The 69,112-nt window shown below is 55.4% G+C and overlaps 1 protein-coding gene across 1 annotated transcript; it reads left to right on the top strand.

Annotated features, from left to right (window-relative positions):
- The first annotated feature begins 22,816 nt into the window (after positions 1-22,816).
- Positions 22,817-66,675, top strand: SMAD6 (SMAD family member 6). The gene is made up of 4 exons (XM_067305596.1): positions 22,817-23,869; positions 26,771-26,827; positions 28,494-28,571; positions 65,763-66,675. Exons 1-4 carry the CDS (start codon positions 23,113-23,115, stop codon positions 66,302-66,304), a joined length of 1,434 nt encoding a protein of 477 aa, XP_067161697.1. The 5' UTR covers positions 22,817-23,112; the 3' UTR covers positions 66,305-66,675.
- The last annotated feature ends 2,437 nt before the right edge of the window (positions 66,676-69,112 follow it).

The raw sequence follows: 69,112 nt of genomic DNA, 5'->3' as shown, positions 1-69,112 counted from the left end.
GCTGCGCTGGTTGCCATACGGTGCGGCTGCCAAAAAGGAGGTAGTTCCCAGCGTTAGGCGAGTGAGTCACGTTCTTACACACTCGACAGGATTAGACATTTCGCTCCTTAATGCTTAAATGGAAGGTCGTTAAAACAACACTGCGGTTTGGGGAGGATGGCAGCTCCACCATATGCTTATTTTGGTGGCAAGCGAAAAGCTTGGTTTGAATCTAAATTGGGTCACGCCGTATCATCTCGAAACACGGAGCAGCGCTGGCTCCAGTTTGTCCCGGCGCATGTTGTTTATTATGGTAGTAAAAATGATTTTCTTCGTGAGCAGCAGAAATAACAAAGTTCTGGTTTCCTCTGGGTTTTTGCATTGTGGCTGGATTTCTGATCACAAAGAAAGTGTTGCCTCTGAATCCAGCTCTTTCTGCCAATATTTCCATCCTGCCCGTCGGTTCTTTGGCGTCCTACAGCAGCTGAGCTCCTGGTTGAGCCTTGCCCCAGCAGTGGCACTCGGAGGCTGCCGCCCCGGCCGCCCGCGTTCGCCGAGCCAGTTGCGCGTGGTGCATCGGAGCTGCCACCCCGCTGCTAAATCAGGCTGCTCCTGCCCCGAGATTTTGGAAGCCCTGTTTGGTGGCGGGGAAGGTGTGCACATGCGCGCACATGTGCACTGCAAATGACCACAGAGACTTTGGTCTTCTTGGAAGATCAGGTTAAAACATGAAAAACGCCGTATCCTGGAAAAGGCCGTGTGAAGCATCCCTGCGAGGCTGCAGAAGCAGGCGAGAAGGGCTCGGAGGAGGCTGGGGCGCCGAGGGACCCCGTGGCTGGTCGGGGCCGGGTGCGAAGCCGCTTCGGGCTGTTACATGGCACGAGGCGCATGCAGCAGTTTGAAGGAAACACCGTGGAAATTGCGTTCATAGTTAAACATACCCATAGATCTGCAAGGTGTCAGGTTGTGTCTCTGTCACAGGCGCCAGCTGCTCCTCCAGGCCGATGGAGCTATGAGCAATTCGGAAACCAAATGCCTTTTCCCCAGGGTGCCAGCGTTTCAGTGGGGTGGTGGAGTCTGAGGGATGGATGATGAAATATGTTTCCCTTTAATCTGCTGGGATTATGCATGTTTCATTGCTCCCTGGGAAGAAACTTCGACAGGATAAATGATGTTAACAGCAACTAACCTGATGGTGCTAAGCAAGTTCCTACAAATCACTCGCATGAGGCTGGTGGAAGAGACAAAGCCCGGCTTTGCAGTGGGCAGGGGGGATGCTCACGCGGTCGTTGCATGAGCCGGGCAGCTGAAATATGGGCACGACGTGTTTTGAGGACCAAAAATAAGTACAAATGGTCATGGTGAATGCACCAGCCCTGATCGTTGGGCAAACAATGATTTCGTTTAAGACTAGGGGAGAAAATAGAGGTCACCTACCACCAAGTCGTGGGGCTTCTTAGCGCGGTGGAGGGCCGGTTATTGCATCCAAATGAAGCTCTTACGCTTTCTTGTTGGTGGAGATACCGGAAGAAAACCAAGCCTGGAGGTATTTAGGGATTTTGAATGGAAGAAATCTGTGGAAAATAGAATTGTTTTCCTGTCTCCCAAGACAGTCAGTTAGGATTTGGTGTCAAGAGACGAGGAGCGAGTTCTTCGCTGAGGGTACGGGCCCCAGGTTGCACACACATAGCTGAGCTTCCAAAACCGTCTTTAGAGCCTCGAATAAGCGAGCCTTTTGTCTGAAGCATCAGGCAAAGGTTCCCCTGGCCCGGGAGCAGACGTGAGGAGAACAGGGCACGACACGGGGCCCCCGCGTTGGGGACTTCTCCTCCGGGCCGGCTGTGCCCGCTTCCGACAAGCACACGGCGGGATTGCCTCAACCGTGGGCTGCCTCCAGGCTGCTGTGTTCGGTAGCGCCTGGTGGACCTGTCCTCCGTAAACAGCTCGCAGCTTTTCTTGACCTTCTGATCCTTTCTTGACCTGACTTGGCTTTTGTCCTCCACAGATCCTGCGGCAGCGAGTCCCACAGTTCAACCAAAAGGAGCTGCCTTTTGTCCAATTCGAGTCCGCTGCCAGATAATTGCATGGAGAACCACGTTCTTGTTTGTTATGGGAAATAGCGAAAACCTCTTTCTTTTTGCTCTGTCTTCATTATTTGTGATGTTAGAGATCTCTGTTTTATCCCTCTAGAGTTGTCTCTGTTCTTTGCTAAAGAGTCCTAAGCTCGTTAGTCTCCCCTTCTGTAGAAATAATCCCCCAGTCTCTGACCACACTTGTCATCTTTAGTAGATGTTCTGGTTCTGCCATATCTCTGCAGAGAGGAAGTGTCTAGAGTTACATGAAGAGAAGGAAGGCTTGTGTCCCCAAAAGTTACCTTAGCTTTTTATTTCCCTAATTATATCATCTGCCCTAATACACCCCAGCCTGTGCCTTCTTGACCTCTCTTTCGCATTGCGCTGCCGTATCCCGAGCGCAGGATCCCACCAGGGTCTTTTTCCTGAGCAGTCGGGGTACGTTTGCAGCCGGTGCTGCGTGCTCAGCGTCGGGGGCAGCTCTTCCTGCGTCCACCACTGCACATTTGTTGGCATTAAATTTCATTATTGCTTGCTCACTTAGCCACCCCTTTTGTGTGAGGACGTGTTGACTGGGGGAGTCCGGAGGAGAGCGGTGTAGATGGTTTGGCAACCTGGTTGTGACTGTGTGTTCCTGGGACGGCCCTGCCTCTTCCCAGCAAAGCAGTTGGAAAGCTCTCTCCACGCTGCTGGCTTTGGGGGTTTCATCGCACGGGCTGTTATAAGACCATGCCCTACTGATATCAGTGGTCGTTTTGGTGTTGGGACTCGAGCCTCAATTGCTAGGAGCTTCCAAGCTCTGGAGTCGAGTAATTATATAAGGCTCTCAAATTTCTTTAAAAAAACAGAGCTGTATTTTAAGTCCTCAAGGTTGCAGAGAAAAGTTTGAAAACACTAAGCTCAAAAGCTAGGAGGCAAATCAAAAGATCACGGAATGTGTTGTTTTAAAAACTGCTGGCATTTTGGCTGAGCTCTGCTCTGGGAGGAGGGAGGAGGGCAGGTGCTGCTTCACGGCTTTGGAGTGCCTCAGCCGAACACTTGCCTTGTTCTGCTTCTCATTTCACCAAAGGTGTCTCTTAATTTTATAAGCCGTAAAAAGGAAAAGGCCCCAAACCCTCTGTTCTTGTGGCGATCCGTACCAGAAGGGCATGCGTACTTGGCGTTCGACCCTTGGTGCGTGAACCTCCGTCCCTGCGCGTGGGCGAGGTGACCGCAGGCAGCTTCGGGCAGCTCAGGTCTCGATACGGACCTGAACGCTGCTGAGATTTTCCCTCTGGTCTCACAGCTACGTGCCGTTTTTGCGTGCGTCTATTCCAGCATTGGTGCTGGATGCTGTTTTCAGCGTCTCCAGCACAATCCAGAGCAGCTCCACCGGCTGCAGCTGCAACTTGGAGCAGGATCCGACCCACTCCCTTCTTCCTTTTCCCTTTCCGTGGGAGCTCAGTCCTGTTTGTGGGTTAGATATCGTAATGTCCACTTACCTTTATACAGTCTCAGCACCAGAATCGCTTCATCTACTACCAAAGTAGCTCTCGACCTCTTCCTGCGACTCCTCGGTGTTATCTGCTGCCAGACACCCTTGGTCCTACCAGAAGTGGCTTCAGCCTTGCAGCCTGCTCCTGGCCTGGGCTCTCTCTCAGGTGTGCCCGGACCAGGATTTGAAGGTGGATGAGCAGGGCAGGGCATTTCATCCACATTGGCAGCTTGAGTTAGAGCCTGGGCTCCCAAATAACTGCCCCGTTTTCCTCTCCAGGCCTAAAGCTTATGTTCTGCAGAACCTGATGGGGTCAGGAGAGAAAACGTTGATACCAAAGGACCATCTCAGACTCCTGCCTAGACTCCTGACTTCCAGCTCCGTGCCGTAACCCCAAGGCCACCCCTTATCCCCTTGCATATGGCATTTATTTGTAGACCCAAAGAAAGCTGGTGAAAGCCAACAAACAGCATGCAGCTTCAAAAAAGCCTGTGCTGTGCATACAGCCCTCAGCTCAATCCAACGCCGGGGCCGGTGGGTGAGCCCAGGCTGAGGAATGGCTCCCGGCGCCCCCGCGGAGGCGGCCGCGTTTCGGCAGCAGAGAGGCGCTATACGTGCCCTGGGCGGCTCTCCGGCACGAAAAGGCCCCATGCAATTGTAGATTTTGCTTCCCTTCCGAGGTCAGCGTTTGGCTTGCACCGTGCAGAGCGGTGAAGTCTATTAATAGCCTGTTTCTGGAGCCTCGGCGACTCCGCGGAGGGGAGTTATTCTGCGCAAAACAAAACAGGAAAAGCCGACAATGCGCCGGTCCCCGTCCCGACGGCGGCTCCGCGCACGGCGTCGGCCCCGGCGCAGCGGAGGAGCCCGGCGGGCCGCACCGCCACCGCCGCCGGGGGTGCTTCGCGGGGGCCACCTCCGCGCGGCGAGGGGGGCGCCGGGCGGGCGTTCGGGAGCGCTGGGCGCTTCTGCGTGGCCGCCGTGAGCACCCCCGGGAGAAGCTTCGCGGGCAGCACGGCGTGGTGTTTTGACGGCACCCAAGCGCTTGCAGTGGCTAACGAAGCTCTGCGAGCTGACGAGGACGTGGAGAGGGGGAAGCAGGTTTGCTCCGAGTCGGATTTGGAGACGGTTTAAGCGCATTATAAAATTAAAGTGGGGAACTTTTCCCGTGGCAGGGAGTTCTTGCTAGAAACGTTCTTCATCGCAAAAACCCACCATCGTCCGGCTCCTTCCTCTCCCCTCCTCTGCCTAAATACCAAATATTCTCCGCAAGCCTCGTTCCACTGGGATGCTGCAGTGCTTTGAGCATTGCTGGCTTTTTTCACTGCCGTATTTCGGCATATCCCCCTTATAACAGACAGCAATGTGCCTTTCATCAGTCGTAGCTCTTTACTGAATTTTGCCTACAGAGGAAGACTAAGCTGTAAACACTGCTTGGACAGGGGCGCTGGAGACTGAGACAACTTTGGGGAATTACAGCATTGCAAAAGGGCATGAATTTTAGTGGCAGAGAAAGGTATCCGCTTCCTGACTGCTTGCAGTTCCAGCAGTTCCCGTAAAGAAATTTTAGGGCAATATTAACTCTGCGATAAAAATGGATTATTAGCAGTTCCAAAATTTCGAGGGAAAATGTTTGCTCTAGCTGTATAATAAAACAAATGGTTTGAAATTTTTCTGGGGAATGATGAGTTGAAAAAAAATACTGGTTTGGTTGACTGTGTGGTTGGAGTTGCTCTCAAAACTTCGTAGCATTTAAAAATAGAATTGTGTGTCATTTAGAAATGAAGATTATTTCAAAGCAAAGTGTCAAAATGTTTCATTTTGAAAATGCTTTGGAATCTTCTCCAGCATCCATATTACAGGGCAGTGAGCAACCTTGGGCTGGTACGTGTTTGAGACAGCTAATTTGGGATCTTTAAGTTAAACTCGCTCATCTGGGTGGAGGAGCTTATGACCCAGCACCACTGACGTCTGCGGGAGGGATATCCGGCTCCGCGCACCAGGTAGGTTGCGAGGCAAATTAACTCATTATGCCAACCTGCTCCCTTTGAACGCCACAAAACTCCTGCGTCTTAGTCATCGTTTGTACTCTTGGACACAGCTGCTTTCCCGAGCATTCACATATTTTATGAAGCTAGAAAGACTTTTAAAATGCAACAACAAAAAAAAAAGCGTGATGGTTTTAATGAGTTTGATAATAAAGGGGCAGAGGCTGAAGTGTGCGCAGTCCTCAGGTCAGACCCGCACCGAATTCTTGCTGGCCTCAGCCCAGAGGAGCGCGAAGCCCACGCTGCTCCTTCTGAATCATGCTGCGGCACTGAAAACCGGCGTTTGACCTCCTGCTTTTACTGAAGCTTCACCCATAGATGAAGTATTGGAGCATTTAGGGTCGCTCCGAGCGTGCTAGCCCAAGACTCATCTTCTTGTGCGGGACGCTGCCTCGATTTATCCCATGCAAAGGTCCAGCGTGCCCTGCTGGGATGCAGCGCAGCGCCGGGCAGCGCCGGTGGAGACGGCCTTCTTCGCAGCCCTTGGCTGTGCCCGAGGCAGCTTCGTCCTTGCTCAGTGAAAGCAAAACTGGGTAGTGGCCCGCGCGGCAGAGGTGTCACATCCACGCCGGGGAACGGGACCCGCAATGAATAGCTGACAGCAAAAGTCCCTTGCGCAGGGGCGGACAGATCATTCACAAATATTCATGGAACACAGAATGAATCTTCAGATATTTATGAAAAACAGAATCTGTGTGGCAATCCCCGCTTACGCATCGCCGGCGAAATAGGTCCCGCAGAAGAGGAAATGCAACTGCAAGCCCAGTAAGCGATTTGCCCGAGGCCTCAGCAGTAAATCAGCCTCTGAGCTCGAGTCTGCTCTTCCCACTGCTGCGTGTGGTCGCCCGGCTCCTCCGGGTCCCGCGGGACGGCTCGGGGGGGGGGGGGGGGGCCATGCCGCACGCTGCGGGGAGCGCTGCTCCGCGGGTCCGAGCCGTGCGCAGGCTGCTCTGCCTCCCCTCCCGCGAGCCGTTCGGGGCGCTTCGGGCCGGCTCGCCGTCCTGCGGCCCCTGCGTTCCGGGTGTTCCCGCGCTCCACGGGCCGCGTCCGCGGCGGTACCGCTCGCCTGGCAGGAGTCACCCTTGGGGAACGCCTCGCGGGTGTCCTTCTCCGGCAGCCGTAAAGGCAAGAAGCAGCTCCCTTAGGCTGAAGTCTGGATTTCGGAGCGCGGCTCTGCAAGGAGACGTGAGCGGTGCGGCTGCGGCGTGGGGGAACGCCGGGGCTGTGCTGCGGGCGCAGCGCTTCCCCCAAGGTTTGCCGTGCTCAGATGAGCCGGCTTGCTCTCCCCACCTGTTCCCGGCTCGGGAGCATCTTCATGGCCTTATCAACGGAAACGCACCTGAATGTAGGTCAGTAGGATGTTTTGTGTAACCACTGGAAAAAATAATCGATCGCAGGAGTTTTTGCCCTGAAAAAAGAGTTTGCAGGCTCTTTTTAATGTCGTTCTGATTTTGCCCGGTAGCTTGGTGATTTCTAAACCTTTTCGTAGCGTGGAGAGCTAGTGAATTTGCTCAGGCAGGAACGGAAGGGTCGCGCTTGGACAGCACAGGGACCTCTCGGCCGGGAGGGATTCGCCAGCGGCAGCCGAGGGGGCAGCCGGACGCGGCTCTCGTTCGTGCCGGCTCATGCCAACAGCCCAAATGTGCCTGCGAGGCCGTGCCCAAGCTGCTCCTCCTCTCTCCCGGCTGCCTCCCTCTCCAGCTAGCTAGCTGGGGTTTTCCAAGCTCTTTGCGCTTGGGAGGCTTGCCTTCCCCTCGGTGCCCCGCGCCGTTGTTGCTGCTGGCGGGCAGCTCGGCGCTGTCTCGCCGTCCGCGGCGCAGGCGGCCCCTGCCCGCGGTAGCCTCGGGGCTGCGCCGGACCAAGGCCAGTGGCTTCAAAGGCTGCAAATTGCTCTGTAATTTGAATCTTTGACAACGCATGGAAAAATCTGCAGGAGCTGGCCTGCATCGCGTCTCCAAATGGCTTCATAAATACAACACGGAGGAATCTGGGCTCTCCTGTGCGTCGGTGATGAATGTTTGCGCTCTAAGAAATGCGTTTGCCGCCTTGCTCTCCAAAGCACTTGTAATCCGCCGGGCAGCTCCGTCTTCAGCTCCCTTCCTTACCTTCAACCTCGGTCCCACGTCGCCACCGCAATCCTGGGGACGGCGCCCGCACCGGAGGGCAGGATTTAGCCCGCGTTCACCCGTTCCTGAGCCGGCGGGCTACGACGGCGCCTCCCGGGCCACCGCTATTGTTGTCGAGCCCCGATTTCCAGCCGCCCGAGACGCAGAAGCCTCATGCAGAAAGTGCAGATGCAGAAAAGCTTTATGGAATGCATTTATCTGAAAACAATAGTGTGTCTGGATGGAAAATCAGCGCTCTAACCCAATCATGTGGTTGTTATTAATGTTTTCCAAAACACCCAGAGGTACCTTATATATTAAGTATGAATGGCCTGCACTATTTTTCTTGAAGAGCAGAATACGTATCTCTGCACCTAAAACCGCTCTTTTATTTCAGCCCGGTATTGACTCCCCTGGCTGCCAGAGGAATTTCCCCTTCCCCCAGATTTGCAGTCCCGGGGTTTGATTTCAGACCCAGATGCCGAAGCAAACGTCGACGGCTGCCTTTCCGAGGTCCTTTTCCATCCCCCTCCCGAAAGGAGGAGAGCGTTACGGCCGCGCGGCCCCAGCCTCAGCCCGGGCTCTTGCGACCCTGGCCGGCTTTCTGCTATCCCTGCTGACGGCACGGGATCCTTCCCGCGGAGCCGGGCGCAGGCGGCCGGTCCCGCACGGCCCGGTGCAGGATGCGCGCGGGGACTCCGGGCGGGTTTTATGCCAAGTGTTTTAACGGGTCGGAGAAGCAAGCGGAGTGGAGACGTGCCGCAGCGGGGAACTGTTTCGGGCGGCTCCAGCAGCGAAGGCAGAGCTGGACCGTTCACTTCCGCGGCCACAGCTCGGTGGCTTTGCTGCAGCCCCGGGAACCCAAGATCCGCCGATAGCCACTGAGCGGCGATTTCCATTTCTGGTGTGAACCCGGACTTAAAATAGACGGTCTTCAGCGAGGAAGAAACTCTGTTGACAGAACACAGGGAACATTCTTGGTGTACTTTTGCAGGGGCCTATCTCTGCCTTTAATCTCCGCGCCGTTTCCTGCAGGTCTCCCGGGCACCGCTTCCCGCGCATTGTTAGTGGCGCTTTTGGAAATGACCTCAGGCGCTTTTCGGTGACTGGCGACCCGCGGTCAGAGTGACTAACCCAGCCTGTCTCCAGCCCTTGGACATGTCCCATTGACTAAATAAATGACAGGCACTGACATGCGAAGAGAAACCAAAACAGCCTAACAAGTGGGATCTTAACTCTTTGCAGCGGGGAAGTGTCTCGGCGGATGCTCGGCCCCTGGCTAAAGCGGGGCGGCGTCAGGGCAGATTTGCAGCCTAACCGGGCGTCACAGACACTCGTTTCAGCATTAAAATCTAGCGAGCAGGCGCGTGGCTAGCCGGCCTCGCGGAGCCGCTCAGGGTGCACCCGGGCTGCCTAGACAAGCACCCGTCATATTATTTTTAATTGTTTTCTAAAGCTTTTTATCTCAGCGCTTCTTTCATTAAAAGCGCAGGTGCGTGTTTGCATGCACGTTTGCTTGTCTCGGTTCAGCAGCTCCCGCGTCAGTGGTTCTGCTGGACGCTGCGAGCGAGGGGCAGTAGCGTGAGTTCGTGTCGCAGGATTGCGACCCTCTGTTGCACCCGAACCGCGGCTTTACAACGAGCCCTAGGTGGGTCCATAGGTGCCTCTGCTGCGCCTGGTCCCCCTTACCGCACGGGCAAGCCGAGGCTCCCCAAAAGCAAAGCAATCGTAAAACGGGGGGGGACGTATGTCTTTACGCCTCTTCTGAAGGCCACCAGCGCTGGGCGCGAGGAGCAAATCCCAGGCTTTAGGCCCTATTGCGTATTTTGCCCTCCTCGTTCCAGCCCCCACCCCAGCTAAGTGGGACCAGAGTTTGAGAACATGCCGCACAGTCACAGCGTGATATATCTTTAAGGGCCCTGTCTGACTGCCTTTGAAATCTAACAATAGTTTTACCAATAAGAATAGAATTAGTGTTAATAAACTACATTTGTGGATTTTTTTGGTTGGAAACATGGGAAAATATTCTCTTTAACACAATCAAACTATATTTTACATGCTGCAATTACAATAATTAATAAAGCTGCTTAGCAGTTATTAGCACTCAGTGCACTGTAAGGATGTCTGCATTAGCTAAGGGTTCATATAAATCCAGAAGAAGAAAATAATGATATGGGGAGTGGTTGCAGTGCTGTGGTCTGATGGCTTCTTGCTTTAATGTAAGTAACAAATAATTCCCTCTGGCTCTCAGCATTTGCGGATAAGGCCATAAAAAAAGAAGAAAAAAATTAAAAAAAAAAAAGGAGGAGGAAACCTCAGCTAATAAAAACGCCACCCTTGCTTTATGACTGAGCGAAACGTTTGCTGTGTGTCTAACGACGATATTAATAATAGCTCGCATCGGGACGGCTGATGCCCTGCTGCAGTCCGGCACGTTTAACGTTCGTGTCGCGAGCACGAGGACGCGGGGCCTTGCCTGTCGAACGCGCTCGTCTTCGGTGTGCAGCCCCGTGGCCGAGCCCGCGGGAGCAGCGCCCGGCGTCGGCAGCCCCGTCCTGCCGCCGAGCCAGCAAAGCTGCCGCCTGGCCCGGCTTCGGGGGTTTGGGTTTTTTTTTTTTTAAATGCAACCAAACTTGTTATCTTTCTTCCCCAATGATTCTTGTCTGTAAGTGAAGAAGAGCCTGAGAGCTAAAAGTCCCTCCCTTTATCCCGAGCTCGTTTTCGATCAGATAATACAACCAGCGATCTGCTCCGTTGCTCCATCCCGTCTCCTCATCACAAACTCCTCGGCGGTAGCCTGGGGGGCCAAGGCAAGCTCATGTCCTTTCCAGAGAAAAAGGCAATTCTGCATCCCCGCCGCGGGCGCTCGGTGTGCGTGTGCCGGCCGGCAAGGCCAACCGTTGGCGGTGCGCGGGATCGAAGCCGGGCTGGACTCCGGGAAGGGTGAGTTAGAGCCAATTTACAAGGTTAGGCCATGCCGTTGGGCATGTTCCCAGGTAATGGCCCGGAAAAGAACAGGGAATGTAAATAAATGGACAGATTTTGGCCGGGACCTGTCTGCTGGAGGTGATAGGAGCTCAGCCAGTTTGCACCCTCCGACGGCTTGGCTGCTAGAGGCTTTTGGCACCAAAACACCAGTGGAAGCGTTTGGGTTCATAAAGGCAGGCAGAAGTATGGAAAGCCCCAGTGATGACTCCAAAAGGAGCGAAGAGGCCTCCAGAGGAGCGAGCCAACCCGTCCCGCGCCATCCAGGAGGCACCAGGGCTGTGTCCCTCAAGGGGAGGCAGCTCGTGGGACCCGAGGAAAGGGGAGCAGCTGCTGCTTCCCACCATCTCCCAGCAGAAGCCGGCGGCTTCCCGGGCAGCGACGATTTCTCAGCGTCGCTGAAGGTGCTGGGGAGACCGACGCCGCGTGCGACCGCTCCGAGAAGGGTGCTCCCTCTCCGTGGCGCGTCGCGGGCCACGGGGCAGAGAGCTCCTCGGCTGCCTTCGAGCACCGTCCCCTGTCTCAGCAGGGTCTGCTGCCCGACACCTTCGGTCCTCGTGATGACCGACCTGCCTTTCCCTGCTTTGTCACTAGAGATGGACGTATTTCACTCCTTTTGTAGCCCCACACCCCACGCAGGCGTGCACCGCTTTGGGTTTTTTCTAATTACTGGACGTCGGAGAAGCAGTCGTGCTACTGCCGCGTCCAGCTGCGCAGCTCTGTGGCCTCGTGTGTATTTAAGGATGATTTGCTCTCAGTTGCACCCAGCAGAGCCACTGACTTGCGGGTCAGCGCCTCTTCTCCCTAATCCTGCTTTCCATTTTCGCGTACTTCTGCAGCAGCAAGCCCTGGAGATCCTGCCGCCAGCCAGCAGCAGGGTGACTCAAAATACAGTTTCAACAGAAAAAAAAAAAAAAAAAAAGGAAGTGTCGTTTTGGTAACGATTGCCTCTGGCTACCTTTGGTCCAGTTTCAAAGCCCAGAAGACAGGAGTCTCTTTTTCCCTAACGATTTCCGTATCCCCATTTGGAGGTTGCAAGAAATTTGGGGAAGCGCCCGAACGGTGCGTGCGGGTGCCGCAGACCCGACCCCGGAGCAGCTTTCGAAGTCAGCCTGCTTGGCTCCCGCCACGTCCGGCCTCTCCGGCCGGTGACTCAGCCGCTATTTCTATTCTCTTCCCACCTCTGCTCCTGCCTCTCTAAAGTTTTGGTCGGTGGCAGCAGCTTCTTGCTAACGTGTCTTGCGGCTGCTCCCTCCGAGTTATTATTGGAGATGGCTATGAAATAACAGTGCTGCTCTTGAAGACGCTGCTGCGCCGCTGCAGAAAATATTTACCGAAGCTGTGGTAAGCGGCAGCTCGTTGCTGGAGGGACTGGCGTCGGCTCCCAAGCGCACCAGACGCCGCTCGCTCCGGCAAAGAGCTGCTGCAGCGCAGCAAATTGCCCAGGGCGGCAGATCTCGGCAAGGGAGGAAAGCCAGCAGCCCGGGCTGTCTGTCTCTGTGTTTTCTAAGGGAGAAAAATTATCTTTTTACAAGCCTGCCCTAGTTGGCTCTGACCGGCTCTTCCCAGAAAATACCATCGTAAATAGAAGAGCAAACTATTGCATAAACGGACAGGTTGCCATTTATATCTGACCTTTCTCGGATCGGCTTTGATGTCTTCGTCAACCCCTGCTTCCTCCGCGGCCGCCGCGTTTTTAGCTCCTGCTGCTCGGGGAGCACCGCGCGCCCAGCAAGCCTCTTGCAGTACAGGGTGGCTGATTAAAATCCATTTTTGACATAGGTACATAATCCCTCTGGTTTCTGGACCCGCTCCAACTAGAATAATCCTTTTTTAATCCCGCCCCCCTAGGGAACTTCCAGGTTCGTGTTTGCAAATTGTACGGGTAAATAGGGATAGATTAAAAAAAATAATAATAAAAAATTGGGGTTTGGCATATTAGCCAGGGTGGTGGCAGATGAACGCGGTGGCCGCCTGCGGCGCGGGGCTGTTGTCCTTGCTGGTGCAGACCCTTTGCAGCTCGCAGATGACAATTCGCAAAAGCCAAGCCAAAAGCCAGTAAAGGGCAGTTCCAGACCTGGGCGTTATCTGCCTGGAAAGGACTCCAGAAAGGCAGCCCGTCTCCACAGGCTGCTGAATAAATGCTGATAAAAAGGACAAACTCCCGCGTGTTTGTTATGGGTGGTGTGTTTTTCAGATGTGTCCTCTGGTGGACGCCGGTGGTGGTAATTCCCTTCCTATTTGAACGGAGCATCTGGTTTACGCGATATTACTTGACTCCTCTGGCCAGACCAGGACAAAAAGAGTTTCACGGCTAGCCCTGCTGCTCTGTCCACAAGCGGAAAAGCAAAAAAATGAGGCCGAGGCACACGCCAGGAATTTGCGTGGGCCTGGGGATCCCTAAACTGCTCCCATGCAGGCAGCCGGCTGCACTGACAGCTTCCCCCAGGGAATCGCGGCAGAGCGGCGCAGCCCCGGAGGAAGGCGCAGGGAGGAGACAACCGTCCCTAAGCCCACCAGAAAGTCGGAACCGCCGAGCTGCGCCGGCCTCTGCGCTGGGGGAGCAGACGCCGAGCTCGTCCTCGCTGCTCCACGACGCGGCTGAGAGATGTGGGCGCAGGGAGCGCATCCGGCTCGCTCTGCAGCGGCTTGGGGTCCAGGCCCTTGGTGGCCTGGCTGACGGTGATTTCTCTTCCCCATCCACCTCCCCAGCCTGCAGCAGTGTCTCCTGCTGCGAGTCCTGGGAGCTGCTCACCGCTGCAAAGCTGCCCTATCAGTTGAAGGCTGGTCGGTCGCTGCTAGCTGATCAAGAGGTAGCGTGTCCTGCTGGACTGCGGCTCCAGAGTCAACGTCCTCATCCTCTCCACCCACATACCTCATTTTTTTAGACCGTAAGTTCAAAAGGACATTGCAAACAGCCCTCAGTGGTATCAGGAAAGACGCTAACAGGTTTGATGGCAGGTAGATCTTCCCCCAGATCAGCAGGTTCCTTCCAGAGCCCAGAGCACTAACGATGCCGGTCATCCACTCCTGTGCTGGGCTGGCACTCACTCAGGAGAGCGACGTCCTGCTGCCATCTATTGAATACGGAAAACAGAGGAAGGGCAACAAGATCCTGTCGCTCTTGAGATTTATAGGTTTGCTTTCCAACCCCAAGAAGTCCTTAGAAACCCATGTCCAGATGAGCAGTGGCCTGCGCTTCTCCGGCCTCTCCGGGAAGAAGTTACGGTCGGTATTTTCGAAGTCGCCCGCCCAGCGCTCGTTGTGCTGTTCAGCAGTTTGGGAACTTCCGCTCTTAGTCGTTCTGAGACGGACCGCGGGGTCAGCGCAGTTGCTGTTTGGTGGGCCATGAGCAATCTCCTGAGCAACCAGCAGTTCCCCTCAGTTGGCAATATGGATTCAGTACACTCAGGTATGGGAAAATGGGAAAGAAAGGAGTGGTTCGGGGCAGGGACTCCCCGGCTGGGGGTGCATACAAGTGAGCTGTGAGCTTCTTCACTGAGCCAGGCTGCGGCTCTTCCCCAGAGGTGGGAGCGGGCGGAGAACCAGGAGAGCCACCACGTCCCAGCACACTTCTCCTTAGCTGGAGAAGTTTTTCCGTTCTGGACTTTCGCATGAGCTCTGTTCCCTTATGGGCACCGACTCTGGCTGTTACCTCGGGCAAATCTCTCTTCCCGGGATGAGCAGAGGTAATTAGATCTCTGCCTCCCATGGGACTCCGTGGGAGCTGGGTACCGGCGTGCCTCTGTGGGTCCTTCCTGCTACAAGCCCTCTAGATGAATAAAAAAGGGAAGTTAATAGTAATTCACTGCCTCCCTAGAGTGTTATAAGAACAAATACAGTGAAGGTAAATTAATGGTGCTTTCACGTGATCAAGAAGAAGAGCATAAGGAGGTGGTAGCAGAGAAGTTGTAGAGGTTTTGATAGATTGGTTTGGTTAGGCAGCTGGAATTGCAATCTTGGCCAATAAATTGGAATTTACCCAATTCTGTGAATCTGCCCAGCCAGCCAGAGGATGGGCTCACTTGGGAGATAGCAGCATTCACATTCCCGGTCCTGCCTGCTATCAGGAGAGGTACTGGCTTCTGGAGGATGCATAAAAGTCATTGATACAAAAATCTGTTGAAACTCAGAAAAAGTTTGGCTTGGCTTCAGGTCATGTCAGGCAGCTTCTCCCCTTTCCCCGGTTGGTTTGTGCCTGTCCAGCTGGACCTGCCCAACGCCTAAAACTCAGAGATGTGCACATGTCCTGCAGAAGCCGGCACGGCTGAGGACCGGTGATGCTCAGGTGTCTCTTGCTGATCATCTCCCGCGTAACGTCAGTGGCAAAGGGGCGTCCTCGGCATGCTTCGTGGAGCAATCTGTCCTTTTCAGCGTGTGGAAAGCTCTGCTTTGGTGAGCTTACGCTGCATTTTATGAGGCCGGCTGCTTGCGCCTGCCCGGAGAGAAGTGGCTTCTCAGCCCGGCTGTTCAGCACCACTGGAAAAGGCAGGATAAGATCCTGCTTGTTTTTCGTGTTTCACTGTGTGTCCTATGACCGACAGAAGGGCCAAGGGCTCCCTTCAGCTTGTTCTCTCGTCGGAAGAATTTCGAATTAGCATACAGGGAACACTAGATGCGAATGGTTTTGAAGCTGTAAAAGGGGTCTGTGTTCACGGCCGTGACGTTTGCTGCTGTTCTCCCTTCTTCGCGGAGCTGGTGCAGGGGGAAGCTGTGCTCTGCAGCTCTTTCTGCTCCAGGGTCCTTTGCCCTTCCCGAAGGTGGAAGCAAAAGACTTGAGGCCGGCTGTGAAGCCATCGTCTTTGCAGTCGAGCCAGGTTCCGCCTGTGCGTAAGGTGGACCTTTGGAGAGAGTCCCCAAAAGGTATTTTTTCAGTTCACACTGCCCGGAATATATCATAGCGCAACTACATCATGAGGATGCATTTCTGGCCGTTTTGTATTGTTCGAAAGGAGAAAGTGGGTGAATATTCCTCTCCGGCTGAGTTGTGAAATGCCACCGCAAGGCAGCGGGGCTGGGAAAGCTCCTCTTGGCTGCGCTGCGGGAGCGTCGCGCTCCGAGCTGCGCGAGGGAAGGGCAAGCCAGGCCCCGAGCCGTGGTCGCAGCCCCGTGCTGTCGGCAGGCTGCAGTCGCTCTTGCTTTTCTTCTTCTGCCCGCAGATACGCGCTGAACAGCACTGAGGGTTTTCGCAACACAAAGAAATGTTCTTCCTGGTGGAAAAAAAAAAAAGAAAAAAGAGAGAGGGAGGAAAAACCAAGGAAGAGTAGGCGTAGTAAAGCAAGAGCAAGGAGGAGAGATGGGAGTACAGCCTTTGCTCAGGGGAAAGAAACCCGCCTTTCGCTGATGGGAAGCCTGGCGTTAGCTCTGGGTGAACCCAGTCTTTCTGGCCTGCAAAACTTGAGATGCTTGTGCTTTCCTTGGATTGCACCGGGACTCAACTGGGATGTCTCGAGCTTGTTGTCCTAAAAAAAATGAAAGCAAGCAATGCAGGGCATAATCCTGTACTCCCGCCACTTGCCTGGTATGTGGGCTAAATCCCTGATCTTGCTGACTGCAACCAGGGAACCGAATGTGATTTCCCATATCCTCGATGGGTGCTCTCCTCTCTGGGCTCAGACTCCTTCTGCCTGGATAACTGCTAAATTATTTACGCGGATTGGCCCGGCTCCACGCAGAGAGATTTAGGAACTGGCCCTGCAATCCCCAGCAGCGCAGGGGCTTCTCCAGGGACGCAGGGCGCAGGCTCGCGTCCCCGCTCCGAGCCAGGGACCTCGCCGGGGGCTGGCGCGTTGCAGGCGGATGCTGCGGCCCGCCGGCGAGGGCCTGGGGGGCGATAACGTCGCCCCTGCGGTTTCAGGTAGAAACCTAGAAGCTTTTCTGAACAGCACTTGGTGGAAACTGGCAGGTTGCTACGAAAAAGTTTTGATTTTGCCAAACCGGCATTTTCTGACACAAAAAAAAAAAAAAAAACCCCAAGTTGTCCGAAAGGCTCCCAAGCAGCCTGCTGGGAATGCGCTCTTTGCCATCCGTCCCCAAGGCTGGAGCGCTCCGTGTTGAAATGTTGCTGCAGCCCTGGAAACTGTGAGTCAGCTTGTCCCCACCCACCGAAGATCCTCGTGGGAAGGGCCTCGAGGAGCCGGCAAGCGGCCTTGCCATTAACCATTAGCGTTAATTTCGGGTCCGGCGAAAGGCGCTGGTGGGCTAATCCCTGCCTGATTTTGTTCTCCCCCCCCCCCCGCCCCCCCCGCCGGTCCTCGATCTCCCGTGCAATTTGGAAGCGGGTTTCGTTCCAGGCGGCCCCGGGACGTCTGCGCTCAGCGCCCCCGGTGCGGGCGGCGAGCTGGGGGGAGCCGCCGGGGGGGCCGGCAGCAGCGTCCTGCAAGAGGCCGAACCCGGGCTTTGGCTTGCATTTATTGCCGGCTGGAGAAGGCGCGGAGGGAGCAAATCCGGGGGCCGGGCTCCCTGCGCGGAGCAGCGCCAAGGCACCTTCGCGGACGCGCCGAGCAGCGGCGGCGAGGGGCAGCCGAAACTCCGGCCGCGATGGGCTTTGCCGTCGCTGCCGCCCGCCGGGGCCGGGGCCGGGGCACGCGCGGAGGTGGCGGCGGGAGAGCGGAGGATTTCAGGATCCCGAGGTCTGGGAGCCAGCGGCTGTGAAATTCCCCGTGAAGGAAAATTCCCTCGAACGTCTTTAGTCTGGATTTATCAAAATGCCTTGCTCTGATTTTCGCTTTTTCCATCTCGAAGACGGTCCAAAGTCCTATCGCAGCACGCTACCGCACGGAAGACAACATTTACAGGAATAACATGAAAAAATGTCAGTTTGAACTGGAAAATCGCAGCGCTGTCACCAGAACATGCGGAGAGGGACCTTTTTTCCCCCCCCGGTTGCGTTCAGCCTCAGCTGCCAGTAAAACCAGCCCGGTTTTACGAGGCATTTTAGCCGCGGCAGAGGCGCGCGCCCCGGCGCAGCGGTTCGCTCGGGATTTCGGCGGCCGGGGCCCCGCCGTGCCCCAGCCTCGCTGCCCCGCTGCGGCCGCCCCCAGCCTCAGCTCCCTCTGCAAGGCGCTAAAATAATCCAAGAACCGAGCTGCTTAAAAAAAATACGTATTTAAATCATAATTATTATTTGGGGTTTTTAACTTCTGCATCTTTGGCTGGAAACGTTTTAAAACACTACAGATAAAAAAGCTGGAAAATTATGAGATTATGTTTTCTTATTGAAAAACCATGGTGCAGGTCCTTGCCTGCAGGTCGGGGCCCCGGTGGTGCCTCCGACTGTGCTGGCGTGGGAACGCTCGCAGGGCCGGGCCCTCGCTCCCCGCTTCGCCCCGGCCCCGGCTGCATTTTGGCTTTGGGAACGGGTTTGCTCCGGTGCCCTTGCGGCCAGCCGCCGTCCTCCGGAGCCCGGGAGGATTTGGCTTTATATAGTACCTGGGAGATCGATGTCGGATAACGCTGGCAGGCTTTCAAAAGCTCCTCGGCAGCTCCCGTGCCAAGACTATAGACTGTGCTCAGAGCATCCTGCAGGAATGCTTGCTATTATGGCAGGCAAAAAAAAAAAGGGGGAGGAAGGCAGCGAAAGAGCACATAGCTGTTAATTACTAAAAATCCTTTAATAACCAACATTATTATAAATTATACGTGCATTATGACAAGTACAATTGAGTTCTCTGTTTTTCTTGCCCCATGTTAGAGCATGAAACAGTGTACTCTTGTTGCAAAAAAACCCGAAATGGATGGCACTCTTAGTCAAATCCGGACTTTTCTACGGCATACCTGCGCTCGCCACGATGGCGGGCCGCCGCCGGGCCGCTGAAGGCTCCCTTGTTCTCTGTGCCGTGTTGCAGGCGCCGTGCTTATATAGCGCGGGACAACAGGACTACGCTGCTTGCTGAAACTACCTATCCTTAGCCCAAATAGCGCTATGGTTAAGATTTATATATACTTAAATGTCAGTAATTGCACATCTGTGACATTAGAATTTGGATCTTATTTCCAATAAGATATCAGAAAGAAAAGCGTCAGCTGCGTTTAGGGAGGTAAATCTTTGGGTCATATTTGATAGGTCGATCAATGTGGATTTAAAACAAACGTGGGAATCTTTCAGGAGCAGCTCAGGGATGGGCAGGGATCCTGGCTGGGTCTGAGATCCAGGAAATCCTGAGTTCTGCTTCCAGATCTGAAGCTGAATCTTTTTGCAACCTTTCCATGTCATTTATCTTCTCTTTGTTCCCTAATGTGAGAAAAGGTTAATAGCATTTTCCTGCCTCAGCTGGATGTTGGCTAACTTTTGCGAATAGCTATAAAACATGATATAGGTGTAAAATGTTATTCTGCAGATTGGCGAGAGCACTGAGCTTCAGCGTGGTCATCATGTGACATCATTTCCATGCAAAGTGAGTCAGTAGCCAAATAAGATCATCTGTTTTGGTTTCTGCATAGGGTTGTAGCAGATCAGAGGAGAGGAGCGTTACGCAGGGCAGTTAATCCTCCGCCACATCGGTTAGAAAACCCGGCGAAGGTAAAGCGGTTCCGGGTGTTGGTAAGAGTACAGGCCCCGACATCCATGCACACGAGGACCCTGCGTGCACGGCGCTAGGGAGGATGCTCTGGTTTCACGGGCAGTTGCTGTGGCAGCAACATTCAATGCTGGAGTTTCCAAGCGGAAAGTAAACTCATTTTGCTGCTAATACCCGTAACTGTCCCTCTGTACACCCAGAAAACACCTCATAGGGATTTTCCCGTATTCTTTGCTCTACTTCTGTTTGTTCTTTCCACACACACTGTGCGCCTAAGGTGGAAACTACAGGATGCTGTTTGAGAAATCATGCGCTTGTAGCCTTGGATGTTAACAGCGAGCAGAAACGCAAGACAGCATTTTTTATCTTCTATCGATCGGGGAAGTTACTTGCAGGGCTCGTCCTCTTGAGCCAGCCGCGGCCGTGGTGCGGGTAGGTGCCGCGGGGGTGGGACGGTGCCAGCTCCCCTGGGGAAGCTGTGCCGTGCCTGGAGCGCGGGGGCCGGCGGGGGCGCCCGGAGCCCGAGCAGGAGCTGCCACCGACGGGCTGCAATAATACAGACCGGTCCTGACGCAGTCTTACCTAATCCTGTAACATAAAAATGAGAGGAAAACGGCAAAGCCAGGCTCATCCAGGCCATCTGCCACCAATGGAATACCTCCAAAAAAATATATTAGATAAATAAATAAAAGCAGTGGCAAACCATACCCAGCACACAAAACAGGGCTATAACAAAATCACATTTCCGAGGCCCAGGCTTGCCCCTCTCTACTTCCCAGAACAAACTGCACATTTCCTAAAAGCTACCCAAAGAAGGGCCAGGAAAAAAGGAGTTTTGCAGCCTGTCCTACCCTGTCCTGCTCAGTAAGGGCAGAAGTAATTCCAAAGACAAAGGACCTATTTATATAAAAATGTAATTACGCTGCTGCAAGCCTCTGTGACACGCACATACTGGTTTTACATTAAATCTTTTGGAATCTCTGAAATCAAAGTGAAAAATGCCACATTAAGCTTTGCCATAAAAACTGTACTAACTTAAAGTCTGTTTAAAAACATGTTCTTAGGTATATTAAGGCAGCTGTGGGTTCAAATGTGGCAAAAGGGTTTAGGGGAAATGTAGAAATAATGCATAAATGTATGGCAGGAGCTGCTGAAAAAAAGACAAGAGAAAAAAGTCATGAATATTCAGATTGTCTAAAATTTGTTGGCTGAAATATCATTTTTATTGTCTTTTTCTAGCTGGTCATCTCCGGGAAATAAATTGCAAAGATTTGATTTTTACATATTAATAAAAATTTCCAGTTGATTCTAAGGCTGATCCTCCAGACAAAGTTCTTCTCTGTTCTGTTCTGCTCTTATCGGTAGATTTCCAGTGATTTATATTAAGCACTTGAGTTTGAGAATGAACAGAGAAAGGGGAGATGAGCAGTTAAAAAAAGACAGAGAAGTGACTCAGCCAGTTACTTGCTGCACCCTAGTAAAATTTTTGGCCCAAAGTTTTGCATGTTCTGGTGTTGCACAAGAGCAACCTTGAAGAGCATCCGAGTGGCGCTGTCGGAGTTGCGCCGAGAGCATCGCTCACGTTGGCACCCGCCGAGAAACTCGACGTGTCTGTGGCAGCTTCTTCTTCAGAGCGTTTACGCGTGTTCGCTGCTAGCGCTGAAAACCTCAGGGCGGTGAGCGCTGACAACGCTGCAGCTTCACGGAGAAATCTGCTCCCTGTGGGAACTCACCAGACGGGGAAAAGATCGCCCGGGAGGCGTTGCCTGAATTGCAGCTTCGGGGTTTTAGCGAGAGCAATAGCCATTTCTTGCTTTTTTTTTTTTTTGCTTTTTTTTGTGTGGGGGGGGTGCCCTGGTAGCCCTGCAATAGAGGAAGAGAAGGTTTCGCGCACGCAGCTCCTGGCGGCAGATGCCGCTGCCGCGGGGCGGAACACCTCGGCGAGCCGCCGCGCCGGGGCCGCCCCCACGGGGCCGCCCGCGCCCCCCTCTAGCGGCCGTCGCGCCGCGGCGCCGCCGCCCGGCCGGCACCGCATCGCACCGCGCCTCCCCCCCCCCCCCCGCGGGGCCGCGGCCGGGCCCCGCCGCCCCCGGGCCGCCTGCCGCCGCCTGCCGCCGCCCGGGGCCCCGCGCCGCGCCGCGCCGTCGGGGAGCGCGCGGCGCCCGCGGAGCGTCTTTCATTCACGGACACGCCGCGGTGCGGAGGGAGGGGGCGGGGCCGCGGCGCCGGGCGGGCCAATGGGCGGCGGCGGGGCCGCGCGTCACGCGGCGCGCGGGCCAATCGGGGCTCGCCGGGCCTGAACTTTTGCCACCCGGGACAAGTTGATACATCGCGGGGGTGTGTCCGCGCCGCGGCGGCTCCAGCGGGGGAGCGGCGTTAACCCGCGCCGCGCCGCGCCCGCGCCCGCGCCCGCGCCCGCGCCCGCGCCGCCCTGACCCAGTTTCCCCCGGCGCGCGCGGGGCTCGGCGGGGCGGCGCGCAGGCGGCCGGCCGACGGCAGCGAGCGGCATCCCCGGGGGAAGCGGGGTGGGGGGGGGGGGAGGGAGGGGATGCGCCCTCCCGGGCGGGCGGAGAGGAGCCTCCAAACCCGGAGGCGTCCTGCGTGGGGGGTGGAGGTGGGGGGGGCAGCAGAAATGAGCCCCCCATCCCCCCAAAAATAAAAATAAAAATAAATAAAAATGAGCAGTGACGCCGTTCGGGGCGGGGGGGGGTGACACCGGGGAGAGGGGGCACCCCCGTTTTAACGGCCCCCCGGGGCTGGGGAAGGGGGGTGTCCCGCTGCCCCGCCGCGCGTCTTTTGGGGAAGAGGAGGGGGGGGTCCCGGCGGGGCGGGCTGGCGCGGCGGAGCGCGCCCTCGGGGGGGGGGAGGAGGAGGAGGAGGGGGGGGGGGGGCGCGTGTCCCTTTAAGAGTTCGGAAACTTGAGCCCTTGTTTGCGCAACAATCGGCGCGGCGCGGGGCCGCCAAAGTGTCTAGACTGGCACATGATGGGCGGCAGCCAATCGCGCCGCCGCGCGCCGGGGGGCCCTGCGTGCGCGCCCGAGCGACACAAAAGCCAGCGAGGGCGCGCGGGCGCCGCGAGGGAGCAGCGCGGCCACAGCAGCGCGGCGCAGCGCAGCAGCGCAGCCCCCGCCGCCGCCGATCGGATCTGTCTCTGTTGAATTAAGGATTTCCAGCAGCTCCTTCTGGGATATTTACAATTTCCATTCATGTGTTGAAACCTGCTTTTTTTTTTTCTTCTTCATTCTTCTGCTTTTTTTTTTCTTTTTTTTTTTCCTCCTCCTTAAGGGAAATAACTCCGAGCCTGGGACCCGATGCAAGTTCACTGATCCAGGCAGCGCTTGCGGATTTGGTCACCTACCTTTTATGTTTCAGTTGCAAAGGAGCCCAGCCGAGCGGGGCGTTTTGCGAGGAAGAGCCGGGGGGTTTTCGCGGGCTGGCCCGGGCTTGGGATCCCCCCCCACCCCCGCGCGCCCCCGCCGCCCCCTCCGTGTTCGTGCGCTGTTTTCCGCGTGGGTTCTCCTTCCTGCGCCCCGGCGGAGCGGCAGCGGCTGCCCCTGAGCGCCCGCGGTCGATGTAGGGCGGGGGCGCGGCGCGCCTGAGCCCCAGCGCCGCGCCGGGAGCGCCCCGCGCCGCCGCGGGTGTCGGCGCAGCCCCCGCGGCGCCGTCTATGCCCGCCGCGCGCTGCCTCGCCGCCGCCGCCTCCCTCATGTTGCAGTGCTGCCGCGGGCCGTCGGCGAGCCGCTGCGCAGGGCTTGGGCACGGCGCTGCAGGGAGCCGCCGCTTCGTGCGCTCGGGCCGCCGGGGAGCTCGCGACGGCGACGGAGCTGCCATGAAATAAAAGCGGACGGGGTTGAGCCGGCCGAAGAAGGAGGAGGCCCGCGGGAGAGAAGGCGAAAGACCCACGCCGACGTTACAGAGCTGCCCGCGTATCGTATGTTCAGGTCCAAACGCTCAGGTCTTGTGCGGCGACTTTGGAGAAGCCGTGTCATCGCGGACAGGGAAGGCGGAGATGGGAGCGCCCGGAGCAGCCACGACCGCGGAGCCCCCGGCAGCTGCTGCAAGACCCCGGAGAAAAACCCCTCGGCGGAGCTGCGCGCCGTAACGCGCAGCCTGCTGCGGGAGGCGGAGGAGCTGTGCGCCGGGGCGCCCGGCGGGCCGCGCCGCGGAGACCCCATGGCGGAGCGGCTCCGCGCCCCGCCCGACGGCGCGGGCCCCTGGTGGGCGCAGGAGAGCGACTGCCGGGCGGTGACCTGCTGCCTCTTCAAGGAGCGCGAGCCGGGCGGAGGCGCCGCCGCGCCCGACGGCGCCTCCGCCCGCGGCCCCGACGGCGGCTCCCCGGAGCGGCGCGGCCGCGAGGCGCGGTCGCGGCTGCTGCTGCTGGAGCAGGAGCTCAAGTCGGTCACCTACTCGCTGCTGAAGCGGCTCAAGGAGCGCTCGCTCGACAGCCTGCTGGAGGCGGTGGAGTCCCGCGGCGGCATGCCCAGCGGCTGCGTGCTCGTGGCCCGCACCGAGGTGCGCCTGGGGGGCCAGGCCGCGCCGCCGCACCTGCTCCTGGGCAAGCTCTTCCGCTGGCCCGACCTGCAGCACCCCGCCGAGCTCAAGCCCCTCTGCGAGTGCCAGAGCTTCGGCGTCGCCGACGGCCCCACGGTCTGCTGCAACCCCTACCACTTCAGCAGGCTCTGTGGGCCAGGTAAGGAGCGCCGCCGCCCCCCGACGGCCCCGCGGGCTGAGCCCGCACCCCCGGGGCGCTGGGAGGGGGGGGGGGTGCAGCACCCGCGCCCCCACGTCGGGGCTTTGGGGCGTCGGGCCCGTCCGGGAGCTGCGGGGTTGCGTGGAGTTTTTTTAGAGGAGCGAGGCAGGAGCCCCGGGGGTCGCGGCTGCTCGGCCCGAGGGGGCGGCGGCGGGGCAGGGCCTGCTCCCCTCGCTTGGCGCTGCCCTCCTTGTGGGCCTCTCCTGGTGCTCTGCCCCGGCTCAGCCCTTGCAGCCATCAGTGCAATGAGCGGGGCGGTTCTCAGAGCCGCTGCCCCGCGGCGTGGCTCGGCGGAGCAGCAGCAGCCAGGCCCGGAGCCGCGGGACCCCCCCCGTCGCGCCCCCCCCCGCCCCCCCCCGCTTGGCCCGGCGCCGTCCAGGGGCTGCTCCCCCCTCCCGGCGCTGCCCCCGCGGGAAAAACGCGGGGGCAAAAGAAAGGGGCTTGGACCCAGCCCCGGCGCGGTGTTACCCCCGAGCTGGGATGACTCCGGTTGCGTTTAACCCCCCGCCCCGCATTTTTTTTTTGCCCTTTTCCTTTTTTTTGTTGTTTTTGTTTTCCTGCGGAGGTCCCCCTTGCTATTTAGGTGCAGAAGCGGTGCTAATATGCAGTTTGCATACTGCTGGCGCCAGCCTGGCTCGCTGTTTATCGGAGCGGCTGGGGAGCCGGGCAATTACCGCGGCCGCTCTTAAAGCCGCAGGGACCCCGCGGAGCCCCGCGCAGCGCCGCGGCCCGCAGCGCGGCTGCCCCCGGCGCGGGGACCCCGCGGGGGAGGCGGCAGGGGGGGGAACCCTCTCCGAGGGGAAATTCGAGACTTTTTTGGAAGTGGAAGGAGCTGGAGCTCGTGTGCTTCTGGGGTTTTTCTTTCCTTTCCTTTTTTGTTTTTTTGCTTTAATCAACTGAAAATCCTGGAGAATATCAAAAATCATGTTAATGATCCCCTTCTTGGCAAGAGCTTTGATTTTATTTGTTTTGCAATCTGAAATCCCGCCCAGCTTTGCATCAGTTACTTGAAAGAAACTTCTGTATTCTGCGTGCAGCACCAGTGCCCTGCTTTCAATTCCTGCATGCTCGGAGTAGCTTTTTCTTTAAAATTAAAGTAGATGTGAATTTATTTTAGGAACAGCTACATCTGTGAAAGTTTTCAGGTTGCTTTCCTGCAGTGATAGATTTTTCCAGCGGTGCACGGCTTAAAATCCTGGGTAGGGAGCAGGTCAAGCGTGGGAGCAGGGCTTTTATCAGGGTGGCCCTTTGGCGTTTTGCTGGCGGGTTGGTGCCAGGGCGGCACCCGCTCCGGCTCCTCCGGCGGCGGGGAAGGAGAGCAGGGAGAGCCGGGGCTGGCCTCGATGCCCGTGTGGCTCTCTGGCTTCCTGCAGGGTCCCTCCAGGCTTGGGGCACGTGTGCGCGTAGCCACACGCACGTGCATTTGTCACCAAATTTGCTTTGGCTTAGCAGCGTGGTGTGAAAATGCGGCTGTGCTTCGACGGAGTCCTCTGTGCCAGCAGGTCTGACGCGGGCGCGGGAGCAGCAGGCCACGAGATGCAGTCTAGGGCACTGGCAGCGTTTTGTTTTTTCCTTTGAGGCTCTTAAGTCCCTGTGAGAAAACCGTCCCGCCTGCGATGCTGCGTGCGCGGGAGCAGGGCACCGGGGCGCTGGTCCCTTGCTCTGCTGGGATTTCTGATGCATGTTTGGAGATGAGGAACCTTTCCTTGCTCAGAAGCAATAAATAACTGCAGGCCATACCAAAACCATCACGCAGAGAATGCTAAGGTCATTTTTAATAGAATAACCCAAACTGAGCTGCAGTTGTTATATTAAATAACTTGTTTTCAGGTCGGTGTGGGAAATTGAAGAGCACATGGTAGTCTCAGTAATCTGGAGTCAATATTACAGCCCTGAACTTTAAGTACAACTTCCCACTGAAGTCAGGGGAGCATCTCCTGAATGCCGGTGCCATGATCCAACCCAGCCAGTCGCATTTAACTCTCAATTTTAGCAAGTTATAACTCTGAAAGAAAATCATTGTAATAATTTAGGGAAAAAAACACCCTCTGACCTGTCCGAGAAGGCGATGGAGGCCCTTCTTCAGCAGCCCTGAGCTTTTTGCATGCCCTTTACTCTCATAAGCACAGCGAGAGCCGTTTAGGTGTCCTGATTCAGCAGAGCACTTTTAAGGACGTGCTTAGCTTTAAGCACATGACTGCTAATATGCTTCTGCTTAAAGCCAAGCGTGTGCTTAGGAGCTTTGCTGAGCTGAGATCAGAGCGAGTCGTGGCCGGGAAGCGGTGCAGGAGGGCGCCGGGCTTGGAGGAGCCCGTTGCCGCTGAGCATCCCTGGTACCCGCGCGGCTGCCGGGACGGCTCGCGGCTGCTTCCGTGGGCTCGTTGGCTGAAGCCAGCGTGGCCAAAGCGTTGGCTTTGTGGCCCGGGGAAGGGGTGTCTTTGAGCCCCCCTGCGCCTTTGCACCGTGTTCAGGGAGTTCTTGCTGGGTTCCCGCATGCGTTTGACAGTCTTCAGCGTGGAAGCAGGCGCCGAAGGCAGAACTGTTCATGAGCGGGATATAATTTTGCCGAAGCGGGGGTGCTTTACAGGGCACGTGTTTTTCTGTAGGGGAGGTACGTACCGTTTACAGTAGCCAGGCCCTCCTTTGGAGGGCTGCGGCCGAACGCCAAATCTTCAAAGATTTGAAAAAGTCTTGGTCTAGAGTTATTTGCAAGTGGGTTTTCTTTGTTGTGCAAACGTGGGGTCTGTAACCTTGGAAGGGTTCTTCACCTGAAGGAGAAAGCGTGAGGGTTTTGCCTTATAAACCTGATACAGCACTAATACAAAGCTTTGTCTTTTCCAGAGTCTCCACCGCCTCCTTATTCTCGGCTGTCTCCTAATGACGAGCAAAAGCCACTGGGTATGTGTTTTCTCTCTTTTGATCTCACCGTAGCTTGCTTTCATGGCGCGGTCATGGCTTTGGTTATGCTGAAGATGTTTCTACGTGGCGTGTTAGGCAAAAGCCAACAAGTAGGGATTTTATGGCTGCTCGTTATTCCTGAGCAAGCATCAGCTGACAAGTTTTAAGAAGCAAATGAATGTCAGTGTATCATACCAAATTACCATGTAGACACATGCATATTTTCCAAAATAATATGAAGCGCTATTTTTAATGAAGGCGTAATGAAAGGTTATGAGGACGTAATGTTTTGTCTGCGTGTGTAATCTGCTGGATGACAGGCGGGAAGGGGGGAGCCGCGGCTCCCGGGTGCCGTTTCCATACGGCGCTTGGCGATGCCTGGCTGTGCAGCGCCGCAGAAGATCCAGCCATTGCTCTCATTGCATTTATTAAGATGAAACCTGAACTCTTTCAAACTCAGTGCTGTATAATTTTTGAATGGCGTTTCACTCTTCCTTGTGAATTATTGCAGCTAGAAAGAAAATGTGGAGGGCAGCTTGGATAGGCAGGGTAGGCATCAAATGTAGCCTGCTGGAGAAACGGGCCAAGTGCAATGTGGGACCTCTTCCCAAGTGTGTATTTTCCCAGAGAAAGGTTTAAGCTGCCTTCACTGGACACTTCCTTTCTTGGTGGCCACTTCTTACCCAAGGGAATGGGAAGAAAAGCCCCTGGGAAGGACGGGATCCGATGCCGCCCACGTGGTTCTTGGTAGAAGCGGAGCAGCTTTTGCCCCCATCACGAGTGTGCAATGCCCCGATTTATCCCTCGGTCAGCGGTCCTGATTTGCAAACTCGCTAGCGAGCAAGGAGGGCTGCTTTAATTTCCCAGCGCCCGGGGCGGCGGGAGGCGAGACGCGCCGCCGCGTTGGCCAAGCAGCCGTGCCGGCCGGCCGGCAGCAGCGCCAGGGCACGCCTCCGGAGCGGCGGGCTGTGGCACAGGGCTGTTTTCCAGTGTCTTGGAAAATAAATTTGCCGGTTGTGTTTTTTTTTCTTTCTTTTTTTGTTAGAAGTGGAAAAAAAAAAACCCAACAGGCATCCCTCCCTGCTCTCCCCCTTCCAAGCTAATTCCCTTTAGAAACTGCTTGTGCTGCAGGGAGAGAAGATAGCGAGTGACACATGATTTTATTAAGACAACAGCCAGGGACTGAAATTTGCTTCATTGGCTTGTTTGATTGGAAAAATAATAGTTAATCTGTGAGCAAACAGTTGAGCGCTTAATTAGAGGGGTGTAAGCAAGAGAGAATAACAAAGACTCTTTAACTTGTTAAAACAAAGTTTCCTTCGCTTCAGCAAAGAGGAAGGAAGGAAGGAAGCAAGAATAAACAGCTTCAAGAATTTTAATGGTGATAATTAAGTATAGTAACTATGAATTGTTTAGAGGCTTAATGTAACCTTATCCAGTAAGCACCAAGTTCCTACTTGTTTGATCAACTTAGCTGCAGTTATTTCTGTGGTCGAAGCGATTGAAACTTTTCATTTGCATGTCAGAGGTGGGAAGTGAACCGGTGCTTTCTGGCCCGGCTGCCAGCTCGCGTTCCGTTGCGGACGCCGGGGGCAGGCGGAGCGCGGCGGGAGAGCCGCCGGGGCTCGGGACTCACCGCCTGCCTTCTGCTCTTTGTTCTCCGCAGATCTATCCGATTCCACGTTGTCTTACACTGAAACGGAGGCCACCAACTCGCCAAACGTCGCGCCCGGAGACTTCTCAGGTTGGCCGAGGCTCACGCCTTCACCGCGGGCTGGCGCGGGAGCCGACGGGAAAGCGGGGTCGCCGCGCTCGTCCGTATTTATATTCTCGGTGTAGCTAGGAGAAAAAAGAGCAGCTATTCGAGCTGCTTGTTCCAACCGAGGCTTCAGCGCCCCGCGCGCTCTGATGAGATGCTGTTAACGGCGCGGCCGCGCTGGGAGAAGCCCGGCGGCGCGGGAGGCTGCCGGGCCCCTTCTTGTGCAAGGCGGATGGAGGCGTTTCGGCCGCCGCAGTGGCGTTGTGTCCTCGGTCTCGCCGTGCATCCCGACAGCGTCCCGGCGCGCTTGCGCCGGCGGCCACCTTGCAGCACCGCGGTGCGTGCTCCGGCATCCGGGAGCGCGTTCCCGCTTTCGTCAGACCTGCGACTTCCGCAGGGCGTTCGAGCAGACCCAAACCGCGCAGCGTTTTCGGGGGCGGTTAAGCACTGCACCGCCCCGCTCCCGGGGAGCGTTTCCCTCCGGGAGCTTCTCCCCGCCGTTCCCCCTTAAGGCTTTGCCGCGGCGTCCCGCGCCGCTCCGCTCTGCTCCGCTCCGCTCCGGCGTGCCCCGCGCCGCTGCTTTTGTTGTGCTGCCAAGCGGCCGGAGCAGGGGAACAATTGATAGCGCGGAGCTGGATCAGCCGGAGCCGTGCGGTAATAAATATGTGTTTGCAATTCCTGACAAACATTCCTCGTGCTGGATACGTGTCTGCAATGCTCCCCATGCCCGTGGCTTTTATTGTAACCTGATAATAGCCATTAATTATAGCAGCAGAGTTTTAAAACCCGGGCTCCTAAGGATGTAATGGTTTAGCTTCTATCACAGCTGAGTTCTTTATAGGACATCTGCTGGATTTGCTGGAGTAGAGGAGAGATTTTAACTTTTACTTGAACAATGTAATGATAACATGTGACCGAGATTGTGCTGAAATCGGATACCTCCTCTCCCCCTGTGTCGTTTCAAATGGTGTAACTTTTAATAAGAGTCTGGGGCTGCGTGATTTATTTTTCCCCAGTGCTCATGATTGCGGAAAGAGGATAAGAGCTTCACTGAAGTTAACCCATACTTGTCATCACTGGAAAGTTTAAAAGAGGAGAAAAAAGCCCAGCCTTAGAATATAGTCTATCTGCCGCATTTTAGTTTGTTTATTCTCCGTTTCAGCTTTTTAATAGGTCTGCGTGAAGCATAGGCCTGGCTAAACGATACATAAAGCACGTGGTCTTCCCTGCCTTTCCTTGTGTGCGTACCGAAGGAACTAAATGTGCATTTAACTCCCGTTCCAAAAATAAGTACGTTTTGGATCTAGCATCAAGCCACTGCTATTTATTGCTTCAGCTTTGATCATCAAAAAGGCTTTTCCTACTAAAACCAGAAAATTCAGTTTTGGATAACAAAGAGAACCATTCTTTTACTGTTACTCGTTTACGTGATGAACTTCTAAACAGGAAGTTTTCTCATGAAGTCAAAAGATTATCTCTGTCATATGTATAAAAATAATAAAAAAAAAACCCTCTTTTTGAAGTAGACCTTTTCATGCCTGTAACATTGCTCTTAAAATATGAAAAAGTCTTGAATGAATTAAAAAGCTCACTATAAAAATAACAAATGAGTAACAGCACTTCGTGCTAGCTGGGAAGCGTGCACCTACAAGCAAACGTCCCTTCTTCTTTGCGGCAAAGGTTCCCTCAAGAGCTCACAAACAGACTTTAGCTAGTGCGTGGTGCAAGTTAACAGTCGTGCAAGCGCTAGCTCCCGTGTGATGAACGAGGCCGGTAGGTGATGCCCCAAACTCTTCTCATTGGAGGTTCAAAACGCTTTGGTGGTGAGATGGAGCCTTTTCTCCAAGGACAACCTTGTGTCCAGCTGTAACGTTCCCGTAGAAAGCGGGCTGCGGGAGCGGACGTGATCTGGTGGGAGATGCTCTTGATTTCTCAGGAAAACCCAATAGCTGGGACAGCTCGGGGTTGCTGGGAAAAGGCACGGACACGTGCTTGATCCCAGAGTTTCTAGCTGCTTGGTTCACGCGGCAGCACGCTTAGACCTAGGGAAAGGTGACGAGCGGCTGCATCTTCTCCCTCCCGTCGGGTCGCTGCTGGCTGCCGTGCGTCCCGCTGCGAGCCGGGCCGCGCTCCGCGGGATGAGCCGGGGTGGAAAGGAGGGACAGCCTTGAAGTGATGTGCAGGGAGCGACGAGCGTGGTCCCCCTGGGAGCGGGGGCAAGTACCGGCCCAAGGGCAAACCCCGGCAGCACCGGGACGAGCACTCAAGCCTGTGCCTCGGTGGCGGCACGTTTGTAGGGATAAGGGAATACGAGCGGGGGCGTTCGCGGCGGCGGTGGCTTCTCCCGCGGGCTGCACGGGATGAAGCTCCCTGACCGCGGCCCGGGGCGCAAACGGTGGTGACGCTGCGGGACTCGACGCCGAATCCCACTGCCCCCGGTGGCCGGGGCAGGTCTGGAGCGGGTCTCCCTCCGGACTCGGCTGCCCAGGGGGTTTTGCAGCAGCGGTAAGGGGCTTTGCAGGGGGCCCCGCAGGCGCTGCTCGCGGTTTTCCGGAAGCATCGCTGGGGATTTTGGCGTGAATTCCCTTCCCGCGTGCTAGACCTCTCGAAGAGTTTCAGCCCGGCAGACGTGACGAGCTCGTGCGGAGTTAGGAGGCTGCCCTGAGACGAGGAGTCGTGCCGCGGCGGTTTGCTGCAGCGCTGAAAAGTTCCTCTTGCAGCGTCGGAGCGGTGGGAAATGGTCTGCGGAAAGGATGCAGCCAAAGTCAGGGCGCAAGCGGGAGTCTGCTCCCAGCAGCTGTGACGAAATCTGGAAAAACGGAGGGCTCACGTGCAGACACGAGGGCTGCCAGATGATTTATTCCGCATTATTCTCTCCGAAGAGAGCGCAGGCTAACTCTGAGCTAGCAGAAGGAAGAGGAGCAGAGAGGCTGAGCGGGCCAGCGAATTAATGCGAATTGGGTTTTCCGGAGCCCGGGGAGCCGGAGCTGCTGCTCGCGGTGGCGGTGGGACCCGGGACGTCCCGCGCTGGGGAGGGACGAGGAGGGAGGACGCCCGGACGTCCGAGCCGTGACTCAGCCGGGCTGAAGCAATGCCACGGTTGCAGAGCAAGGGCTGGATTTTTTCTTTTTTTTTTTTTTTTTTTTTTTCTGCTTCCAGCAGTATTTAGGATGAACTTAAGGAAGCATATTTTCAAACCCACTGCACGGAGAAAGTGAACGTCTCTCTTCCTCTCCCCCCAGAAATAACAGACTGCAAAGATTTATGCTAACAAGGAAATTTATGAAGATCTTCTGTGTTAGGAATAGGAAAAAAAAAAAAAAAAGCCTATAAATATGTAAGGCGGATATGTGTGGAAACTGGGCAAACATTCCCCTTTCCAGATTCGGGGAGAGATTGTGAAATTACCTGTTAAGAGAAAACCTGCTGTTTTTCCCCTAACGGGGGTGGGCGGCTCGGTGCGGGTGCAGCTCCGCGATGCCGGCGCCCCGGCAGCCCCCGAGCCGGCTGCCGGCCCCGGCTGGCGCCCGCGCGCTGCCCTCCGCAGCCCGGGCTGGCGCAGCGGCTTACGGGACCTTCCCTTCCTTTTTTTCTTCCCCCCCTGCTCGTCCTTTTAAAGAAAACAAAAATTTGTTTTAAGGAAGGAGCAGAGCGTATTTGTGCATCCAGTTTAATCACAGACAGATGTTTATTTGGGCCAGTAATGGTTTTGGTTTCCCTTTTCTTTCCTATTTAGCTTTAAGTTAGCTGGCGTGTCTTACTCCGAGCAGTCTATAACAATCAGGGTTTGGCCAAAGCGTTTTCTTGTCGGAGCAGCGTAGCCATTGCCAAGAGCTACTTCTTTGATGCAAAAAAATACATCCTGGAGGTGCTTTGTCAGATGTTTTTATATTAAACATTTTTCCTCCATAGCTTGAGTTTGCCAACGGGAAATAAAGCGCATCTATTTTCCAATTTGCTTTAGAGAGGAATTTGTTGCTCCTTGGGAAGGTTTTCCCCACGTGGCCCGTATAGGGCCCTGAACGTTCGACTCCGGATCGCGGAGCATGACTGCGCAATATCGCTCCCGACCGCTGCGAAAAGAGCCTCCAAACCACAGCGCACCTTCGCTGTGCTTTTGTGAACGCGAGACTTCGAGCCCTGTGCGGAGCCGACATCAGAGCTGGCTTTGCAAACTGCCGGGTGAATCGCTGAATTAATCCCCGGAAGGAAAGTTAGGGAAATTCTGCGAGGGGCATCCGCCGTCTTTCTGGACTTGCCCCTTTCAGGGAAACGCAGGTGTGTGTTTTACTCTGCAGCAAGTGTCGAAAGCGTTTCTGTGTTGGCGTTAAGTACGGCGGAGCCTGTAGCTTTACCCGAGGGGTGCAGTTGGGGTTTAGGTTTGGCCTGGCCCCAGTGGGTAGCTCAGGTAACACGTCTTGGAATTAAAACAATTTTTTCTTTTGAGCAATGGAAAAGCAGAGTGCTATTGATTTGGCAGCCTGGTGGGCTTCTAGTTGTGTTCAAAGACTGTTCGTGCTGGTGCTTCATCAATAAGGAACGCGATGCAGCATAGAGCACTCTGCCTGCGTTAATGTGCAGCAGAAGACGTTGCCGAGAGCATGCACGCTTGGCAAATATAGCCTTGACTGGTATGATGTAGCAAGTGAGGAAAAAGCACCCTAGATGAAGGCTGCAGGAGACGTTTCCTGTGCACGGTTGTCACTACGTTAATACACTGCCACGCAGCTCATATCGGACCACCAAAAAGATTAACCTTGGGACTGGGCTCTGCAGGAGTTTGCCGATGCCAGGCTTGCAGGTGGTGCCAGGCTTGCAGATGACCTAGAGCTTGCAGACGACCTAGAGCTTGCAGACGACCTAGAGCTTGCAGATGATGCCAAGCGTGCAGAGGATCACGCCGTAGTGATGATCGGGGCTTTTGTGTTGGTGGCTGCACCCCAGCTCCCGTTTGCGGAGGTAGGAGAGGAGACCCTGCGGTGCGGGGGCCTCCGGAGCGAGGGTGAGATTTCGGCAGTGGATCTGCAGCTGTAGAAGGGTTTCTAAGGCGAGCGACACCTGTTCATAAAAATATCCTACTGGGTTATGAGCCTGAAATACAAGCCGGTGGGCCTTGAAATTAATTCGGAGTTGAGCCAGGTTGGTGACTTGGGGAGGCACAATTAATTTCAGGAAGGGTAAGGGACCGCTGGGGAATTTGCTGTAGATGGGAAAAGGTGCTTGTGTGTGATGGAACGACTCTTTGCTCCGAAGGTCTCCTGAGCTGGAAAATAAAGCTTGTTCTCAGCCTTGCCAGCTCCTGTGCGGCAAGGGAACGTCACCAGCCAAGGTCGAAGGTATCTTCTGGGCTGGGAAACGGAGACACGTCCCTGGCTGGTGAGCGATAGAGAGGTTTTGCGACGTGTTCTCGCACCCCTTGGCCTTGGTGGCGGGGGGCCGGGAGCCCCGCTGTGTGCTGGCGGCGTCCCCGGCTTCGCAGGTGGGCAGCAGACACCGGCCTGCCCTGAGGAGCACCTTCAGCTGAGGCAGCTGCGCTTTCGGGGAGGTTGTTCATCCCCGCTGATGAAACGGGGAAGGATTCCCTTTTATTGCTGGTTTCCTCATACGGGGAGCCAGGGAGCCACTTGCCCGGGGTGAAACGGGGCTCCCGCTGCGCAGCGGCGAATGGAGTTGAAATCGCCCTAATCCCCGTCCTTTACTGCCCTTACTTAACATGCAAGAGCATCTTTCTGTTCCATCGCTATAACGGCTGCTGCTACTGCTTTAACCTGCTCCAACACAGGTCTCGGAGCACTTGAAAAATGCGGACAGTCACATCTGCCCCTATTCCAGAAGAAGGAAATAAAAATAAAAAAAATAAAGCAAACCTGGCTGGCAGAGAGCTGGACTCGCTTGCCCAGAGTAACACGGGCTGCGTGTTGCAGCCCTGTTGGAAGAAGGTTGGTGTCTTATCGATACTTGGCCCAGTGCCTCGTGCAGGGGTTACGGCTCCTTTGCGGGCGATGCTTCTGCACTGGTGCACGTGCGCGCAGCTCCCCGGGCGCAAACGGCGTTTGCAGCGGTGGAGCCGGGTAGGACGTAGTGAAGTAAACGTTGCTGTGTAATGCTGGATGCTTTGCAAAGCCGGACGCTTTGCAGACTGGGGCATCCTGCACCTAGTTCCCAAAGGAGACCTGAAAGCAAGCTGTGTGCGAGTGCTGCAGCGCTGCTGCCTGCGAGCTCCGGAGATGGACAGAAACAAAAAGCCTCAGGAAGATGTTGTCCTTCTGCAGAAATTACTTACCTGCAAGGTAATAAGCTGAGCAGTATTTGGGGGCTGCCATTTCCTTTTAGGCAATACACTGAGTCTCACTGTACGTTTTTGCAGAAAAGGAGAGACAGTTGCCCTTTCTCCTCCTCCCTTTACCTGGAACCGGGATGGCTTTTAGCAGTTAGCCGGGATGTTTTCAGCAGAGAAGTTCTTGGAGTGAGTACAACACCCAGATAAAATATGTTTTTGTCTGTGGTTCATTGAGTAGTTATGATGTTTGGCCTTGAATCACAGAATAATCACATCCCTCACTTCTCCAAGCACCTAAGCATCACACTTAAAAAAAGAAACATCAGGAAGTAAGCAAGTTACTTAAAAGTAAATTAGTTTAATCTTTGTAGCCAAAACATTGCATTCTTGCACCCTATTAGGAGTTGGATATGGCTTTCTAGGTAGTAAAAGCTCTTTTGATGTAACTCCGGTTGTGTCTTTTAAACAGTGCATATCTGATGGTGCGTCTTTGTTTGAACTTCACTTTTTCTCTGTGCGTGTGTTTTGCTTTTTAAATGGACTTGCTGAATACTGGACATAGTGTATTTATGACCTTTGAAAATGGTGAATGTTTTGAAGGAGGAATTTTGGCTCCTTATAGGAACCTGTAGAGAGAGGCTAGTATTCAGAGTTACAGTAATAGATTTTTTTGTGGCACTTTGATGAGTGAGAGGTGTTTATAGGCTTGATTCATAACTGAGTTACTAAGGTTTTCCACGGAAATAACTTATTAAATCTGTGGCGCTCGCCGATCCGATTGAAGTCTGTAGATTTGGTATTCATCAAAGGCACCTCCTTTCCTGGAGGCCAGGACCTAACTCAGCATTTTACCTCTGGAGGATGCTCAAATCTGGAAGGGGCGTGCGGCGCGCGAGCTGGAGACGTGTTTTAGCGAGAAAGGGAAAAAAAAAAAATACCCCAAGACAAACTGGAAAGGGGGAGGAAAAAAAAAAAAAAAGGCTTCAGAAAAAACATCCCCGGTCCCGCAGAGCCGCTGATGGTTAAACCTGCCTCGCTGGAACACTGCTTATTTGTGCGGATTTTGCTTTGCTGTTGAGCAGCCGAAAAGTAGGTCCCTTTAGTGCTGCTGGCGGCGCTGCCGCGGGCTTTGAAGCGCCGCGCGTCGCTGGAGCCGCGCGCTGGGTTCGCTGGCGAGGCAGCCTCGCCGCCTTGTCCTCCCCGAGCGCTTTGGGGTGCCGGCGAGCGGCGAGGCAGCCGCGCCGACACGCGTCCCCGCCGGGACCCCCGGCACTTCGGCTCTTGGCTTTCGCTCGCCCGCCCGTGCAGCCCCCGTTGCAAAGTTCCCCCCCCCCCCACGGGAGCCTCTTCCCCGCGGTCGCTTTCCTCGGAAAACGGGCGGATAATCTGCAGGACGCGTGCCCCGGGGGCTCGGGGAGGGCTGGGGGGGGGACGCGGTGCGAGGAGCCGCCGGCGCTGGGGTTGAGGCTTCGAAGGCGGCGAACTGCTGGCTTTCTGCTTGGCTCTTCTTGTAAGTACAAAAACATTTTGCATGGAAATGCCTGTCTTGGCTGACCTCTCCCGGAGCGGCCGACTGCTGGCTTTTAATGGCCTTTGCAGCTCCTGGGGTGGGAGCGGGGTTAGCCGGTGTCCGGCGCTGCGACGCGGGGCCGCGTGAACGGGCTGCCGCCTTGCCCGAGCTGCCGTTTCTTTGGTGGGAAGCGGCGCAGCGGCTCGGTTATTGCAACCCCGCGGGCGATGCCGCCGGCTGCGGAGCTGGGGCCGGGCTGCAGCGCCCCGGGGCAGCGGGGCCGCGCCAGCGCTCCTCCTTTAGCTGGAGGCGAATAAACATCCCAGGTCTTTTTTTTTTTTTTTTCGTGACTTAGTATTAGCTTTGATGACCAGGCCTGAATTGCCACATGCGCTAAACCCTGCTCCTGCCTCTCCGGCTGGGCGTGCGCTTTGGCCGAGAGCCACGCTGCTCCGTGCACTCAGTGTTTTATGGCTCGGGTTGTAAAAGTCGGTGTAGGAAAGGTGCTGCAGAATGCAAATAATGCAATTCGCCGCAGTGCAAGAGAAAGAAATGCTTGTGCGACGTTGCTGTGCCCGCTGTATCAGTAGAGAATTTGGGGGCTTTTTTGCAGCAAAAGGCTTTTTCTGACTGTAAATGGGCCCCTTGCAGCAGAGCTTACGGGGTTCGGCCCTGCTGCGTTTGCAAAGGCACCTGCACCCCCGGCAGGGCCCCGCTCTCGCGCACGGGAGAGAGGAAGGATGCAATGCCTTTTCTCTGCTGGTGTCAGTTCAGAAGAGGGGACCCTCAAAAGTCGGCTTCCGACACCAGCGAAGACTGTGGGGGATCTGCTGGCGGCTGTTCCCCTCTCCTTCTCCTTCCCGTCCCTCTCCGAGCGCCGTCCACTCTTTCCCAGCACAAACCCAGCACTAACAGCGCTCTTCCCTCCCCGGGGCCGGTCACGTGAGTGCCATCGCGGCTGGACCCATCGCAGGTTGGACGTCTCCCTGCCCCGGCTTTGAAGAGCTGTGCTCAGCGCCGCCTCCCCTCCTCGGCCGGGGCTGGAGTTCATGGGCTTGGAGACAAGCTGGGAGACCAGGCTGAGGAGGATCAGGTTGCCCTTGCGTTGCGTTAGCTGTGTTTCGGCGGCCGGAGGAGGACTTGGGAGGGTGATTCCTGCTGCTGGTGCATCTCCCGGTACCACCATGGCCAAGACCCGCTTCCGCACCGTGTCCGCACTGGGTGCTCCCTCCGCATGCAGACCGTTGCTCCGGCATCCAGGGTGATGGTGTGGCTCCAGTTTTGGTGAAAGACATGCCGTTAACCGGTGGGAATTCGGGAAGAACAAAATCCTTCAAAACTGCCAACATCCAAGTAACATCCAAGAAGAACCCGTCAGGGATCCCTGGGAAAGATTTCTCGCAGCAGTGCTGCAGAGAGACTTGAGACGCAAATGTGTCAGCTTTATCTACGTATTCCATTAGCTGGAGGAAAACGCGCCAGCAGAAAAGCTATTTTTCAGATCTTTCCATTTATTAAGATCTAGTTTGCTACGATTTTTCCATTCCGAAAGCCAAAGAACGTTAAGGACTTCCAAAAACTGTCAGCTGGTTTATTCACTTTTTCACACATAGTGATGCACACCGTTGTTGTGCCACTAATAAAAAAAAAAACGCATTCAGTGAAAAGAGCGGCTTCAAAAACAAGCTGTGTAAGCGCCTGCCTGGAGGTGCAAAACCGCTGGGTGTCCGGGCCGCGTTGCGGGCTGGCGGAGACGGACGGAGCTGCGCCGTGCTCAGCTCGCTCCCACCTGCGGCGGGCGCCGGCGATGGACGCGCTCAGCAGGCGCGTGCCGCTCTTCCTCCCGGCGCTTCCTCCCTTTGCCGGCGCGGGGCAGCCGAGCACGCGCAGCCCCTTCCGACGGGGGAGAAGGGGCGGCAGCCTGGCCCGGCGCGCGCGCGAGGGTCTGTTTGTGAGCTCCCGCGCCGGAAAAGGGGGTTGCGCGGTTCGGAGGATGACTCCGTTGGTTCATCTCCGCCGACTGAAAGGCTCCGTGATCCCTGAGCATCGCTGCCTGCTCCGCAGCGCCCACGTGCCGGTGAAAGCAAACGTTGGCAGCTGGGACTGCGAACCCTCCTGGCTCTGCCTTCGGTCGCTTTGGGATGAACGACGGTTTGTGTCTCTTCTCGAGGCGTTGGGTGCATATATTCCTTGCGCCCCGGACGCCTCCAGCGGCTTTTGTGTTTGTTGCCCTAAACCTGCGCCGTGTGTGAACGCAACACATATTTTTTCCCATTCTTTTAAGATCCAAAGAAGCCACGGCATAATGTGATACTTTTGCAAAAAGGGAACCATGGAATTACGCTGAGTTACCCTGGCCTTGTGCTCCGAGCCTGACGCTTGCAGAGGGGAATTGGGGAAGTAGGGAAGGATTTCCCCGCTGTTTAAGTCCAAGCGGTGAGCTAGGCGTGAGCCGTGGGTCTGGCGTGCTACACCGTCTCCGTGTCGGGATTTCTGAGGGAATAAAAATGTTGCAGCCCTTCGTTTTGGCTAGGAATATCGTTCTGGGAATATCGTCCTTGCCCATCCAAGAAGTGGCGCTCGTCACTCGTGCAGGCAGCGATGGAAGATAACGGGTAAACTTGTGCTGAGCCTCGCAGCGAGCGGCCGCTGCTAATTAGTAAAAAGCTCGGGCTCCCAAATCGGGTCTGCGCTGTGCGGTTTCGTCCGGTGCAACGTTTAGGTGCCTCCAGTTACAGGCGGAGAGAGCAGATGTGCAAAGTCGGAGCTCAGCGTCTCACGACCGACCTGTCCCTGTGAAACGCCCGTCCGCCACCTCCACTGCAGTCCTGAGCTCTTCCTGCCACGTGGTTGATGATGGCAAAGCTGGAGCCATGAGGTTTTCATTTAGAGCCCTTCCAAACGAGAGGATTCTTTCTAATAAGATTTTATGAAGCTCTGAAAACAAGTTGCCCCGCTTGCGCGGGGGCCGGGGCACGGAGCAAGCCCTCCGTGGGGAGCCGGGGGGGGGCTGGCCTTCCCCAGGCGTCTCCGGAAGTGCGTCCGGAGACCTGGAAAAAAAACAAAACCCAACCAAACAAACAACAACAAAAAAAAACCAACAACAAAACTTTATGAATCAACTGGGAAGCCAGTAAAAATTAGTAGTAACAAGCTCATTTCAATAGAAACGGGCTCGCTGCTCTGCCGGCTGCCAACCGTTTATGAGACTGGCTCGGTGCCGGCGAGCAGGGTCCAGCACGCTGCATCCTTCCACCCTCCTGCTGCTGGAAATAATTTGTGACTTAAAAAAAATAAATAACGCTATTGTGGAGCTTGTTTTATGGTTGGGGCCTGAGCTGGGCGAGGGTGGCAGCTCTAGTTAGCTCCAGAGTTTGCGAAAGCTGGTCGGGGGGCTTTCTGGGACGTCTCGCGTGGGTTTCTGAGGGGTTCCCGTTCCGCGTCCTCGGGACCCGCCGCTGCCTGGGGCGCCTAAGCTTGGAGAAAGCGTCCCGCCTTCCTGACTTAGGCGAGCCCGTCTGCTTTTCCTTTGAGGGTGCTCACCTTGTCCCTGCGGGAAGGAGAAAGCCTGGGCTGAGGAGCGGGAGGGGCAGGCGGGAGGAAGTTCTCGGGCTCTGTCATCTCCCTCGACGGGCTGCTAACACGCCGCGCGCCCCGTTTTCCGAGCTCGGTCCGTTTATCTGCTTTGCACGGCTCTTCATCGTGGAAGACGTGAGCGTTGGGTGGCTCCGTCCGCACGAGAAAGCGGCTCGGGAAGGAGGTGGAGAAGTTGCGGGAGGGGTGCACGGAGCCGTGCGGACCCTCCTAGGCTGCCACAGGGAGCTGGTGCGAGATGGGTTTTCTCAGTGACTCGTGACAAGGAGTAACATGCTGCTTCTAGGCAAAAATAGTGTGTTAAGTGGGTGCCTGTTACGCCAGGGCACCGCGCAGCCCCTGGGATGGCTGCGTGCCTGGTCCTGGAGCGGCCCTGTCCAAACCGGCGACTCCGTGTCTGCGGATGGGGAGAAGATCCCAGCCCCACTGAAGTCCCAAGTGGTTTCCCAATGACCCAGATGATGGCCGTGGCATCGGGCCCCACGTTAGGACTTTCCCACGGAGCCAGGCAGCGGGCGCACGGGCTGCGGGCTCCAAACCGGACACGGGGCAGATCCACCACGGCTTCGCTAGGGACGTGGCGGCAGGGAGAAGAAGTCCTTCTCCGCTGCGGCCCATCTTTAAGCACGGTGAGAGGTTCCCTGTGCGCAAACCCTCGTTCCTTTCTCGTCGGCGCCGGGGCTGCTTGCACGGAGGGGTTTTCCGCGCTGGAAGGCTCCCGTCCCGGCTCCCGCGCCGCCCCCCGGCGAAGCCTCCGTCCCCGCTATCGGCAGCCGAGCAGGTTGGCGCATCCCCGGCAGGAGCGAATCCAGCCATGTGAAGTCGTGCCAACGGTTTGGAGCGGCTGCGCGTGTCCGCATGTGTGTGTGTGTGCGTGTGCGCGCAGGCAGCTGCGTTGCATTAGGGCAGCCTCCGCCCCGCGCGCCGCTGCCTCCCTGCCCGCAGGCACCTCCGCGCCGAGCCCCGCCGGCCGGGACGCGCGGACGCCGCGCCGCCCTTTCAAGTGCGAGGCGGCGAAACCTCGCGCGGAGGGGGGGGCGGTCGTTTGCACCCAATCGGTAGGACGTCGCATCTGTGTTCCCTTAGCCCAGCTGATTTATGCCCACTCCTGAAAGATTTACGGCCATCCCCTGTGTTGGTTTTTTTTTTTTTTAAAAAAAAAAGAGAGCAAACCAGTTTCTGCGATACCACGGGACTCTTTTCTAAAGGGAGTTTGCATGTGACACAAACTGGGGATCGGTGGAAACTTCCACTCCAGAAGAGATCAAGGAAATTCCTTTGCAAGTACAAAGTAAGGTAAAGATCCTATGTGCACGGCGAGTTGCTTTTCCCCCCATTGTTGAGCTATTTTCATGAAAGGGAAATGTCAGCAAAAGTATGTTTAGAAAAAATGTCACTCACACATCGTTGGCTTTGGAGTAGGAACACGCTGTGCAGCTTCTTTGCTTTCGAAACAGAAAATTTAGTGCCATTTTTTATTTGCAGGTAATCACGGCCATATATTTTAAAATACCCAGAGTCTTTTCCACGTCGAATCATCAATATGAATCTCTAGAGCTGGATTGAATTCAGCTGTGCTTGAAAGGGTCAGTCATTTGAGACTTTTAACATTAAAGATCTTTGCAAATTAGTTTTGCTCTTGCCATACTGAATTTGTTTGTGTAAAAACCTCAGTGGATTTGGTATGCGCCTGTCTTTGAAGGGGTTTGCTTCAAAGGCTGCTTGCACTTCGTATTTTATATGCTGAGATATGCCGTCCGTGAAAGTTCGTTGCTTTGTGTGGAAGCGTCAGCTATTGACTTAGTTAAAACCTGCAGGAAGGAAAAGCTGAGCTTAGGTTTTCAAAGCCGTCAAGGAAACTGGATGCCTAATGCTCGTTCCTAATAGGAAGCTAGTGCCTGAACTCCGGAGGGGACTTGGAAAAGGACTGCTAGCCTTCAAGTCCCCCCAGCTCTGTAGCACACACATGAGGATGCACTTAAGTCTTCTCCTGCACGGGCTGCATGTAGGCAAGCGGATGTGTATGTATGCAGATGCAGCGGGGGGTGTAGCTGGCTTTTAATTACCCTAAACAAGACTTGCATGCAAAACCTGAAATACTAAATCGAGGCGGTTTGGAGGTTTGCCCCCATGGAGTGGTTACAGCTAGGGAGCCCGTCACCCCAGGGGCCGCTGGGTTCGGCACGGGGCGGAGAAGCTGAGGGACAAATTCAGGCTTCCCGCAGTAACCCTCCGTTTGGTCTCCGGGATCGATACAGCCCTGAATCTGCTTCCCTCCCTGCCCCTTTCCTGCTTTCCTTGGCTGCCGGCAAAAGGAGTCAGCTGGTGGCTTCGATGGCATTTTGAGATTTCGGGATAGTTGGTCAGTCAAAACGCAGCTGCGATCGTGGCGGTCGGAAGCCGCCCACCTGAGATGTAGTTGAACCATAGCTACTGTTTAAGAAAAGTTTTTTTCCCCAAAAGTAGTTTGGTCTTGAAAGTGAAAACGTGAGAACCTGTCTAACGCGGTGCCGTTTTGCATGTTTGTAGTAGACCTGTCACCAGACAGGTTTTGCGCGGTGCCTTGCAGGAAGCCCTTTCCGTTCGAGCCTGACACGTGCACGCACATACCGGTGCGCTGCAACTCCTCATCGTCCAGCTTAAAATACACAAGCAGCCGCGAGAGAAATGCACTGGTGGAAGGGCTCTCGGGCTGCTAACGAGACTCGCTTTAAGAGCACGGCACAGTACTAACGAAGATTTCCCTTAGCAGGAAGCTCGTTGTCGGCGTTGAATGCGAACGCTGCGTTCCTGGTGAACGCTTATCTCGCCGAAGGCAGCGGCTGCCCCGCGGGGTTTGTAGGATGTGATCAGTTGGGGTTTAAACGAGGACAAACGAAACAGCACCAGAGGATCGTCCTGGCTGAGCCGCTGTTTGAATAGCCACCGGGCCAGCGCTCCCTTGCAGAAAACGCTTGTTCCTCTGCTCTTTCCCTCTCGCTCGCTCTCGCCGAGATTTATGCACAATATTATTTTAATCCCGATCCTCTCCCCTCTCCCCCTTCCCCGCGGGCTCTCTTCCCCCCATGCAGTTAGGCCGGCTGTGGAAAGCACGCAATTGGAAACAGCTGGCGCTGCAAGCGCGTTTCCCCCGCGAAGGCAGGAGCAAGCTGCGCGCGGAGGCCCGGCGGGGCCGAGGCCGGCACGGAGCAACGCCGGCGCCCTCTCGGCCCGCGTAGCCTTCGGAACGCTTTGCGCCCGGGTCCGATGGCTTTGCAGCGTCCGATATTCGGGGTTTCGCTCCCCCGCCCCTGGGCTGCGTAACTGCGCGGGGCCGCGGGGCGAAGCGGACTCCCTTGGGGGCGGCGGGCGGGTTTTTGGGGGGTCCCCGCGCGCGGCGGAGGGCCGGGACGCTTCCCCGCCGCAGCAGCGCGAGCTCGCGTTGATCAGAGGTTTGCTGAGACGTGGCGCTCGGTTGCATCTGCAGCTTCTTCGCGTGTGCTCGCTGCAGAGCCCTGGCTTTGGACGCTTTGCCGTGTGGAGCATGGGAAGCCCCTAGGCGAGAAGCGCTGGGTTTCCAAGCCGGGTTTCCCACCCTCTTTAAACACCCAAGAAGGTATTAGGCTTTTAGAGGAAGTTTCCAAAGCAGGTAAGCAAGTTTAGCATTTAATTGCCAGTGAAATTGGTTAAAGCGGTAAAAAGTCACACCTATGGGCTTCATTAAGTACCAAAATGCCTGTTTAAATATATCCTTTAGTGCCCCAGAATGGCATAAATTGCCCAGATTGGAAAAGTCGGGGTTGTAGCTAAAACACCCAGCAGGAATAATGTCTTTCCCAGCTCTCCCGTTCCCAGGTACCGTCCAGCGGGAGGGGAGTAAACCAGGGCTGGGGTCGGGGAGATAACGCGACTCGAGTGCTTGCGCCACGCTGCCTCTCAGTTTTGGGTAAGGTCGTGGTTGTGGGTGTCCGTTTGAGGGCAGTGAGGCTCAGCCAAGCATCCTGCACCCGGACTCGGCGTTGCAGCAGTCGGGAAGATCCCCGGAGCTGCGCTGGTGTGCGCGCGCGGAGCCGGTGCCGTGTCGGAGCGTTCGTCTCGCGGACGGACGTGATCCGCAGCGAGGTGCGCTCGCCCGCTGATGGCTCCTGCCCTTCGCCTGTTCCTGCCGGATCAAACGCCGTCGTTTGCCCTTTGCTTTTTACCGCTTGGGGAACACGTCTGTTGGAATGTCTCCCGTCAGTCCGGGAGCTGGGTGGTTTGCAGGGCGCGGAAGCCCCCAGCGCTTCCAAAGGACGGTGCTCGAGCCCCGAGTTTTGCTTTGCGTTTTGAGACAAAATAAAAGGTGGTTGAAACTGCCAGGGTTTTGGAGGGGGAGGTTGTCTTGGTTTGGGGTCAAAACTGCTGTGTTTTTTTCCCCTTGTTCCAATCCCGAACGCAGGCCTGCCGGCAGCTTGGCTCGGACTCGCCGGCAGAGCTGGGGACGTGTTTGTGGGTTTGTAAGGAAGCCTGAGCCCAGGTGAGTTTGGCGGCTCTCGTCAGGGAAGGCCGTTCCTCACCGCCAGCCCCGTGCTCTCCGCCGCCGTGCCAGCGGGGGGACCGAGCCGGCCGTGGCCTCCCGAGAGCCCGGCACGAAGGGCTGCTCCGATGGATACTGTGGGCTGGGACCGTGCTGGGATGCACAACTCGGACCCGGGCTGGGTGGCCCGTGCCGAAGAGCGGTCCAAGGTGCAGGTGGCTGCCTGCTCCCGTCGCAGCCGCCTTCTAGCCGGGCTCGTGGTGCTGCAGCAGCACGGCCAAGAGCCAAGTGCCACCTTCCCTGGGAGCTGCTGCGCTGCCGCTTTGGGCATTTGGGGGTTTCCACGTGCAACGTTCCCGAGCGTCTCCGGAGCCCTCTGCAGGGCTGAGCCTCTGCAGCCAGTGGGAAGCTGGAGCTGGGAAGGGGCTAAGAAACCTAACGCCGTGAGAAGGCTCTCCATAACGAAGGGTGCAAACACAACTATTTTCGTAGATGACTTTCTTAGCAACAGGGCTAGAAAAGAATGGACGTGCTGCCTTATACGTTGCACGTTAGCGTTAGCCAAAAGCAGGCCAGCAGCCTGCTTTTGGCAATCACATGGATCCTCCAAACTGTAAAAGAACTTAGCAGCAGCTCTTATTTTTAAAAATCGATTTTGAGATGGGGGATGTATGGGTATGAATCTTAATGCTAGTCTCGTATGTGACCAGCTTCGATTAATGCAAATCTGCAAGGCCACCTTGATTCAACTCATGATGAAACATCACCCATCGGATCTGCAGCTACCTTGCTGAGATGTTGCTTTTGCGTGTAATTAAAGGGCAGGTAATTTTTCTGGCCATTTTTGATGCTGTCTGGGTAGCAGTCCTCACACCTCATCTCTGATTAACACGGACGTCTATGTCTGAGCTGTTCTTCTAGACTCTCAGTGCAGTCAGCAGAGACGGAGCGGCGTGTAGGGCACGGTTCATCTTATCTCTCCGGGAGAGGTCTGAAAGAGGGTGAACGAACTGTGCCCAGCAGTGCTCGTTTCTCATCACCCGCCGTTGAAAGTCCAGACGTCTCGCCGCAGCGCGGCCCTCCGCGTCGCAAAGGTCTAACTCCGGTCACGGGAATCCGCCCTGCGATGGCTGGCGTTTCACGGCGCCTTGATTTATCCTCGCGGGCAGCCAAGCGAAGGGGGGGATTTGGGCGCTCGCGTGGCACGGGAAGCAGAAAACCTATTTTTGAAATGGTGATTTATCGCGCTGGCCTCAGACCTGCTCTCGTTGCAATCAATGGCAAAGTTCTCATTGACTTTAATCAAGCGGGATTATCTCCATTGTGCGATAACAGTCGAGAGCATGATGTAATGGGCAGAAAATAGCATTTGTTGTTGTCAGAGTAGAAGCTTAATTTCTTGTACTCTTTTCCGTGGCCGCCCGCCCCTTTGAGCCTTACCCTTTGGAGCCTGCAAGCAGCTTTCCCAGCTCTTCCTGATTGTTTTTCCAGCCCCATTACGCAACACGCGGCCGCTGGGCTTCGGAACTTGGTCATGAGCGCTGTCGATAGCTGGAGAGACACGGCGGGGGCAATTGACTCTCTCTGGGTTTTAGGGCTTTCTAGATGAATAACGCCAAAATAAATACAGCGTCTTATGCTGTGACACGCTAACGAAGCAGCCCTGCGAGGGCGCGTGGAGAGCTTCGGGAGGAGGCAGCAGGGATGCGACCGCCCGGGCGGCGCGAGCGTGGAGCTGGGCTCTGCGGCACGGAGCATCCCTGAAGGCTCATGTCTCTTCGTGGCTTTTTTTCTTCTTTTTTTTTTCCCTTTAATGATGGATTTACGAGGAAGTAAGAACACACAGGCTGGCAACAACATGCCGGGTTACTTAGTCCGGTCGCCTTGTGTCCTTGGCTTCCTCTCTGCTGGGGTTGCAGCCCTGTCCCTCCCGGAGAGGCCAAGTGCTTCGCGTGCTGCCTGAGCACCGAGGACAGGGGACGAGCCGAAACTGCCACGCGGGGGCTGCTGGGGTGACCCGCTCGTTTGGTGAAATTGCATCGTTAGGAAACAGAATCGCAGGGTGAATTTCAAGGTTCCCGGGGCTGCTGGTGCCGCTGGTGGGGCAGTCGCGCGCCCGTGTTTAGGCAAGAGCAGCCTCGTCGTTTCTGAAAAGGCGATTGAATGCACGGGCCAAGTTCTGCTCTGAGTTACAGCTGTCCAAATACGACTTAAGTGAAGTCAGTTGAGTTATTTTGAACTTATATTCAATATTCGGAGCAGAACCTGGCTATGCCCACTTGCAGTGTGGAATAATTTATTTCAAGAAGAAGGGGTAAAAAAAAAAAAAAGGAGGAAAACATGATGGTGGTTGGAGACTCAGTGCGGGTTGCTCGCTGCAGCGTTAAGAGTCGGTCTGCCCAGCTCGTAACGAACGTTTTACTGTCCGGAAAGAACTTTCCCTTCAGAAAGCAGGTTGCCTCAAATAGCCGTGGTCGCTCGCTGAGGGCATTGGGTTATAACAATAAATAAAAGCGAGCAGTGCTTCTAGAAATGCGAGGAATGTGAAAATGTTTAAATGATTTAGTACGAGAAAACTTTATTTAAACATTTAATTGAAGAGCATGCTTTCATCTTTAAAACATTAGTGTTTGAACTTCCATCCAAGTTTTTTCCCAACTTTCTTTGCACTTCATCATATACAACACAAAGCTGTGCTCTGCAAAGTGAATAAACTTCCATTTCCCCATTCCCAGTTGTTGTTGTTGTTGTTGTTGTTGCCTCAAACGCACCTAAGTTACAGTGAAGAAGTAGTTCCAGGGAGAACTGCTAAACACGTTGTTTCCTCCATTAGTTAGGAAGATCCGCGTTTATTTGAAGAATTCTAGCTCAAAAACACAGTGTCCAAGCAAATCCCGTAAAGCTGCGCGGCTTTCCATATGGAAACCGCACTGGGGACAGATGTGTCCGTCAGCGCAGCATCTTTTTTTCCCAGTGCGAGTGAATACTCGCCTGTTGGCCATGCCCCTCTTCGGCGGTGAACGGCTAGCAGAGTTTCGGAGCGTCGGCTCTACCGGCGCAGGGGGTGGATGCGAGATTCAGCTGTAACAAATCAGGCTTCGTCTCCAACCTGCCCCTCGGCATTTGAAAGAAGATCGTGTAATTCTCCGGGTGGTATAGCTGCCGAGCAAAGAGAAGTGGCTGATTGCAGATTTGCATAATCTACATCAAATCCAGTGCTGCATTGCAAAGAGAAAAATCTCTAATCCGTAACGTGGCCCGTTACACCCTAACTGTAGATAGGTTAAAAAAAAGCAGTGACCGCTGGACTTATCCTCACTGTAGTGGCTTATTGCACGCACACACTCCCTTTTGGGGTGAATGAAGGGAACCGGCTTAGTAATTATTTGCTGCCCATTCCGGTAGGAGGAACAGCCCGCGTACAAGTGTCGCGGGGATGGAGCATGTTCGCGAGCTCTCCGAGGGCTCTTTGCCATGACCAGCCGTAAGACCGTGGCCCTTTGGCCTGTTGGGTCCCGAATTAGCATTGAAAATGTCGGTGTTTGTGTTCTTTCAGATGTCTAAGCGTGTGCCTCACCGATAGCCTGCCGGGCTCTGATGTGGAGATTTATGGTTTCTAAGCACATTGTAAAAATTTTATAAAGTACCTTAAATATTTACATAATAAGCATTTAAGGAAACTCTGTTATGTCTCTAATGGAGCTGTTGATCCTTCAGGTCCATCAGACCACTAATACCTTTTTTATTTTTTAATTCCCTGACCTCCAGAAATTGCTTTTTTTCACCTGATTGTTTTTAAGCAGAAAAACAAATGGAAATTCATACACAGGAACCTATAAATAATGTTAATGACCTGGCTTGTATCCTCAAAAGCCAGGAAATTTAAAATCAGGACTGCAAGCTGGCCCGTAGGTCACCTAAGGGTGGGAAGAGCAGAGGCTGGGGCAGGGGCAGGAGGAGTCCTTGGGCACGTGGGACGTGGGTGGGACGGTGGGACGCGTGTGCAGGGTGGTGAGAGGCCCCGGTACCTGTTATGGGTGTCTGTCCCTGAACGGGGAGGTGTAACGGGCCCCGCCGTGGTAGGAAGCATCTGTCCCTAGCGGTGCAGGAGGTGCTTGGGGAACCGCAAATGCAAGACGGTGCCTCCATGCAGTGCACGATTTATGACTTCGAGCCTTTGCAGCTCTAATACTCTGCATATCGCAAGGTTTGGGGGTTAAAATGGTGCTGACGTTGTCAATAGCCGCTTTGCCTCCTGCGATCTTTCTGACACGTAGGGTGTCTGAACGGCGGGTGGTCATCGTGCGGTGGCCTTGCAATGGTCCCTGGCCACGGAGCTGCTGGTGCTTTCGCACCAGCTTTCCAACTGCTCTGATTACCCGGTGGTATTTCCGACGCCGGAAATCTCTCTCAGCCGGTCGGCTCCGCAGGCATCCCGTTCGCCCACAGCTTGCCGAGGGATGCGAGTTGCCGTGGGTCAAGCTGCTGGTGGCAGGCAGGAGTTTGCCTGCGTTGGCCCCGACATGCCGTGGGGCACGCGCAGTCCCTGCAACCCCGCGATGCCAAGCTGCTTCTGCTGTCGCTGTCAGCAGAATGGTCTCTTGGTCTTTAGTTGCATTCACTGCTTTCCAGTTTGTGGGCCCTATATGCCTTTGAATTCGACCTCCTGCAGGTCGCTGACAGATTTTACCCCTGCAAGTGTTGCAGAGCTCCTGGAGCACCCGGGACGTGGGAATACTTGTGCATCCACCTTACTGTGGCTTACGGTGTGCACGGAGAAGCTCTGGAGTTTCAGGCTGGAAGCAAAATGCTGCTGTACGTTTGCACAGGCTGCTTGCGCCTCCCTCCTGCTGTATCGTAGCCCGGGGCCGGCTAGAGCCCCGTGAACCTGGGAGTGACCGCACCGAGCTCCCCCGCTGCCGCTGGGAGCCGAGCGCGGCCGTCTCCCCTGCAAGGTCCGTGCTGTTGCTTTTTAGCAGGAAAGCGGTCCAGAGCCCTCGCGGGGGCTGTTTCCTCGCGTTTAGTGGCTGCTACCGTAACGGGCTTGGTAGTTGCGTTATTAGGAAAAACCGTATCACCTAGCTCAAAGTCGGCCCGTTTCTCCCCTGCTCTCTCACACGTGCACTTTTTGACCCATTCACATCGATTTTTTTGCACGGATTTCGTTGACCTCCTGCTGCCATCCTCGCCTAAACCGCATTCCCGCTTTGTCCAGCTAAATGAAGGGAGAAGGCCAACGCGGGACTGATGCACGCCTTGGTGGCAAGCGGTCACAGCTCCCTCGAGCCGGAGCGGGAGCGCGCGGGGCCGTGTGCGCCATCTCCCCGCTCGCAGCGGCCGGCGGGTTTCTCTGCGCTTCCGGAGATGCACATTTTTCTCGTGCTAGCACGGCAGGCGGATGTTTAGATCACAGAGGAAATCAGATTGCTATTTTCTCGGCTCCGCATACAGCAAACAGCTCTTCAAAATAACTCTGGAGTCGTAAGTGCCAGGAAAAAGAGCGAAGCCAAAACCCTGTAAACAAATAATTGGTCTTTCTGCTGCAGTTCTCCTCCTGAGCTCAAAGTTTGCATATTGGTCCCGACTTGTTTCTGCGTTTTTAGCCTAATGAGCAGCTATTTTCAGTGTAAATGGATTAAGTATGTGCCGGACGACCAGTTTTACTGATCCCAGGGTTTTGACTCCAGGTGATTTACTTGGACCGCGGCGCTTTCGGAAGGGAAACCCTAATTGCCACTTTTCAATTCGGGAGCTTGGGTTGGGGAAGCGAAGCGCCGCCCCGATGCCGCGCTGGGTTTTTTCCGCCGGCAGGCAGCGTCGGGCTCCGCCGGGCAGCCCGCGGGCGCCAAGCCCCATCCCGGCATCGCGGGCGTCCCCGTGCCGAGCCGGCCGGCGGGGAGCCGCCGCCAGACCTCGCCGCCGCGCTTCGCTCCTTCTAGCGCCGCTCCGCTTGAGCTCCCCCCTAGGAAGGTGGGGGGCTAGTTTTGGGCGCAGCCGGGTGAGTTTTGAGCGTTTCCCGCGCCCGGCTGGCCCCGGGAGCGACACCCGCCGCGGGGCGGGAACGGTGCCGCTGGGGCCGGGCGAGGGTCCTCCGCGCTCTTCGTCGTGCCGGGGAAGCTCTAGGGACCGTTGTAATTACTGCAGACATTGCGGTCCACCGAGGTGGGGAAGGGGGGAGAACGGGGAATTTTTTTAGGCTTTATTTTATTTTTTCGCTTGGAAATGCAGCCTCTTGCAGTCATGCTGTCACAGTTAAAATAAGGTTTAAATTACAGGGCTGGCTGTGGCTTTTTCCCTTTCTTTCAGAATTTTTGCCAACTTGCAATTTACTTAATGAAATCCTGCTATTTCGTTTAACAGGGATATTTTCTGCAGATGTTGATTTAACCCAGCTTTATAAAATATGTGAACTGTGCAGTTTCTTTCCTATTTTTAACAATTTAAGGATTCTAGTGCAGTAACTTGACAAAATGTAAATGTTGATAGCGTTGTTTGTTTGCACCGCGGAAATATTGAGGTTTGAGGATGAGCCCGCCTTCCGTATCGCTCGCAGCCACTCCTCGCTCCGGCAGGAGCGGGCAGAAGTGTTGCAATAACGAGCCAAAGTAATCCAACGTCGGAAATATGGCGCTCATTGGAGCACTCTCTGCCGCTTTGCCAGTGCATTTCTGCAAAATATCTGACACGGATTTTTCGCTCCATTTTTCTTCTGGTTTTGTGCAGGGGGTTTCTTTACATGCCCGTGTGTATCGTAGGTATGTGACCTAGTCTGCTAGAGAAGAGAGAAGAGAAATGAGTCTCTTTTAGGCGGTTGACGGGCCGCCTTTTTAATGTATAATACCAGGCATATTTCCCCCGAATATGCCTTGCTTTATTTTTTAAAAGCAATACCCCTTGAGGGGAGAGAGAGAATTTGACGTTTCTCCTTTAGTGCTCAACTGTGTTTAGGGTGTATAGTCTTGAACTCGTTAGCCATAACGAAGCGTTCGCATGCTCTGTTAATCTCCCTGTCCTTGATTTACAAAGAGCCCTATCTGTTCTCCTTTCCTTTTTCCTCTCGATGAGAAAGTCATTTAGTCTGGTCCTTAATTTCCAGGGTTTATAACCGCAGCCTGCAGGTTCACAAAAACATTTCATGGGCGGAAATTGGGGACTGCAGAATTGCAACCGGGACCCCCGACCAGGCCGTTCCTGAAAAAGGTGATTTTTAGCTTGAAAATTTCTGCTGCCTTCCAAGGAAGAGGTGAGCGTGGCCAGGAGAGGTGAGGGGATGTTGGACTGGAGCGAATCCTCGCTCGTCGTCCGACGGTGGCAAGCTCCGTTCAGGAACCCACGTTAGCTGCTTGGTGTTGAGGGAACATCGCTGGCAGTCGGGAGCCGGGAGCTGGCGCTGGCCGGGCGCCTCTGCCGCGGGTCTCCGCATGGCCCGTGCCGTGCCCACGTTGTAGCACGTTAATCCCTTCCTCTTGGAGCATCCGTGATGAAGCAGGGGTATTGGGTTAGTTTGGGTTCGTATTGGTGCGGCAGGACAGGATGCATCCCACTGAGCTGTGTGTGTGTATTTTGGTATTTTCCTTCTTTTTTTTTTTTTTTTTTTTTTAAAGAAGCTGTGGTTTTTAGAAATGAAAACAAGTCCTTCTTGGACCGGGAGGGTAATTAGCATGAGTCACCTCCACTCTCGATGCGCAAATACATGGTTAGGAATTTTGTCATTTGGGAGGTTGTTGTAAAGATGCTTTCGGAGACTTTCAGAAGCCGCACGTTAGAGTCCCGCTGGGCCGCGGCGCGTTGCTGTGTCGCTTCTCATCCCCCGTCGCCTGCTTCGCCCGTGTGCAAAGCCGCTTGCTGTTTATCTGAACTTCAGCAGATTTATAGCGCCGTTCCGGGGAGTCTAAAAACAACGGGAGGGATGTTTGCGCTTCGGGGGCAGGCTTATCCCACGCCAGCCGAAACGCGCGTCCCGGCTCCGTGAGCGTCGCTGGCGTAAAGAAGGGTCGGGAGCTGCATCGTGGCGCGCGGGCACGGCCGGCACCGGGAGCCCGTCTCACCGCTTGTGCCGTGCTGCGCGGCATCCTCGCTGTTGGACCGTCGACGTTAGGGACCGACTCCAGGGCTTAAATCCCGAGGTGCTTAAGTCATTGTTTAGTCTTTGCTCCGAGAGGGAGCGGGAGCCCGTGGACGTAGGCCGTGAGCGGCTCTCGGCGGAGCTAAGCGCCCTGGGACCTTCTTGCCACCCGGGTTTATCCTTTCCGTATGACCAAGCTGGCGCGTACGCAGAGGGGATTGCTTTCTTTCGAAGGCACCAAGGGCGCTTTGGCACCCCAAATCCTCTAATTCTCTGTTAAAACTCCTGGAAACCCGTCGCAGAAGAAACCCAGGCGAACCCAAGCTGCATGGCGTGCCGTCCCGGCCACGAAGCCGTAGCCCAAATCTTGCGGTGCTTACTCAGACAGGGAGTCTCAGCGAGAGCTTTATCTGGATGGGGATCTTGGGACTCGGCCAGTAAGAACAAAGCTTGAGTTTCCATTTCATTCTCTAACCGTGTCTGGTTCCCATATATGTAAGGGCACTGGTGCCGCGCTGAGGAAGAGCCTTTTCCAAGGCTGCTGGGACAAGAGCTATGGGCTGCTTCAGGCCGGAGGCCAGCGGGGTGGGAGACGGGACGGGCAGGGGATGCATGTTGGGATGGGGGACCCACCACCGGTGCTGAGCAAGGGCTGGGGAGGGAAGGCAGCGGCTTCGCGCAGGTCCCAGCCCGGCGGTCGGGTGGGAAATCCTGGTGGCCCCGAGGTGCTCCCTAAAGGGGGTTTCCTCCACCTTCCCCTGGGCGTTTCCTGAAAAAGAGCCGCAGGTAGGAAGGTGGTAGCCCAGCCGTGGCGTCGAGTCGCGGATTTGGGGGCTTGTGCTTCCTTGCTGACGTGCTCCCTGTTTTTGCCTGCTTAGCTGAAAGCGTTGCTCCTCCCGGCCGGAGCGACCCGGGTTGCAAGGAGGAATCAGAACGATCCCTCCCCATCCCTTCCACGACCCATCCGGAGAAAAGCGGTCGGCAGGTCCCGGCCGCCTCCAGTAGCCCACCATCCTGCTGCTCCTCCGTCGGCGCTTGTTTTCCCGCTCGGCGACACGGTTCCCTACGAGCTTTCACAGTCCTCGGTATCTCCCGAGGCTCCGTGGTCCCTCCGGGATGCCGCGGGACCCTGCAGCTCGGAGGGAGCGGGGTGGCCGGGGGCTCGGTCTGCCCGCTTTGCCGCTTCTCCCGCCGTCCGCCTCCGCTCCGCCGCTGCTTTGCAGGCTTCCTGCTGACGGAGGCGGCAGGGGGAGAGGCTGGATTCGTTCTCGCTCCGTAGGCAGCGCCGCAGTCCGGAGCGCAATTGTGGGCTCTTAAAATATATCTGCCTGCGCCATGATGTTGGGTTTTGCTTTGATTTCCCCCTCAGAGAAGCGGCTCTGCTCATTTTCCGGGTAGCAAAAGTAGTAAAGCGTCGAGAAGCTGCTGCGCTCGCGGCCGGCTTTGATTCCCGCGTCGTATGAAAGCCCTTAAGCCCAAAGCTTCTCGCCGTGCTAGCGCTTTCGGGCCCAGGTCTCGCAGAAGCAGCCGGGGACGTCTGGAAGGGGCCTCGCTCGGGGGAGCCGCGGAGCGTTCCCCCTCTGGAAGCGACCCCCTTCCCAGGAACCCCCAGCGTGGCTTGCAAATGCCGCCCGGATTTGGGTCACGGAGATCAGGGGAGATGCAGGAGGCCCTTCGAGCTGCCGCCTCGCAGCGCGCGTGGTTTTAATCCCGGCTCCGTTGATGTCGCCTGTGCCGCGGCAGGTACTTCCGTGCACGAGGCAGGAGAGGAGCAAATTTTCCTTGTTACCGGAGTGAGTTCGGTTGCAGTTTTGAGGTCTAAAGCAGCAGGAACAGCTGGTGGTTGGGCTTGGCTGGCGAGCGGCGTTTGCAGAGCACCCCGGGTGCCGGAGCTGCCCGCCGTCCTCCTGAGCGGCTTGATGCCCTGCTACTTCCTAACCGCCCGGGGAAAAAAACGGCCTTTTTCCGCTTCCCGCGCGGGAGGCGTCGTGCGGCGGTCGGGGGGCCGCGAGCGAGGCGTCCGGCGCTGCGGCGGCAGGGGCCGGCGAACGCTCCTCGCGACGCGGCGGCGCGGGGAAGCGGAGGACGCGAGCGTTTTCCGTCCCTCCGGCTGCCTTCGTGGCATCCTCCCAAAGAGGCCACATCTGGCTTCCCGAAACAGCTTTGCAGCCCGACGGTGGCCAGCCTGCCCGAAAACCTGGCTTTGTTTAATGCTAGCGTGAACCAGGCAGAGTTTTGATTTTATCATAGTCTGAGCCTCAAATCTCCGGACCAGAAACTCTCCGCTGAGCTAATTCCTAGACATTAGGATTGCACCTGGCGAGCTCTGCTCTTAACTGCCTCCATGATACTGGGAAAATCCCCCAGTTTCTCCAGTTGGGAGCCCCGCGCTCGCCCCAGCGGCGGCGGCGGCCGAGGGCTTCGTCTCAAGAACGCCGCAGCTCCCGCCAGCCCGCGGCTCATTTTCGGGGCCCGGCCGCGCCGTGGGTGCGCCGCGCTCGCCCCGCCGGCGAGCCGAGTGGCGGATCAGGAACCGCCGCCAAGTACCTGGCGTGCTCTGCCCGAGAGGCACCGGCGAAGAGGAAGGGATTATTATTCCTGTTTCTGGTCGTCGGGACCTTGTAATTAGCTACTGCTTTTAGAACGCTTTGAAGCTCTCGGCTGAAGCCGCTTGACAAGCGAAACCTATCATTATTTATATGCTGCTCTGCAGAATCTCTCTTGCACCTTGAGATGCTCGGATGCGTGGAAGCGTTTCCAGCTCTGCCGCCGGGCGCGTGATTCCCTGCCTGGGGGAGGCGAGCCGGCATCGCCCGCCGGCCGCGTACCCCTAAAAGCGTCGCCGCTTGCCCTAACTTTGGCGACGGGACCTGGCGGGCTGCGCCGCTGCCCACCGCCTCGGCCCCGGGAGGAAGCGGTCGGAGCAGGCAGGAATGCGGCGTGCGTCCCCCGGATTAATTAATAACAAGCGCTGGCGCCGCGCCAGGCCGGAGCGGCCGAGAGATAAAGCACACAAAGGACGGCGAGCCGTGGGGGGAAGGAAGAGTTTGACTTTGCCGCGGCCGAAAGGGAGATTTACAGTCGGGTGATTTATTGGGTGATTTCCCCCAGATTCTCGGCGTTTCTCTATCTCGAGCTGGGAAAGAGGGATCGCGTACACGTTTGTTCAAAGGATGGGGAAACTTCTGAGTTCTCAACCACAAAATCAGAAAAAAAGGCTTTTTCGCCCCCGATTTTGTTCCATTCCAGAGCCGAAGGTGCCACCACCTGCGCTCCTGCCCTGCGTCCCCTGGGGGAGCGCGGCTTTTCCCCTCCGTTTAGCCTATTTTTCTGCCTTGCCACCCGGGGCAATGGGAGGCAGAGAAAACATCAACCCCTGCTAGATGCTGCTGGGAGGATTTTCTGCAAATCTCCAGATTTTACAGAAAAGCGGTTCCCATGGACATTTCCCCACTGCTTTTCCCCAACTCGCTCGTCTCCCCTGCTCGGCCGGCGGGTCGGTGATGCCATGCCGGCCGGGATGCAGCACCCGCAGCGGGATGGGCACCGGGGCTGCAAGGAGGCGCCGAGCTCTCGGAGCGGGACCTTGGGATTGGGCTGGGATTGGGCTGATTTCCAAAACTGGAGAAATCGCAGCTAAATTATGGCTGATGACAGGTCTGGTGCTTTCATAATTGGCAGCAACTGGAGGCGATTACGTTTGGGGCTCCTTGTGAAGACGTATTTACATTGTCGTGTTAACTTTTACATGCCAGGGATGAGGCGGTTGCATGCGCCGCCTCCCAGCCTCGGAGTGATGAATGTGCCTGCGGAAGCTGCGAGCGAGGCAAGCCGAGATTACGCTGAGACTGCTCAACTCACAAAAACGCCTAAATCCCTGAAAACATTGGCCTTGGAAGTTGCACATAAAAACGTCAGTGAAAAATACCTGAGTTGCGCTTTTTCAATTTTCTTACTTTTTTGCATTGTTTACCCTTAGCCGAAAAGACCTTGGTAAACGGCGCAGGGGAGCTGGAAAAAACTTGGTAAATCACCTTAAAACAGCGTTGTGGACTGAGTGTCTAATGGCTAGAGAAGATGCGTCAGGAACAAATGTCTTGACTTTAGCTTCCAAATAACCTAGGTGGTGACGTCTTACAGACTTCACGACAGAACTAACCACGGCATGTGCTTTTGCTTGAAGGACATAAAAAAAAAAAAAACTCAGCCTGAGCTGATGATTTTGTGGAGCAGTTTCTTTTCTGCCGAGAAAATTGCTCTCGTCCGAATTCTTGGCATTGTCTGCTGCCCTGTGTTCCTTTTGTTTCCCGGGCTGCCATGGAAATGTCCCCCTTTCCCCCCCGGTCCTCTCCACGCGCCTGCTCCACCGTCGTCCCCCCTCCTCCTTGCATCAGCTCCGCTGCCCATCAGACCCTTTTCGGAGCTAATTTAATTAATTAACCCAGCACAAGTGTTCTTCTGAGTTAATCATCGACTGGGTTTGCGAATTAGATCAGCTCTTGGAGGAGGCTGGGCAGCACCAGAGCTCTGGCCCGAGGGTGGTGGCCGGAGGAGGAAGAGGAGGGGAACCTGCGGGGCGAGGGGTTTTCCAGCCGTTTGCTCTGCTTTCTTTAGGGGCTCGTTTTCTGCCAGATGAGTGAGCCGAAGCGGCTCTTCCTGCGCCCGCTGGCTCGGGCGGGAGGGAAGCGCTGGGAGCACGGGCTGGGATGGAGGAGCTGGGACCGTCCCTTTTGGCTGCAGCTGCAGTAACGCCCGCTTTGTCGTAAAAGAAAATCGCGCCGATTTTAAACTCGGGGCCTCCGCTGGGCCGAATCCTCTAGGTGTCTATCGGAGAGCCGACCCACTGCCGCGGGAGGGAGTTTGGGATTTTTCAGCGCGGGGGAAGCGGCAGACTGCAGCCCTTGGTGATTACGGGCGCCGTTTGAAGGACTAACGCGATCGGTTGAGCTTGGCAATCGACTGCGGAGTTTTTGGCAACTTCTCGGGGACCTTTATGGATTAGGGAGCACGTGGTTTGTCTTGGTCGAAGCTAGGATGTTAAAAGAGCCTTAATTGATTTGGGCCCGAAGGAGAAGGTCCCCAGGAATGAGCCTGTAACTGTCCAGCCTCCGATTTGCAACTCGTCACCTCGTGCAAGCCCACGAGCCAGGTGTCCTCACGCAACCCAACACAGCTTCTCGTCTCTCTGGGCAAAGCAAGAAGCGGTTCGACAGCGGGACGGAGTTGCCCCTGTCCCCTCCAGGACTTCCCTGGCTGGAGGACAGCGTGGAAACCCCGGCCGCCTCTGCTCCCCCGGCTTCCCCATGGCTCGGCACGGGACGGCAGTCCCGAAGCCTGCCGAGCCGGCACCCTCCTAGCGGCAGCAGCGATCCGCCCGCGGCACGCTTGCGGATGGACTTGGGACGTTGCCTTAAGTGCATCCTTTGGAGCCAAGGCATCCAGCTTCTGTGTCCATCCCGAGCAAAGGAGGAAACCCTGCTCGACGTGCAGGTGCTCAGTGCCACGGCAGGAGGTCGGGGGTGCTGGGAGAAGCCTCTCGAGGAGCAGGAGCGGAGGGGACCGCCTGGGCCGTGCTCGGCACCCCTGCCACCGTGGCTGGTGCTTGGGGCTTGCAACAGCAGCAGCTGGCGATGCCGACACTGGTGGGGACGCGGCTCGTTGCCACCTGCGGCCGTGTCAGGTCTGCTGCGCGCTGGCCAGGGTGGGTGTCCTGTCCCCGTGAGGACATCCCGGGATGGTGCCGGCACCATCCCATCCCGGCCCTTAGCGCGGGCGAAGGGGGCTTAGGGCACCCTCGCTTCCCCTCGGCATGGGAGACGGTAGGATCACAGCCTGCGTTTGGATAGTATTGGAGAGACTCGGTCAACAAAATTGCATTTTCCAGTAAGAACTCTTGGGGGGTGGCATGCAAATATATATATATATATATCTTTTTTGCTTCCATTTTCCTTGAGAAGTTGTGTAAGGGCTTGGGGGCTCGGCTGCAAGGAGACATTTCACCTTCCCCAAGCATCTGCCTGCTCTTGGATTTTGGGATTATTTTCCTAGAATAAGGAAACGGCAGCTTGAGGCCTTGGAGAAGGGGTGATGGAGCAGGGACGCCAGTGGCCGGGACTCCAGCGTCGCTGAGAAGTTATTTCTTGAATAGCTGGCTCCTACAAATGAATGATGGTGGTGGTGACACTTTAACTGAAAAGTGCTGCCGTCTGTCCCAAATCGGTATCTCTGCACCTCGGAAAAGCAGCTGTAACTGTGCGCGAGGCAAGCGGGCAAGGAGCGCGTTTGAGCCCCTGGGGTTGCAGGCGCTGCCCCGCGTCCCTGCAGCCGGGGAGCCGGCGAGGGCTTCAGCGCCGCGGCTTAAATGCCGTGGACTGTTCAGGGGGGTTGGTTTTTGCAGGGGGGTTGGGGGGCTTAAGTGATGCATTCCAGCTGAAACTTGTAAGGCTGAGGTATTTAAAGTATATAGGCTTAACGAAAATGATTGTGAGCTTTGCTGGGGCAGATTGACAATTAATTTTTTTTCTTTTTTTGCAGGGCCATAAAAATTCCATTTCTGCCATGGAAAGTTTTAACCTCTTCGTTACCTTGGAACTTGTTTCTAAGGGCCTTAATCAGGGATTATTTCAACTGATGGCTCCCTGGTGAACTGTTAAAGGATTTCTGGGGAAATGTGCGTGTGCTTTGGGCTGCGCTTTTTATCTGGACCTTGCTTAGCAGCTTGTTCGTAGTGACCTATTTATGCGTATAGCCGTGCCGGTTCCCTGCGCCTGTGTGTTCGGTAGTATAAGCACGCTTCTGTACTGCTACGGGGGGGAAAAAAAAAAAGGAAGAGTGAGCATCTGTCTAATAGTGGAATAAAACTAAAAGGAAAGACCGTGGCTCCCTTTGCCCTTGCATGGAGGAGGTGGCTGAACCGTACGGTCGGAGCAACGTTGTGTTGCCCCCGTGACGCAGCCGCGGTGCCACAGAAAAGGCTGCACGTGAAAACCTGGCATGGGCTAAGTCGTGGGGACGCTCTTGAAAATCCTGCTTCGTCTCTTTAGCAGCCACTTGGGACTTCTCCGGGTGCCCAGATGTGCATTCAAATCCCTGTTAGTGCGGTAATTCTTTTTTTTTTTTACATGCATGGTTTTTCCTTTGGGTGACTCGTGATACATGCGTTTTGAAAAATGCGTCAGCTTTATTAGGGGCTGCTCCGTAGAAGGGAGGTTGACATCGCTTATTCCTCATGGGGGTGTCCGTTTAAAAAAAGTAAAACGGTGCGATTTGTGACCGTCTCGGGAAGAGACGGCGCAAAAATATGCCTCGAAGCACAGCGGTAATGAAAAACTCTGCTTCTGGAGAAAAGCACTACCAAGCTTCCCTATGAGTTGCCACTGCTGTGTAAATCACAGGGGGCGATTTTTGCTGTATTCGGGGTGAATACGTCCCTCCTCTCCCCCATTTTCCTCCATAGTACGGAAATCTTACTTGCAGCTGTATCTTGGTGGGCACCACAGTACCGCCGCAGCTAGGGGTACGATCGGCTTCGCGAGGGGGGTGGCAGATGCCTCCGTTTGTGAATGTCCCCGCTATCCGGGATGACCCGTGGAAAGGACTCTTGTCCGGGAGGAAAACCCGGCCCGTGGCGCGGGAACCGGTGCAGAAAACCCGGCCCGTGGCGCGGGAACCGGTGCTGGGTGCTGGGTTTCACCTGTGGGAAGAGGTTTGCTCGTGCGACTGCAGGGTCGGGAGCCACGCGGAAGATCCGAAGCATGAATCAGAGATACTTTAATCTGGTGTTTTTGTGATCTGCCCATGTTTCCCAGCCTGCTTTTAAATGTAACATCAAGGAGTGGGCAGGGCCTGTGCTGGGTTTTGTTTTGGAAAAAGCATCTTTCTTTTCTTTCTTAATGAACCGCTTTGAACTTTACTGGCATCAAGTGCTGTCAAATTGCAGATAGTCTGAAAGCTCCCGCTCTGCACGGAGGAGCGCAGGTAGCAGCGGTGCTTTCGCCGTACGGGCCCGAGGAATTACAGTGTTTGCTCTTTGCATTTATTATGCTACCCGGATTTCACGTGCCGGGGCCGCGCAGGAGCGTTTTCCCGTTAGGTCCTGGTTTTGATTCCCTGTCGTGCTTCCTATCTGGTGTTTTTATCTCGAGCTGTTTGCATTTCCTTTTGGATGCGTCTGCTGCAAGGCATCGCCGCCGCCGCGGAGGAAGCGGTGACCCGCCGGAGCGAGCCCCCGAGTAAACAAGCGCCAGCGTTTCAGCGCGCCCGTCTGATCGATAGAGGTGGCTTTGATGGAGGAGATAGCCCTGACGCCAGCCTAAATGTAGCTGGTATAAGTTGTAGCTGCCTACAATGATAGTTGTTAAAAATGTGGCGTATACCACGGAGGCAGGCGCTGTGGGACTAAAACATTTTCCTTTTTTCCGAAAGGAATCCAACGAGCGTGTCCCTGTTCTGGGGGGAGGGAAAAAAATAAATAAATAAAAATGTGTTTTCTTGTCCGTGCATAAAGGGCAGCGTGGAAAAAGAAGAGGGAAAACGCAATATTTATTTGCAGTGCAGGGACACGCTTTTCTGCCGGCCGCCCCTGCTGTCTGGCGAGTGGTAGCGGCTAATAGCTGGAGGCGAAACTAATACTTGGCAGGGGATAAGACACAGCGCAGGCCCCCTCGTATCAGGGGCTCGCTAAAGTGCTCGCTTTATGTCAGGGCTGCAAGATGAGTTCATCTTTTCAGGGTTTGCTTGAATACGCCGGGAGATAAAAGGACCAAAGCGAGTCCACCTTGGCGGCCGCGGGCAGGGGGGCGACGCCGGGGCAGCGGCGAGGACGGGGACCCTTCGGCGAGCTTCCCCGAGGCACGCTCTGGCCCCGCGAACCTTTCGGCCGTCTCCTTTCAGCGCGTTTGGTTTGCTTTTTGGACCGCAGGCGGGTTTCTTCCCCTTCCCCTGCTTTCAGCGTGTGCGTAGAGGGGTGCTTTTATCCCAGTATTTCCCGGTTCTTGGAAAGCAGGCACGGCGTCGGTGATGGTTGCAACCTCCCATCAGACGTCCTAGCAGAACCGGTGCCCTTTTCCTCCTGCTTGGGTTTCGCTCTGCTAGGAATGTTAATTTGCAATAAACCATGGGAAACACCTATTTAAAATGTTTATTGCTAACTATTCCCCTAATGAATTCAGCTGAATGGGAAACCGAGTTTTGAAGTTATCCCGGTCTCAGTGTGTAAGGGAAGTTTGGGGGGGCTAAGCGACAGTTTCCAAAAAATACAATAACAGAAGCTCGTTGCCGAAGGGGCAGGCAGGGCTTTGCGGAGGCGGAGGCCACACGGGCGCAGAGCTCTGTAGGTATCCAGAAGTATTTGCCCAAGTGCTTTTTGAAGAGCAAAATGCTCTGATGGTCTGCGTGGTAGTAGACCGGGGCAAGTTGTCAGAGAAGGCCAGAAGATTTTCACCCATGCCAAGCTCTTGTTTCCAGGGATTTGCACAGACCTAACTGAGGACAGTCTTGCTTCAGTAATGTTCAGTTAGATAGGGCTTGGTTGGGTCAGATTTGTGTTGATACCGTCAACTGGATTCACATAGTTTCTGCAAACGCTGCAGAAGTTCTATAAAGAGGTTCTGAAACTTTCTGTCACCAGTTTCCTTAGAGTTTCTGTTCTTGGTGGAGATCTTAGTATGTCTTACTGGGACTAGTCAGCTCTTTTTTTTTTTTTTCTTTTTTTTCCCTAACTCAAAATTAAATTTGAATCTTCTTCTCTTCCTCCCCTAAAACATCATGTTCCCATGACTAGTGCTCTGCAAGGTGTTGTGACATGCTTTGGGAAGAGTCAAGTCCAGTGAGCAGTGTTTGACGATGATGGATACAACATAGTCATCCCGCAATTGCAGAGGAAGTCGTTACCCTTCCAGGGCAAGTCGTGTTGCTCCTCTAAGTCCTCGTGATCCGGGGGGGCAGTAGGTGCCTTTGGGATGGCAAAGGACATGAAGGTTATTGGTCAAAGAGCAAGAAAGGGAGAAAAATCTTTGCGTTTACTGATTCATTTTCTTGCTAGAAGAGTGGGGCATTTGGAAGAGCTCTGTTCAAGTGACTCCCTGAGCTGTTCCCAACCCTCTAGGAGGACGGGAGTCGGATTTGGGCGAGCTGGGATTCACTTGCGGCTTTAGCACCCAAAGCTTGTGGGGTGGGAGGGCTCTTCTGGTGGTGCCAGTCGGGGTGAAACGTCACAGCAAAGCGCTCTCATGTGACTGTGCTGGACGTTACTTCCTTAGAACAGTTTTCTTAGTTGAACAGGAACTTCAGCTTCCGTCTGAAGGTTGGACAATTAACTGTATTCAGTTTGACGCAACCTCTCCTCGCGCAGAGACAGATCCAAGGTGGAATCATGAGTTTGGGGGTTACGAGAGGAGGGAAGGCAAGGGATTGCATCGGCTGGCTAGAGAGCAGCTGTAATATTTACTTGCGGTGTGAACTAGTTGAGAGCAGATTTAAAATGCACTTATTTTTGTGTACATGCACGTGCAGGAGTTGCAGTTGTAGAAGATGGACCTTTTTGGCGATGTGCAAAACAAAAATAAAATGGACTATCATCAATGCAAGAGCAAAGTATTTCCTACCCATCAGCGTTTTTGCATAGTCCAGCTCCCAGAGCTTGCCGCTTTGGGGAGAACGGGGTGAGATTTCAAAGGGAATTGAAGTGATTTAGAATATATTGGGAGTTTCAGGGAAGATGAGGATGCTGGCCGCCACCGCTCCGCAATGCGGCCGCCCCTCCTGTGCGAACGCTTTCAGGTTTGCTGGCGCAGTACCGACGTGCAGGGTTTTCGGCGTGGAGTTGTTGTTTTCACTGCGGCGGTTGCTGCGGTCGTTGCACCGCTGGGGCCGTTCCTGGCTGCGTCGGCAGGAAAGCCGCCCGTGGAGGGTGTGACGGCGCGGGAGCCCTCGCCAGGGTCAGGCCACGACGCGTTCAGGTCTCCGCCGTTCCGCAAGCGCCCGCCTGCAATCCCACAGCCTTTCTAGCCTTCCGGTAAGACCAGAACAAAAATCATAGCATCTATCGTCGTGAGAAGCGGAAGGTAATACTAAAACCGGTGGATTCTGCTGCTTTGGCTGTGGGATTGAGGAGCCTAAAGCAGAAGAACAAAGCTGGTTGGTAGAGCTGGGGATGCCGTGTGCAGAAGTAGCTCAGCTCTTTGGTGGTTATTGCATTCCCTCTTTGGGAATTGATTGACGGATAGGGCCCACAGTGCGGTCGGAGCGCCGCGGCTTGCTCCCGAGGTCAGGAAGGCTCTCGCTCTGCCTGGGCATGGGTGACCATCTCTCTCGGACGGGACAGTGCATGCTCCAGCCAAGAAGCAGAACGAGGTATTTTCGACCCAAGGAGGAGAGCGAAAGGCGCTTTGAATATTGCTCCGTGTTTTCATTGCTCCGTGTAGGAACGGGCCGGAGTCTGAGGAGCAGCCTTTTGACTTGGGCCTCTCCTGGCTTCCCCCTCTCTCGTGGTGGGGTTCAGGATAACGGAGTATCAGTTGGAGTGCAGTCTCCCGTTTCTCCAGCCCGTTGACCCATCTGTAGGATTGCTTCGGGATCCTTCCTTTGCTCTCCCCAAGGCATCTTCATGCATTGCCTTGGTTTGCAGAGCTGCTAATGCTTCATTTAAGGGGAGCATCTGAGGACGGGGCGCCTTGCAAGAGCCCAGTCACTTGCCCGCTTCCCTTCCCCCCGACATTTGTGCAGTTACAACTCGAGTTAAACTCTAACAAAGCCGCTTAAGTCGCAGATAGCTAATGGGCAGGAAAGCCCCTTCCACTCCCGCGCGACTGGAGAGCGAAAAGAAGCGGGGCTGTCGGCCCGGGCTGTAAATCCGGTGCGTCAATAGAGTCCCTGAAGCAAAATAATGGCATCACCCTGCGTGCGAGTTAATGAGACTCGATGGCACGGAGGCAGGGAGGTCAGCAGGCCCCGGTCCCGTGACGCCTCGTCGGAGCTTCGCGCAGGGCGCGGAGCAGGGCCGGTGCAAAGCGGAGGAGCCGCGCCGGGAGCAGCTCCGGGCTCCTTGCCCGCGGCGCGCAGCTCGGGCTTCTGCCGGCGCGGGGAGGACAACCTCCGCCCCACGGGAAGCGACCCGTCCCCGCGCGCAGCAAGCACCCAAGTGATGGCTTCCCTTAACCTTTTGTTTGCTTTCTGTTCGTTATAAGGTTATCTCGGACATCCCAGAGTGGTTTTTCTTTTAACTAGTTTGGTAGCAAGCAGGATTGCTGTTGAGAAGAGCCGAGTTCACCCCGTTAGGGGCCCTCCGAGAGCTGAGAGTTCCCATGCTCCGTCTCGAGGCATCAGAAATACTCCGAGGAGCTTTAAAAAGGCTTCTGGCTATCTCTATCCCTCCCGACTTCCTTGAGCGTCATGCCTAGAAAGAAAAGACCCTTCTTGTTGTCCTGAAGAGAATTCCATGGTTTTATATAAGAACATGTATAGTTTGTAGAAAATACTACCCCTGTGGCCTGAAGCGTCTTCTCCAATTTCATGTTCCCTGGGGGAATATGTGAGTCCCCATCGAAGGCTGTTACATAGCAGAGATGCTATCGGATCTTTTGTGTGAATGGTTCGTGGACATCCCCTGCATTTCAGCGCAGCGGAAGGTTGCCTTTGAAAATCAGGGTGCAGCTGAAGTCGCTTCTGTTTTCAGATGTTTGTGGAATAGATGAACTGATGCCTGATCTTGCAGGTTATCAGAGCAGGGTCTGCATAGCTCCATCAGCTTGAGCAGCGCGTTAGGATAACGTTCTTCCCCTCCTTTGACTCCCAGTGCCTTGCATTGAAGCAATGACTTAGACACTGGCGGACCAGCCCAGCTGCCCCATGGATGACGTGTGCGACCCAAAACCTGTTGGGGAAGTGGCACCGCAGCACAACAGCTCCGCGTGCCCTCGGTGCTAGAAGCTGGCGCACCTTTGCCGTGAGACCAGCTAGTCCCAGAGGCTGCGGGGTCCCGGCAGTTGGCCTCGGAGTGGTTGCCCCATGCGAGTGCGAAGGAGGACTTGAGATCCCCAGGAGCCCAGCAGTTGGGTGGCCATCAGCCTTGACTTGTCTTCCTTGGTGGCATTTGACATAACCGTTTGAATGGAAGCTTTATTCATGTGTGAATAGAGCTGATGGGTGGAAATAGTTGTTTTTTCACGTTAAGTATGTGTCTTTTTTCCAGGCTGTGGCAGCAAGCCCTGACTGTGTCTTTGCTTTTCCCGCAGATGCCAGTACGTCACCCGATGCCGTTAAAAGGAGCCATTGGTGTAACGTGGCCTACTGGGAACACCGGACTCGCGTTGGCCGCCTCTACACAGTGTACGAACAGTCTGTCAGTATATTTTATGACCTACCTCAAGGAAACGGCTTCTGCCTCGGACAGCTAAACCTGGAAAACAGGAGCGAGACTGTGAGAAGGACTCGAAGTAAAATCGGCTACGGGATTTTACTTAGCAAAGAGCCGGATGGCGTGTGGGCCTACAACCGCAGCGAGCATCCCATCTTCGTCAACTCCCCGACACTGGACATCCCCAACTGTAGGACTTTGATAGTGCGCAAGGTGATGCCTGGCTACTCCATCAAAGTGTTCGATTACGAGAAGTCCTGCCTCCTGCAACACGCCACCGATCTGGATTACGCGGACGGGCCCTACGACCCAAACAGCGTGCGGATTAGCTTCGCGAAGGGCTGGGGGCCGTGCTACTCGAGACAGTTCATCACGTCCTGTCCTTGCTGGCTGGAGATCTTGCTCAGTAACAATCGATAACGGTCAGCCTCTGGCGAAAGGAAAAAAACAAAAACAAAAAAAAGAAAGACACAGACTATCCCAAATATCATCTACCTAGATTTAATATAAAGTTTTATATATTATATGAAAATATATATTATACTTGTAATTATGGAGTCATTTTTACAATGTAATTATTTATGTATGGTGCAATGTGTATATGGACAAAAAACAGAAAATGCACTTTGGCTTATATAATTCTTTCAATACAGATTTTTTTTAAAAAAAAATTATACAGCAAAAATAGGAGAAAGCCCTAATTTTGATGTATGTTTTTTTGAAATATTATTAATACCCAGACAAAAAGCTAATACCAGTCACTCATTGATAATAAAGTATTCGCATTATTGGGGGGGGGTTTAATTGTCTTTTTTTTTTTTTTGTCTTTTTTTTTTTTTCTTCTTTTTTCTTTTTCCCTGGTTTTTAAGTGCTGGGCAGTGTCTGCTCCGGCGTGCTGCAGTCAGGGGCGATTTCCGGGGGGCTGCCGTCGGAGCCGGGACGCTTGGAAAAACGCCGCATCGGTCACTGGAGGGCTTCAGGTGCCTCCGAGAGCTCTGTAAATCAGGATGGTGTGAGAGGCAGGTGGGAAAAGAGAGGAGGGGAGGAGGAGCGCCGCGCTGGGGCGAGCGGGGCCGGCGGCGGCGGCGGGCGCCCGGGTGGGGGGTGTCTGCGCTGGGGCCCCCGCCTGCCGCTGCCCGTGGGGCTGAACCCCCCCCCCCCTTCCCCGACTTCTGCCTGCGTTTTGCTGCCGTCGGTGCTGCGGCACTGGTGCCGTCACACGGGAGGGTTGGATGTTTTCTGATGGCACTTCATCGGGAATGTTTTTAACTGCGTTATTTATTGCCGGTGACCGGCGTTGCCCAGCGTTACGGTTTTATTGCAAATCCCTATACGTTTGGTTTTCGCGAAGCCCCTGCCTCTGGAGTCCGGCGACTGCACAAGCTCTCAATTTAAGAGGGGATGTTTTTGTAGCCCTCGTCTTTGCAGAGGAAAACATGAGATGTGACCCCCCTTAATGGCTCAAAACCCAGACAGAAGGTTAAAAAAAGAAAAGGACGCAAACTCGTTATTAAAAACCCTCCTGACCCATGCCGGTGTCACGCGTTTGGGCAGCTCGGCTCCTCCTTCCTCCGGCGGGGAGGACGCGCGTGCGGAGCGGGAGAAACCCCTCGCTCGGGAAGCGAGCAGCCCTGACGCGGACGCCGCGGAGAGACCCAGGCGCGGGATGTCGCAGTGGCACCTCCCCGGCCGCTCTTCGCCTTGCAGCCGTGCTCGCAGCGGTGTTTAACTGGGACCACATTGGGTGAGTTCACGCAGCCCCGGCGTGCGTTCGTACTCGACGCCGTTAAGTTTTGTTTGTGTTGCAGGCGCTGTTGTCAGGGAATGGTGTCAAAACATGTCACGATCGTTTAAGGCAGCTTTCGCGAATTTTACGGATTATTTTTTTCCTGCGTCCCCTTTGGCTTAGGTTCGGGCTGTTTTGCCACACCACCTGCATCACTGCATCGCTTTCGGGCAGTTGATTAAAGGGCCGTTTTTGTTTTAAGTAATTTTATTACCAAGACGGGTTTGGCTAATCGCGTCTTCGTTTTAATTTAACCAGCCAAGAGCCTGTTTGCTTGTCGCTGCTTGTTGCTTTCCTCCGCTCCTCGTTTCCTGGCAATTCCCCCACCGCCCGAAAGGCTTTGCAGTCGGACCCGGAGCAGTTCCCCTGGGCTGGCCGGCTGCCCACTCCTCCTCCTGGACCCTCCTCCTCCTCTTCCTCGCTCCAGCAGCTTGCACCGCTGGAGGCCACTGCGTCGGCCAGGCCGGTAGTCACCATGAGCTTGCGTTTCCGCAGGCGGCAGCGTCCGTGGGTCCGGCGGAGGGCGGCCGTCCCCGCGCGCCGGCTGCTGATGCACCGGTGGCCGGGCAGCGCCGGAGCCCGCGGCTCCTTCTCTGCATCCGGGCAGGGATGGAGCATCCCTCGGTCTGCCCATCCTCAGCCCACCTTGTGTCCAGCAGGTGAGCCAAACTACGCGGTTAAGCGAAAGGCGAGCAAAAAAAGCACAAACAGAACTTTTCATACATTTTGGTGTCTCTTTTAAGCTCTGTTAGTATCTTTTAAGGTCTCTTATTGAAAGGATACGGATGGGAAGGTGTGATCCGGGTGCCGTTCCCTGAGAGACTGCAGTGTCCAAGCCCTTAAACGTATTAATCAGTGGGATGCTTGGAAGACGCGAGGCCGGTCCACCTTTCCCGTTTATCCCACGTGGAAGTGATACCCCAGCTGCCGGCAGTGCCGGGTCAGGCTTCGTCCACTCGCAATGTTCCCTATGACCCTGCAACTTCTCGGCGTGGTGGGAGAGGAGGAACCGATGATCCCTAATCTACCCTCAGCGTTTTCGCTCTCCCGTCCCTCTGCCTCCCGCGCGTCGGGCAGCGCAGCCCCGCGGGTTGCGTTTCGTGCCGATCCGCTGCCGGCTCGTACCCCCACAAGGGTTTTCCTGCGTTGAAGCTTGAGGGTTAATTTTTGGCTTCCCGTTGTGCAACCCACCGACTGTGCTTAATTTTCCTTTTTTTTTTTTTTTTTTAATTATTACTCATCCACTTTCCCAGGAATAAATCTAGAGTTTTATTTCAGCTGACAGCGAGGCTTTAAAGGGAATAGAAAGGATTTTACGAAGAAGCGGTGAAATAAGACATCAAGTCTTTTCTTCTGCCTCGTTTCTCTCCTTGAACGCTTTTGTTGTGATAACTCCAACTTGGGGCGCCGTAAAGAAGCTTTGGGGCTCAGGGGCCGGCGAA

This window comes from Apteryx mantelli, chromosome 15 (genome assembly GCF_036417845.1).
Source record: "Apteryx mantelli isolate bAptMan1 chromosome 15, bAptMan1.hap1, whole genome shotgun sequence".
Classification (NCBI taxonomy): domain Eukaryota; kingdom Metazoa; phylum Chordata; class Aves; order Apterygiformes; family Apterygidae; genus Apteryx; species Apteryx mantelli.
This window is presented reverse-complemented; position numbering and strand designations above follow the sequence as displayed.

Excerpts from the sequence above, each read along its gene's own strand:
- SMAD6 (XM_067305596.1), top strand. The coding sequence starts at position 23,113 with ATGTTCAGGTCCAAACGCTCAGGTCTTGTGCGGCGACTTTGGAGAAGC. Across the intron at positions 23,870-26,770 it reads CAGCAGGCTCTGTGGGCCAG|AGTCTCCACCGCCTCCTTAT; the intron begins GTAAGGAGCGCC and ends TGTCTTTTCCAG. Across the intron at positions 26,828-28,493 it reads TGACGAGCAAAAGCCACTGG|ATCTATCCGATTCCACGTTG; the intron begins GTATGTGTTTTC and ends TGTTCTCCGCAG.